General features: G+C 41.0%; 4 protein-coding genes across 7 annotated transcripts in view; all 4 read right to left on the minus strand.

The window, feature by feature from the left end:
- Window positions 1–10349: 10349 nt before the first annotated feature.
- Window positions 10350–30316, minus strand: LOC310948609 (centrosome and spindle pole-associated protein 1-like). 4 transcript variants are annotated; one of them, XM_083915799.1, is made up of 28 exons: window positions 30246–30316; window positions 29372–29495; window positions 29040–29112; window positions 28755–28858; window positions 27271–27336; window positions 25061–25365; window positions 24866–24951; window positions 24617–24713; window positions 24156–24213; window positions 22975–23252; window positions 21510–21628; window positions 21293–21434; window positions 20809–20920; window positions 18964–19111; window positions 18661–18837; window positions 18210–18322; window positions 17857–18006; window positions 17622–17765; window positions 15130–15243; window positions 14740–14806; window positions 14380–14506; window positions 13340–13479; window positions 13110–13238; window positions 12632–12672; window positions 12465–12525; window positions 11371–11480; window positions 11080–11236; window positions 10350–10824 (listed from the first exon to the last, which is right to left on the minus strand). In XM_083915799.1, exons 2-28 carry the CDS (start codon window positions 29492–29494, stop codon window positions 10652–10654), a joined length of 3414 nt encoding a protein of 1137 aa, XP_083771925.1. In that variant the 5' UTR covers window position 29495; window positions 30246–30316; the 3' UTR covers window positions 10350–10651. The 4 variants fall into 4 exon arrangements, with proteins under 4 accessions (XP_083771925.1, XP_083771927.1, XP_083771924.1 ...); XM_083915801.1 differs by having other exon boundaries at window positions 18709–18837; window positions 25061–25368; XM_083915798.1 differs by having other exon boundaries at window positions 25061–25368.
- Window positions 30317–31531: 1215 nt separating this feature from the next.
- On the minus strand, window positions 31532–51807 carry snx25 (sorting nexin 25). The gene is made up of 22 exons (XM_083914795.1): window positions 51642–51807; window positions 50618–51371; window positions 49833–49917; window positions 47882–48098; window positions 46936–47108; window positions 45639–45825; window positions 45112–45182; window positions 43209–43399; window positions 42842–42973; window positions 41568–41717; window positions 40930–41055; window positions 40668–40832; window positions 40286–40417; window positions 39096–39236; window positions 37290–37403; window positions 36042–36119; window positions 35556–35639; window positions 35335–35452; window positions 33911–33977; window positions 32680–32861; window positions 32487–32587; window positions 31532–32377 (listed from the first exon to the last, which is right to left on the minus strand). Exons 2-22 carry the CDS (start codon window positions 50972–50974, stop codon window positions 32312–32314), a joined length of 2937 nt encoding a protein of 978 aa, XP_083770921.1. The 5' UTR covers window positions 50975–51371; window positions 51642–51807; the 3' UTR covers window positions 31532–32311.
- Window positions 51808–52946: 1139 nt separating this feature from the next.
- LOC310947866 (fibrinogen-like protein 1) lies at window positions 52947–58592 on the minus strand. Its single transcript, XM_083914839.1, has 7 exons — window positions 58384–58592; window positions 56396–56564; window positions 56105–56264; window positions 55395–55483; window positions 55149–55237; window positions 53920–54107; window positions 52947–53833 (listed from the first exon to the last, which is right to left on the minus strand). The coding sequence occupies exons 1-7, from the start codon at window positions 58453–58455 to the stop codon at window positions 53635–53637; spliced, it is 966 nt and encodes a 321-aa protein (XP_083770965.1). The 5' UTR covers window positions 58456–58592; the 3' UTR covers window positions 52947–53634.
- An 8822-nt stretch (window positions 58593–67414) lies between these two features.
- The window catches only part of cnga2a (cyclic nucleotide gated channel subunit alpha 2a), a gene marked incomplete at its 3' end in the record, with an annotated part of 9117 nt that continues 5020 nt past the window's right edge, over window positions 67415–71511 (minus strand). Inside the window, exons 6-10 of the mRNA XM_083915663.1 lie at window positions 70700–71187; window positions 70295–70573; window positions 69295–69393; window positions 68666–69043; window positions 67415–67600 (exon numbers count right to left, since the gene is read on the minus strand). Of these exons, the coding sequence (XP_083771789.1) occupies window positions 67415–67600; window positions 68666–69043; window positions 69295–69393; window positions 70295–70573; window positions 70700–71187 (1430 nt within the window). The remainder of the gene's footprint in view (window positions 67601–68665; window positions 69044–69294; window positions 69394–70294; window positions 70574–70699; window positions 71188–71511) is intronic.

Below are 71511 nucleotides of genomic sequence, written 5' to 3' on the forward strand. Positions count from 1 at the left end.
CCAAATTTTGAAGCCATTGTCCATTAAGGAGGGTTGAAAAAGATGATTGTGTATTATTGGTGAGTGAATAGAAATACTCTGAATACCCAGTCATTTCTTAAACTGGCTCACAACAGGTAGTGATTGAGTTACAATTATGTTGTTCTTAATATTATTAATAAGTGATGGTAGGGTTGCACTGAGTAAAGCTGGGAGTGAATGTGGGCTACTTGTATTCTTTTCAATCTGGAGCCATGCAGGGATCCTATCATTCCAATTTTAACCACAGAGAGATGGCATTAAGGTTTGCAGCCCAGTAATATGTGCGCAAATTTGGGAGTGAAAGCCCACCTACACCCTATGGTCTCTCCATAAATTCTTTTCTAATGCGAGCAGACTAATTTTTCCATATAAAGGAAGAAATCATTCGATTAAATGCCTTGAAAAAAGATTGTGGTATATAAACAGGCAACGCCTGAAATAAATATAGAAACTTTGGTACAATATTCATCTTTACAGAATTTGTTCTCCCGATGAGGGATAGTGGCAAAATAGACCATCTTTTAATATCTCGTTTGCAATGTTCCAACAGAGGAGTGAGGTTGCTCTTAAAAAGACTGCAATAGGATTTGGTGACTTTTACACCCAGATATGTAAAGGACTCAGTGGACAACTTAATGGTAGATTGGGATATTCTCTGGCATTGCTACTAACTGGGAAATATTCGCTTTTATCGAGATTTAGTTTATACCCAGATATGTTTCCAAATTCCTGCTAGGATTTCAGGGATAGTTGTGATGGGGTGGGTGACGTAAAGTAACAAGTCATCTGCGTAAAGCGAGACGGTGTGAGTTAGGCCACCATGTGAGATACCTTGTATACTAGTATTGCCTCTAAGAGCTATGGCAAGTGACTCTACAGCTAAAACAAAAAGCAATGGACTCACTGGATCCCCTTGTTTCGTCCCTCTGTGAAGAGGAAAATATTCAGATGAGATACCGTTGGTATAAACTGAGGCGGTTGGATCAGTGTAAATTAGTTTGATAAGTTTGATGAGTGAAATTAGGGCCTAAACCAAACCTGCCAAGTGTATGAAAAAGATAATCCTACTCAACCCGATCAAATGCCTTTTCGGCATCAAGCGATATTACTGCTTCTGGGGATGGAGTGCTAGATTCAGTATAGATGATATTAAATAATTGTCTCAGGTTAAAATAGAACTGTCTGCCCTGGATAAACCCAGTCTGGTCCCCCAAAATGATATGAGGAAGAATTTTCTCGAGCCGGAGTGCAATGGCCTTTGAGAACACCTTACCGTCGCAGTTTGTTAAGCTGATCGGTCTGTAGGATAAGCAATCTCGAGGGTCATTATTCTTCTTTAACAATAGTGCAATAGATGCCTGGCGGTGTGTAGGCGGAAGAATGTTATTCTCCAGCGCTTCTCAATAGACTAAGAGAAGAAGCGGGGCAAGTTTATCCCTAAATTTTTTATAAAAATCAGTTGGAAACCCATCCGGGCCAGGGGCTTTTCCACTCTGAAGAGACATTATTGCATTGCTAATTTCCTCCAGCGTCAGATTTTGTTCCAGTCGTTCTTTAGAGTCAGGGTCAATTGTAGGAATGTTTAGATTAGAAAAAAAAGCGTCAAATTGGTTGCGATCTGGTGTTGAATCTGAAGAGTATAGGTTAGAATAGAACTCTTTAAAGCAGTTGTTAATAGCCTGGTGATCTTCTGTTGAGAAGCCATCAGGTAACGTGTTCTGCGAAATGAGACGGGACGAAGCTTTTTGACGGAGTTGACTAGCTAGTAATTTGGAAGGTTTATCCCCCCTTCATAGAATCTACTACGGGACTTAGAGATGAGCCTCTCCGCTTGGGTGGTAGTTAAGAGATCAATTCCAGTTGGTAAGCTTACTCTCTTCCTAATCAGCTCAGGGGTTGGAGAACCAGACATGAGTCTGTCCAGAGCCTTAATTTCTGAGGATAGCTCCTCAATATTCTTGTACTTCATTTTCCTAATATAAGCTGAGCAAGAGAAATAATCTGCCCCCTGCGATACGCTTTAAGTGCCTCCCAGAGGGTAGAGGCTGAGATGCCATCAGTCCTATTTACCTGCAGGAAGAAATATATTTGCTCTGTGATGAACTTCACAATGTCTAAGTCTGCCAGCAGAAGTGTGTCAAGCTGCCATGTCTGTTTTGTCTTCGGAGTCGGAAGAGTTACCTTGAGCAAATAGGGGTCAACCAAGAAAAAATCTATCCTGGAAAATGATTTGTGTACATTAGAGAAAAATGAATACTCCCTTTTGGTGGGATTTTTAAATCTCCATGGGTCTATAAGTTCATGTAAGTCTATGAACGACTGAATTGTTTGCACAGATTTAGACGGTCTTAGTGCAGACTGAGAAGAGCGATCCCAGACAGGGTCCATCACCAGATTGTAATCCCCAGACATAACCAAGTGATAACTATCCAGATTAGGAATGGAACTCAGCATTTTTTTTTAAAAAGCATAATCGTCATAGTTTGGGCCGTAAATATTGACCAGTACTAGGTGAAGTTGAAACAGCTCTCCCACAACCATCACGTACCTGCCATTTGGGTCCGAGACAGTATGTGATGCAATTAAAGGAATTTTTTTTTATGAATAAGTATAGCTACTCCTCTACCTCTACAATTAAATTGCGAAGGAAACATTTGCCCCACCCATTCTTTGTGAATTTTTGACTGGTCTCGATTTCGAAGGTGGGTTTCCTGTAAAAAGGCAAAACCAACCCAAAGACATTGTAAGTGAGAAAGAACCCTTTTTCTTTTGATTGCCTGATTCAAACCCTTCACATTCCAGCTTATAATATTCATGTCATCTTTACCTGGGACAAGATGTGGATTACTCTGTGTCATTGGAACCACTCCATTCAAAGATATCTGCGTCTAGCCCATTTAGATGGAAAAAAGAAAATCGGGTAGGTGCACAAACCACATATAAAGAAAATACCAAATAAAACAGAATACATTTAACACATAAATAAGCCTTACGTAGGCTATCCCCCCCAGAGAACTCTGAACTACTGCAAACCTGCATTTGCATGCGCCCTCGATGTTGGATACCTATTTCCACCATTGATGAACCTCTACAACTGTATATCAAATGATCTGTGGCCTCATTTCCATATTGAAACCGTGATAACCATAGAAAGAGACCAGTGGTGATCATAAAAGGGATAAATAAATAAGTCAATAATAATTTTTAAAAAATGAAAAAAAAATTTAAAAAAATGAATGAATTGATTAAAAATAAAATAAAATTTAAAAAATAAAATAAAGAATAAAAAAATAATACTAATAATAAAAATCAAAAAATATATATAAAAAAACTTTAAAAAATTAATTAAAAAAATTAATAATTAACATAAATGTACAATACTAAGGCATTTAGGAGGGCGTACATATATAACGTAACGTGTGATATGTACACACTTTCATACACATTGCAGCTATGAACAATAATAATAAAATAGTGCTATAAAAAAAACAAAAAATACTGTCAGAAAATATGACAGAATAACCATGTCTAATGATACCACTGTCTCCTTTAAGTGTTTGTTGGCGTCATTAACTCGGTCACGTTACCTTAGTTACCAGTATATGCAGCGTGTGCCGTATCAACAGTGACCTTGTTATCAATGTAGGTCAGCGCCTCCGGAGGGTCGGTAACTTCATACGTTTCCCGTTGTGTATGAACTGCAGAGTGGCTGGGTAGTAGAGGCCAAACTGGATCTTTGCGGCGTGGAGCTTCTTTTTAGACTCAGAAAAGGTTGCGCGTCATTTGTTGACATCCGGGCTGTAATCAGGAAAGATGTGAAATCTTGATCCGTTGAAGGAGAGCGGGCCCTTCTGTCTGGCAAGGCGTAGAATCAGGTCTTTGGTTTGAAAGCGGTGGAGCTTGACAATGAAAGGTCGTGGTATATTGTCGGCATCTGCTAGTTTTGGGGCCAAACTCCTGTGGGCTCTATCCACCGACGGCGGCTTCTCAAAACTGTCTTCCCCAAGCACATCAATGAGTAGTTTGGTGATGAAATCGGTAGGTCGTGGGCCCTCCGCATTTTCGGATATCCCCACAATGCGTATATTCTGCCGTCTAGTGTAGTTTTCCAAGTAAGCCACCTTCTCCCTCAAAGCATCATTCTCTTTAGCTAACGAAGTTTGAAAAGTGTCCACGCCGCTCGGTCTCTTGTCGAACTCATTCAGCCCGTCCTTCACATCAGTAATTTGTTGGCCATACACACTCAGGATCGAATGTAGAGAAGCAATAGATGCCCGGTTCTCCTCCCGAAACAAGTTGATGGAGGCTCGCACAGCGGTGACTGCATTAGCCAGCGCGTCCATGTTGCTAACATTAGCACCTGTTACTGCGCTATCGCTAGCTGAGGAGTCCGAATCGCCTCGTGTTGTCGCTTTCCCACTTTGTTGTTTGGGCAGTTTTGGAGGCATTCATCCACTCTTAAAGTCGTTAGTTACCTTAGCGTGTGTTTCCAAAGGAGTTTGACCGGTTACGAGGTCCAAAATGTATAAATATAATAGATGTCAGCGGGAGCTGCGGAGGACACATCTACTCGCTACTCATGCTCAAGCGCGCCCCTTGTTTTGTTTTTTTGAGCCAGAAGTGACCGTATTTGGACAAGAAGGTGAGGGGGTGGATCTGACTGAAAACCAGAGGACACTGCTATAGTACTGCTCACAATCTCTTTTACTCTAAATGGGACAATTTAACATCAAACTGTATTGAAGAACGCTTGAAACAAGCTATTGAGACCATGAACTCATTGGTAAAATATTTACGGAGGTAATAAATCAAGTAGTAGTCAAGAAGTGCCATTTTCTCATTGACTTCTATTCAAACTGACTTCTTTATGCAAACCAGTGCAGCCCCCGCAGCTGGACATTAGAAAGAATGCAATTTTAATACCTTAATACACTTCCACATTCAAATCAAATCAAATCAATCTTTATTTATATGGCACTTTTCATACTTTGACAGTAGTACAAAGTGCCTTACAGAAAATATTAACATACACATATAAACATTCTCTAATACATTTCCACATTCTCAGGCCCAGAGGTTGCCGCTTGGTAGAGACCAAAACTGAGCCAAAAGGAGACTTTAGATTACTGCTAATGTTGTTGCTGGATGTGCAATTAGGCTGTTTGCTAACTAAATTTAGTAGCTGCCTGATAACATAATGTTAAAGGTTGTTTTACTGCTCTCAGGTGATGTGCTCCGCGATTTAGTATTTTTCTTCCATACAGTACAGAACTTGAAAGGGACAGATTTTTGGTGCACCAGACATTACACATTTGTTTTCACCAACAAAAAAATCTGACACCTTTTCACACCATAAAAGCTACAAGCATGAAAAGTGGGCACTTAACATGGCCGGCTGCAGGCTAGAAGCTGACAGGGAATGTGCAGTAAAAGGCTTCCTGGTCTTCCTTGTGTTTTTTGGATTGGGCTACCAGAAAGTTAAAGACCATAAAATTAGGTTGGAGCAATAAATTGTATCAACCAGATGAGGAGGTATTTGTCTGGACAATCAATTGTTGGATGAAGTTGCTAGCTATGCCATGCTGCTGTGGCCTTCCTGCGTCAGTGTTATGCTGAGTGGGATGTTGTGTGTGTGTGTGTGTGTGTTCGTCTGTGTGTATTATATTGACACTGGGGTGTCTGGTTGAGTAATGGGAGTGTAGCAGAGTTTAGATGGCTTCTATCCTCCTTCCTATCCAAAGCTTGAGAAGGTCATCACTCATACAGACAGAGGGAACGAGAGAGAGAGCGACAGTGCTCATCCAGGCAGGAAAGAGAGAGTGAATGTGTGAGTGTGTGTATGTGTGCACAAGCGAGAGAGCATGAATGAGACGAAACAGAGAGATGGAACTGAGAGGGACAAAGACAATAGAAGGAGAATGAGATGCGTGAAAGACAAGTATTCTCTCTTTTGGGATACAACAATGGGCTCCAACTTTCTGACATTCATTTATTTTCATTTATTGTAATATTCTGACTTGCTTCCCAGCACTGTAAAAAAAATTCTAAAGCCTCATTAAGCATAACACACACCATATAGTGGCCACATTTGTGGGTTACTGTTAAGATATTTTGGGTTGGATTTGGGGACAGATCAGCAAAAAGTCCATATCTTGGATTTGTACTATTCCACTAGTTTTACTTGCTCTGCTGCACTTGCGTTCCAGTGAAGAAACCAACAACAGAACGTTGATAGCAAACAGCTCTGCCCCTATGTAGTATGTTGTTAGAAAATCAAATCCGAAAGACAAATGATAAGAAAATGAAAAGATACAGAGCTAGATAGAGGTAGTCGTCTGAAAAACCCACCTCCTGCATCATCCCCCAAACCTGAACAAGTGAAAACAAAAGGAGGAAAAACCGGGGCTTAACTGAGTCTTTGCTTTCACTGAACAGCAGAAAAATGGCATTATTCAGGCTGTGATTTAGACACAAATCTTGGAGCTGCTCCACAGACATTGAATAATGTAATGACTTCCTGGTGACTGAAGATCAAGATTTCACTAGGACATGAGAACAATTGCTGTTTAACAGCAGGAAGCCTCAAATATAAACGCGTGGGAATGCAATATCTCAAACCATTATTACCTTATTTATGATTTACATAGACCCAACAATTCCCCCGTAGAGTACGGTGGCAACGAAAACCTTCCCTATAACAGCCAGGAACGTGGGACAGACCCAGCTCTGTGGAGGACGGACATTTTGCAAATAGGATGTAATTATGTCCACTCAGTGCTTGTGTAACCCTGCCTTTTAAAGTAACAAGGTCTTCTCATCAAAGCCCACTTCCAAGAACTAGAGACGATGAAGGCCGGCTGTTGCGTTGACGCCACTAGTCGCCTGTGAAACGCCCAAAAAGAAGCACTTAGGCTACATTCACACTGCAGTTACAATCGACCTGAATCTGACTTTTTTTTCCACATATGTGAACCCTATCTGATTTGCTTTTGACAGTGTGAACAGCACAAGTCACATTGAATCTGTCATTTTCCAATCAGAACTAGGCCACTTTTAAATGTGCGACTGAATCGGATAAAGTGCTTAGAGCAGTCGCCCCATGTAAAGAGGCTGAAGGTCCTCGAGGCAGCGGCCGCGGGTTCAACTCTGACCTGCAGCCCATTGCTGCGTGTCTCCCCCTCTCTCTCACCCCATTTCCTGTCTGTCCTATATAATAAAGGCTTGAAAACTGCCGAGTAATAATCTTTAAAAAATAAATCGGATTAAGCAATAAATCGGAATTGTGCATTAAAGCCTGCAGTGTGAACGTAGCCTCAGACACACCGTAAAGACTACAAAGACCACAAGACTACTTACTAGCATGTAAGTTCTGCACCTGCGTGAGAGGATAAAACTCTCAGCAGGCGGCGGTTGTCTGTATTCGTCATTTCAGCAGTTCAGTCAGCGCACAAGAAGACAGAGTGGTTTCTCTCACCGACAGGCTCCAATGCAACATGCTGAGTCAACCGAAAAACAGGTGGGGAAGGGCCTAGTGCCCAATATTGGGGCGCAACCCACCACAAGAACTAGGGTCCTTGACTGATGGCTGGCCCTGTGGGCTTGGCGTATCTCTGCCTTAAGGAAAGTAGGATTTACAGAATGAATACTACTTTTAATGACTTGGACATTAATGCAGTGCAACTATCAGATGTCTAATCCATAATCAGTTGTTTTTATTTCTACACAATTTGAAACAATCTAGTGAGTTAGATTTTCCAGTTGTTTCCCCAATTTCCAGCCTTCATGCTTAGTAGCTGTAGCTTGTGGGAATTTTTAAACATGAAGTGTTTATTTTTTGCCCAAAAAAAGTTTTGTTACTCACTGTGTACGTATAGAAGTTAAATAAAAATGATTTAGAATGCAAAATTATCAATTTAACACAGATGGCATAATTAAAGGATGTTGCAGATAAGCTCCAATGCAGTCAGATGAGAGGGGGTCAGCCCACCATGAAGTGAAGCTACAGTAGGGAGTGTTCTTTCCACAGGAGCTGGTGGTTCGTTGGAGGAACCATGCGACCAGGGGGTAGAGGATTCAACTCGTGAACGAATGAGAGCCAGTCTGGGAGTGATTGACATTCTAAAGCCTGAACCAGGGACTGCCTCAACAACATCCTGAACCAATCACAACAACGCAATGAATTTTACTGCTGTATAATTTCTTTGAGAAGGAGGGACTCTTTGTCTCAGGGCTGGCAGCAGCTTGGCTCAAAGCCAAGATGACTGACTTCTGACCCCAGAGAGAGCCCTTGGCCAAGCGGATAATTCTTTGCTGTTTTTCTTATAAACTTTTTAAACTTTTAGGAAGTACTCTGCCTTTCCTTGAGAAAAACAATGTGACATCGATCTTCTTATCTTACTCTTGGCACCAAAAAAAAGTTAGCTTTTTTTCAAAAATCAAACTACATTAACATCTAATAAGTAAGTAATGGTGAGGTCCAAATTGCTGCCATGTTATGCACGTGCGTTAGCAAACATCTCAAAGTAAATTTGAGTCTGATGCAAAGAATCAAGATACAGGTTATATAATTAAAATATTTATTTATGACATAATTTAGTGATTAATAAAATAAACAAGGACATGTGACATCTGTCATCAGATATGGAGGTTCTCTGACTTAAACAATGATTGAACAAAAAGTATGCATTATTTCAGACAAACATACTGATGTATCCATCCTTCACAAAGCCACAAGTTAAAACCAACCAAGATCTCTCGAGTCAAAGATGAATCAGAAAACCTTTAATGTCCCGCAGATGGGGAAATTCTTTTGTTACAGCAGCAACAGAGTATGACAAAATAAGATAAAAAATAGCAAAAATAAAGAATAAAGTTAAATTTAAAAAAGGAAGAAATGGAAATGGACATATGTACATATTGACATGATATAGTGCAGTTGTTCTTGTTTTGTTTGTTTTGTAATAATGTGATATGGAGTGAATAAATATGATTAAATAAGTCCAAATAGTGCAAAAAGCAGGTGATAACGGGGCAATCAACAGGAGGGATGGTGGTGGGCAGCAGAGATGGCTGGGCCGGGGGAGTGGTGGTTGTCTGATCAAACCTGTTGAAAAACAGGTTCATGTTGTCCACCCACGTCTGATCCCCCTCAGCCTGGGAGCCTGGTGTCCTCTGCCCTGAGATAGTTTTTAGGCTTTTCCAGACTCCACTGACATTTCTCTGCTGCAGCTGGTTTTCCATCTTCCTCTTGTAGCTGTTCTTCCCTTCTCTGATCTTCTTCCTCAGCTCCCTCTGCACAGCCTTCAGCTCCTCCTTGTCTCCTGACCTAAAGGCCTTCTTTTTCTCCTTAAGAAGGGCCTTTATGTCAGGATTAATCCAGGGCTTGCTGTTTGAAAAACACTGTACAGTCTTGGTGGGTACAGTGTTATCAACACAAAAGTTTATGTAGTCCGTTATGCAGTCTGTTAAGCTGTCAATGTCCTCCCCATGAGAAACACACAGTTCTTCCCACACAGTTGAGTCAAAGCAGTCCCTCAGAGCCTCCTCAGACTCCTTAGTCCATGCTTTAACTGTGCGGACTTCCACTGGTTGCCTGTTTACGAGGGGCTTGTACACAGGCAGGAGATGCATCAGGTTGTGGTCAGTTCTTCCCAGGGGAGGGAGGGGGGATGACTTGTATGCCTCCTTGATGTTGGCGAACAATAAGTCCAGCGTTTTATTGTCTCTGGTGTGGCAGGTGACATACTGTGTGAATGTGGGCAGAGTAGAGGACAGAGAGGCATGATTGAAGTCCCCAGAGATGAGGAAGAGGGCCTGTGGGTGCTGTGTCTGCAGTGAGCTTGAGACTGAATGAAGAACATCACAAGCTGCATCAGCGTGAGCAGAGGGGGGGGATGTACACAGCGAACACAATCACCTGTGTGAACTCCCTCGGGAGGTAGTATGGCCTCATGCTAACAGCTAAAAGTTTGATGTCCCTATTGCAGACTTGCTCTATAACAGTGAAGTGCCCAGAGTTGCACCATCTGTCACTAACAAACACAGCCAGCCCTCCTCCTTTCCTCTTACCGCTCTCTGCCGTCCTGTCTGGCCGCCGTAGTTGAAACCCGTCCAGGTTAGCGTCCGTGTCGGGGGTCAGCTCCGTTAGCCAGGTCTCAGTGAGGACTATGATGCTGCACTCGCGGTAGTCCCTCTGATGCTGGGTCAGCGCCGTTAGCTTGTCCATCTTGTTGGGAAGAGATCTTACATTCCCCATGATGACAGATGGGAGAACGGGTCTGTAGCGTGTCCTCCTGCGACGGGGAGTGGCTCCGGAACGGCACCCGCGTCTCCTCCTCCTCAGCTCGCGGGGGACATCAGGCCGCTCGTGCGGCTGCACCGCAGCGCTACTGAGGGCCAACAGCTGATCCCTACTGTAAACAACAGGGCTGCGTACAGGCTCCCCGGACACAACGGAAAAAGTTGAAAAAATAAGTATTGAGACCAGAACGAAGTACGCGAGTTTGGTCAAAAGAGTTTTAATAAGGAATATTTTAAAGAGTGCAAAAGAAATATAAAAAGAGGCAAAAGCTCAAAAGTGAGCGAGAGCTGCTGTAACAGGCTGCCACTCACGCAGCGCCATCACACGACACTACGTCACAAACCGCTCCCTCCTTGATGGTTGCTCCAAACACTTCAGTGTGTCCGATGTTCCTGGCCGCATCCAGGGATCCGTTGAGAGAGTTTCTACAGAGCTTTGATGGTTAAGATTATGAAGAGAGAACCGGGGAGGGGAGAAGTCGTCATCAGACAGATCCACTGGTCCTGAAGAACAGGAGAAACACTGAGAGTTAAATACCAATAGATAGATACTCACCTTGTCTTAAAACCAGTGTTTGCATGATAGGTTCACCCTGCATGGACTGCTACAGGACCTACTCTGTATAATAGCTAAACAAATTGAATACTGGCTGAATATAATGACCCCTGGGCTTTTAAAACCTGTTAAAAACTGAATGTAGAATTCAGGCATCTATTAAGAAAATCCCTTAAATAAGAACTAAATCGTTCAAGTGGTACCGGCTGTGTTGCCACGACGACTGAGAGCCATCAGACGACCTGTCCTGTAGCGGCTCCCCCTCTCACCGCTGGGCTCTGCTCCCTGCTGCAGTCTGTCACCTGAGTGGGCGGAGTAGTCATCCCGTTGATCAAAGGGCTTGCTGGAAGCGGCTCTGTCCTGAAATGAGCCGAGGACATGGAAATAAGACTTTGTGATTAAAAATGCAATTAAAGTTGTAGCTAACAGGCGGCATGGTTATTGTTAGGCTACACCACACATGCGAAACCTGTGAGGTGTGTAAAGCAGAATACCTGGGGGCGCTGTGGCTGTTTGGCCAGCCTCCTCCTCTCCCTGGCTGACAGCAGAGGGGACTTTTCAAGCTCTGGGGTGCGCAGTGCTGTAAAGGCATCGCCTAGGGGGTCTTAACACACCACACACAGCCAAAAGCTTAATCACAATTTTTTTTTTCTTCCAGGGGTGAGTACCCTTTGGCGAATGAGTTTTTGAGTGACAGCCCAGGCTAAGGCTTCAGTTCTGGCCTCAAATAGCTGCAGTGGGCTTTCACTACCAACTAGCTAACGTTATTGGATTCCTACAACATTGATCATTTACGTTTCTGTGCAATACTAGACGTTTCGTTGTAAGCTTTGCTATGCACGTTAGCTTTTACCTTAGAAAAAAGGCCCAAAATAAAACTCTTTTTTGCAAATTTTGTCCATGACCTCACATTGTTTTTAATACAGGTGTTTAAATGTGTTTCGCACCATATTTACTGTAGCAAAAGCTGTGATCTTATGAGTTTAACTTGGAATTTGTAGAACAGGATTTGTGCACCTGTAGTGAATTTGAGACGGTGTTGTGTTGGTGGGAGAGGGGGAAAAAAATCTTCAAGTTTGTGTATTTTTTTTCTGTTAATTTAAATTTAATGATACAAGTGTGACTATTTTCTACAACTACACATTCCACTGTCACTGGTGCTATCCAATAATACCTTCAAACAGTCATCTCAGCTAAACCTGGAGAGGATGCACTGCTACTGTTCCACCATCTTTCTTCCCACCTGATTCCACTCCTTTATATTTACATGTACTTAATAGATGCACAGTTCAGTTAACTTTAAATTATTTCAAGCTGTGCAGATTCAGAAATAGATGACTGTTTTGTTTTTTCCTATCCGAGTTGTGGATATTTTTGTGTTTTTGTGGATATTTTGGATAATATTTCTTTTTAACTGCCTCAACCACAAGCAGTAGTTTTTAAGATTGATATGTCAAACTTTTGACTCATCCTTCAGTAACATGAGCTGGCCAGTCACTCAAATCTGAAACAAGAGCAGTAATGTTTAAGTGATGTTTGTGTTCCAGGGAACAAAAGAAAATAAGAAATAAAATAAAGGATGGCTTACCCATGAAAGCACTCTCTGACTCCAGCAGAGATCCTCTTGCAGACCCCCCCATCACACTCCTCTGTAACATAAACAACTCTTTTCATTATTCCACACAGATATAAGTCAGTTGATACAGTGCGGATAAACCAGATGGAATCAGCTACGGAACATTTTTTTCAACTCACCGCATATTCATTTGGCTGTGGTGGGGACAAGTCCAAATAATCTGCAACACAAGGTGATTATTATTTAATTTCTTTTTTTACAACCACAGAAACCTCAAAAGCCAAAACCCCCATTTACAACTATTCCCTTCAGGTAGATGTCACAAAGCCAGCAAATGCTAAAAAAAACCTTTAAGCTTTCTTTGCTCCTTACATCTAGGACACTACTCAACAATAAGGCAGCTGATTGAGTCCGATTCCTAATTTTAATCCAGCACTGTGTCATGGCAGTGTGTGCAGACGAACAGGATTTGGCTTCTCTGCATGGCGAAAGCCCTGCGGAGCATAGCAGCGGAAATCCGCCGTCATCCGGCTGACTGACCATCAAACTGTCGACCTAGCATAATATAAGTAAGCGAAATCAACTGTTCCAAAAATCTCTGATTTAAACAACTGCAAAGGAATAAACGGGACATCAAGACATGCAGTGAGCTCTGACCATCATGGACTGTAGACCTCTGGCTGCTCAACTGGTGATATGGATCCCTGTAGTCCCGCCTCCTTCTGCTGCCCACGCCCACGTCCTCCAGTTTAGGAACTTCCCTGAAACCCAGCCTGGACTCACCATCTGACACACACGCACACGTCAAAGCTAATCACGCACACGTCACAGCTAATCACGTTGGTTTGTAGTAGAGTGTAAATCAGACTATAAGAGTTTTGCATTACCTGTGTGTTTGAGCTGAAGGGAGTCATGGATTCGCAGCAGGTTTCTGGGTTCCATGTTTCTGGAGTTCGGCCTTCGTACAGGAGCCTGGAGCCGCAGCCTGGCCATATCAAACACGTCCACCTGGGGACGCTCCCGAAGTCTGAAAAAAAAAAAAAAAAGGCAGATCATTACTTACCAGGGTCACGCATCGTTTTATCTGGACAATCCTGTCAGCAGCAGCACGAACAGCACAGAGAAACGTGAGCTGTTTGGCTGTAAGTTCATAGAGTTATAGAACCTTAGGTGCGGTTTACATAAGAACTTTAAACAGGAGCACGTTATCCTGTTAACCATTGTAATTTCTTGTATCAATTATTGTAAAATTTATCTACAACATCTGCTAATAATCAGAGAAAATTAAATTGGTACAAGTCCTGTTTAAGGATAATTGTATAAGCAAATAAATACTGAATGTACTGATGCTTTGCACACATTACAGAGAATGTAAAAGCCAGTGTGTGTGTGCACATGTATGCATAGACACTGAGCAAGTGCACATATACACAAATGTACATATTGGCTGTCTTGATGTTTCTACTAAAAAACAAACCTACAGCCCTTACATTAAGCTATCCCTGAATATTAACCCATTTTTATCTGTTTATCCATTACTTTTGTTTAAGCCAACTATTACAACCATTTATCTTTCACGGTTTAATTTTCTCTGAACACTTGCTGACATGTGTATATGTGCACTCTATACACCTAGTGTCCAAGTGTTCCTGCTGACTCGATATGAGAATAACATTTTTCATACAAATTTTAGTTTTTTGTTATTAATGTAACACCAAACTGCAGAAGTACCCCTGGGTTGCAAGTTCCAATGGCTAGGAATCAAAAATGATATAAAATATCTAAGTGTGTAATGCACAGCAACAGGTCCACAACTACCACTTAGGGTAAGGAACCTAAACATTTAAAAATATGTCCACTGGATGCTGTTCTTTGTGATAAATTTTATAAGATTACAGTAATAGTGATGCATGTGCCCGAGTCCGACCTGTCACTCAGAGGAGAGTCCAATTCGTCCCAGTCGCCCTGCTGCAGACGGCCCTCCAGTCGCTTCTGTTCACTGCGAAGCTGACGACGCAACGCCGACAGCTCACTGAACACTTCACGCTGGTCACCTGAAAAACACAGTGAAACTACCAAAACCAATTCTCCGTTCATCTACTAGATAAAACCACAGATGTAACATGTAAATGCCCCAGGAACTGTGAAACAAGATGTACTGCCTGTTAAAACATCTTAACATTTAATATTGCACAGGACAGACTGTTAAACCTACAGAGTCTTAGTGTTTGGTTAAAACACCTTCTTTGCTCAGATAACATTTTTAAGTGTCTAGCTAATACAGTACCTGCAGCTCTGAGCTGATTCTTACAAGCAGGGACAGGAGGGGACTGGAGACCAGACAAAGAGCGCTCCTGAAGGAGAAGAGGTATAAAAACAGAGATACCCAAAGGGGAGAGAACACATCCAGGGAAGAAGTTACACACACTATAAATGTTTTTGCTCTGTGTGTGTGTGTGTGTGTGTGTGTGTGTGTGTGTGTGTGTGTGTGTGTGTGTGTGTGTGTGTGTGTGTGTGTGTGTGTGTGTGTGTGTGTGTGTGTGTGTGTGTGTGTGTGTGTGTGTGTGTGTGTGTGTGTGTGTGTGTGTGTGTGTGTGTGTGTGTGTGTGTGTGTGTGTGTGTGTGTGTGTGTGTGTGTGTGTGTGTGTGTGTGTGTGTGTGTGTGTGTGTGACTCACAGACAGGGGCGCAGTTGAGTGCTGGCTGTCAACAGTGGGGGGTCTGGGGGTGTACTGGCGTAGCCCATGTTTCTTCTGCAGAGTGGGGATTGGAGGCGAAGGCTCCCTGCGAACCTAAGAACACAATATCAGCCAGTTGACCATAAACAGAAAGTCACTTCTATGGTAGCTGATATATTATGACGATGACGCGTGCATGGGTGCAATAAGACAATTCCAAAACAAAGTCCAGAGTTGCTCATACTTAATGTATTCCTTCTTTCCACAAAAAAACTAATTCCATCACTGCTTGTCACATCATGTCACGGTAAAGAAACATTTGCCTCATCAGCCACACCTGTGACTGCTCAGGCTCACCTAAATAACCGCTGGCCTGTGGAGCCTTACATCACTTCCTTTACTCCAGGAAGTGACCCCACCAAAATAGACCACAAACTGAAACATCAAAATAAACCCCAAATTGGCTCCTACACATGTTTATACTGACAAAACTTACAGCAAAAGGTGATTTCACCCAATTAGCTTTTCTTCAACAATGAAGGAAAACATTCTGTGGTGCAGTTTTTAAACGCACCGGTCAAAGCATCTTAAGAAAAATAATGAACTGTTGCTGTGCTCAAGAGGAGCACCACTGTTGAATGCAAACTCAGCAAGCAGCAGCAGAGGCTGAAAAGAAAGAATGTCAAAGCAGAAGAAAATATTCCTGCTTTTTTAGGACACACCACTGTTACTTCCTGTAGGAAGTCAGTGAAGAGGAGTCTGTGGCTGTAACCCTACCACCTACAGAAAAGAACCACAAGCTAACAAAGCAGTGCAAAGTAGAGCAGAACAGCATTTTAATGAATATGGCTAATGCTTAAAAGACTCACACAAGCATGAAAATGGCTGGTTTCTACGGTTTATCGTACCTCAGTGATCAATTTTCTTAGCTGTCAGCTGACCATCGTCAAACGTATAGTTGGGCGTCTTTTCAACTTGAGACGCAACTGTAAGACCATTTGATCACATGGACCTACATGCAAAATGATCTTTTGGCCAACATAGAATTTCCTCATCAGGAAATTGACGATAGAGTCTCCTTCGCTGAAACTTCCCTAATTGGAATGTGAGCCACCCCTAAAGGCCTTTTGACTGGGCTTTTGTTGGCCCTGTTGAAAAGGAGGGCCTTTTTTTCTCTCCTGAAAAAGCCTTGTTGCTGATTGGATATAACTCCAAGAGGGATGTGACGTAGATAGTTCTTGATGCCACCACAACACACATCATTTTTTCAAAGCCAGCGAAGTAGACAGTAGATACTTTTATCCAGTGGTATTTTTTTTTTTTTTACTCTCTCGGAACACACACATCTGTGCACTGGCTTGTTAAAATGAGTGCTGTGGCAGGCCGGGTTGGATTCCAACTTGCTGTCTTTTGCTCTCTCAGACGGACAGACACACACAGACACACACTTTTTGACAACTACCAGACATTTTAAGGTGGGGTGTTTTCTTCCATGTAACTTAGTGCATGAGTTGACGTCGTGAATCAAACAAGCCACCTTAAATGTCAAAATGACAACAAACTGTTTGTTTTCATCATCTTTCTTGAACGACATACATTTAAATAATGCTCAGATCTTGAAGTGCTCAATAAAACTGTCCGAATGTCAACTACATTATTCAAACTGCAACTATTCTGTTTTTCTCACTTGGAGAAAGAAGTGCCAGACTGCGTTCCAGTCCGTACCGTTTACACGACAACTGAAACCCATTCAGAGTGATACGTCACTTCTGGAGTCTGGTAAATCCCTCTGGGGTAATGCAGACACGCTAAGTGAGAGGTCATTTAAGAGAGCATGCACTGAAACTTTCCCAGCGGCCACATTTTACCTAAATTGAAACGCAACTAATAAGTTCCAAACTTTGATTTTATCCTCACCGACAATAATTGTTGTATTATAATTATATAGTGAATGATTGAGTGATGTAATTACTACATAATTTGAAAGATAGAGACTAAGCGAGCGTTCAGATGAGATCAGGCAGACCAGTGAAAAAAACTCCTGCCTCTATCACTGCCACAAGAGGGTTAACAACCTTATGAGGGTAAAAAATTTAAAAAACACACAAGCTTTTAACTTAATTTGTGTAACAGCTGATTGTTCCCTTCAACAATCTCCAGCACAAAGTTCAGTCTCATTTCCATCTCTCTCTTTCTCCATTGAATGAACCAGTTTTCAAGTGCGGTCGGAAACAACGATCTGATTTAAATCAAGAGCCGAAGTGAAACAGAAAGTCTACTTGTGTTACATAAGGGGTTAAAGAACACAACGGGACTTCACACAAACACACCATACGTGACACTCCAACCGCCAGACAACCCTGCGGCAATTTGCAGAAGCTGCCTGAGGCTATGTGATGCAGCCTAACATTTTCTAAACTTCACAGCTTCCCCATTATACCCTTGTTGTAAGTGATGTCTCCTAATTGCAGTGAAGCTGTCAGTGAACCAACCTCCTCCAGCCGAGCCTGCCTCTCCCTCTCATACTGCCTCCTCAGTGCTGCGTTCTCCTGCTCTTCTTCTTCCTTCTTCTTCCTCTCAACTTCCTTCTTCCTCTGGTCAGCCAGCTGAACCAGCTCTTCATTCTTGGCTTTTTGCTGAGAGACAGAGAGGAAAGAGGGGAAGGGTTTAACAATATTTCATTAAATGCAAATGGTGTAAACCCTGCCTGTAACTTAATCTCCTCACCTCCATTTCCTTCTGTTTCTTCCTCTCTTGCTCTTCATCGTACTCCCTCTGGATGCGAGCCCTCTGCTCTGCCAGCCTCTTCTCCTCTTTTTCCTCCTCCAGTCTGGTTCGTTCCCTCTCCTCTGCCTTTTTCAGCATTTTCTCATCAATCTGTAAACAAAACACAGATAAATGGCACAACATCCACTCATCAACACGACCCCAAACTTCTTTGCTAAAATTTGAAATTTGTAAATTAGTCAAAGGCACGGAATGTTCAAAAGGATGGTCAGCTGCCAGCGGAAGTGATACGCCAAGACAGCCCACAATAGGACATGGCCAGTAGAAGTACCATCAGTAGTATGAAGCAGTACCTGCTGTTTGAGGTATGCTTTGTACTTGTCCTGCTCGTGGAGTTGTTGTTGGGTGGGCTGGTTGGAAAACACATTGCCTCTTGCAAACTGGGGGGTTTGGACATGGTTGAAACCTTCAAAAGATGGAAGAAACTCTGCATTAGAAGGACCAAACAAGCTTCCTTTTTAAATAAAATCTCACTGAGCAGTCTCTGGTGTAGCTGCTATGCTGTGGTGCTATTGTTCATTTCTCAGTTGCAAGCACATACAACGTTTTGAATCAGCAGAGTAGTTAGTGTCCTTCTGTTCTTTTGTATTTGGCAGTGCTCTGTGACTATGGGGAAGAATGATTAAAATAAACACTGTTACTTGTCACTGTTATGTTTCACGTTCTAGTGCAGAATGTGGTGCTAAAAATTTTCTAACGTACATGGCTACAGTGCAAAAAGAAAAAGAAAGATGGTCACGGTACCAGAGAGCCTGTCACTAGTGTCACGGCTACTGCACTCTGCTACAGTACCAGAGACCCTCTCGTTTGGGTCAGGAAGCTCCGCCCGGTGGGGCGTCACTGCAGCCGTGGCTCTCCTCTGCCACTGCTCTGGGTTGCTGTAGGCCTCTTCATTCAGTTTGTGCATCTGGTTGAGGTCAGCTGGCCACAAAAAAGGAGGTAAGAGCTTATCACTCATGGACAAAAGAGTGTGCTTAATTACTTTTGAAGGAAAGACCAGAACATGCCTTTTACATATTGTATAAAATCAGACAGTCATGGACATACCGATAAGATTTCCAGTGCAGTCTCTGAGCGGGGCTCCTCCTCCACCTCGACCCCAGGGCTGGTGGTACTTCATGTCGGCCTCCAGCTGGGCCTCGTAACGCTCCCTCTCGTCCCTCTCCAGACGCTTCTGTTCCTGTTGCTCCAGGATCTAGAGTACAGTATTTTCAGGGTTATCAAAGTCCTCAACAATTCTCTCAAAACGATAACAAATATCTTTAAGTCAGCAGTTAATGTTTAGTGCTTTGTATACAATTATCTCCAACTGACCCAATGATGCATTTGGTCAACCTTTTGTGATCAAAAGATTTACTTTTAAGTGAATCATACTGCTCTCAGATTTAAAAAAAAAAAAAAAACATCAGTCATAACCTTTTAAACAAAGACATGATACATTTAAGTATAATCTTGATACCAACACAGCTGGTACATTCTGAGGTTTAATGAGCAGCAAGCTCATTTTTGCATTTCAGTTATCTCATAACTTAAATATCAGTTCTAAGACATATGCATGTATCCCACAAGGCACAGAGCATCAGACACCCTAATTCCTGCATATGGAGCAGGAGCAGGCACCTTAAACTCAATAGCAGAAGGACCATGCAAAAGTAAAAAAAAAAAAAAAAGGATGCATGTCGGTATGAGCAAAACAACACACTCTGGAGTGTCCCAACATAGAAAAATGGGGAGTTCAACCCCAGTGATTTATGGAATAGGACTAACAGAATGAAGTTCCAACTGACAAACAACCCAAGTACTTAAGTGATGAGGCACCTGGTAAAACTTTGCGAGCTTGCAGCGATCATGTGGCATAAAAACTCAAGCTTAGGGTGTAGTAGAGAGCGTCTGTGTAGCTTCAGTAACAGAGCAACTAGAGGAGAAAGATAAAGGATTGGGATGGGACTGAGGTGGCACTGGGATATGAAGCAACAGCTAAATCGGGAGAGATGTCACAACAGCTCTGCAGCCAACTGTATCAACAATTTAATGAGGATCTAAGGGCATCTACACTTGCACTATAGCTTTCAGTCTTAACTTGGTCAATTTTACCTTGTTGTAAAGCTCGCTGTTCCCTCTCCTGGAAGCTTCCTGCCAACATATCACAGACTAGGATGCAGTGAAATTTAAAAGTTACCTGCAACCATAGTATTTCAGACTCCCTGACAATTTTCCAACCAAAAAGAAACTGAGATGTTGACAGGCTTTATTGTGAGTCTACCCCCTTATAAAAAGGTTGCAATGTGTTAAAGGTATCCAACAACATGAACGTGCAAATCCTTTGCCATTTTTAGTGATCAAAAGCTTGATCTTTAAATGTAGGTGGTATACATTTAAATTCAATTTATTAACAGTATCCTCTGAAATTGTACAACGTCATAGAATTGTTCATATTTGTTTTCTTTTTAAAAAAAAAAAAATGTTTAAAAAGGAGAGAAAAGATGCTCCCCTTTGCTGATAGAAATTACCTCAATTTGCCCACTCACTCCCTGTGAATAATTCTCGCACAGTGACCTGCACATGGACTCAGTCGGACAGACTTTCTACTAGAGATCTGTCAGGGTAAAGTCAGTTTATTGTCCGAACCAACCTGTTTGGACGTTTCACATACAGCTCCTCTGCATAAGTTCTAGATAATTTCAGGGTTGCAGTGCATGTGTGAAAAGGGCTTAAGTCTCAACCTACCACCAATGTTTACGTTTATTCTAAGAAAAGCATGTTTGAGAAATTTCACCAATGTTTGATATGCACCTACAATACGATCATCAAATCTAAACATCAGGACCTTGTGTTTCAGAAGAAAAGCATAATTTGAAAGGATCATGAAGTCAGCAGAGAGGTTTAACCTACCTGTTGTTTCAAAGCATCCCTGTAGCTCAAAATCCTGGCCCTGGTTGATCTGGATTTGTCTGAAGGGAAAACCCTGACTTGCGAGTCCACAGCAACAGCATCATTGCTCGGCCTGTGAAGAGAGTTTCAGAATCACACCATGATTGTAGTTCTTTTATCCTGTTCCAGTCACTGAAATGACTATAATGCAGTTTTACTTGACATAAAAAGGTTGACACAAGCAGGTGCTAAAAGCCATGTCCTCTCTTTTAGCTTAGAAATTATAAAGCAAATTACAAGATGTTGCACATGGCCCTTTTGCTCATGTGCCAAAAACTATTAGTTTCATTGAAATGAGTTGACAGGACCACCAGAATATGGTAAAAAGGCGCCTGTGTGTTGGTAAAGCAGATACATTAGCTGTCACTTTGATGTTGGCTGCTAAAACTTTTATGACCCTGCTTTCCAGGCCAAAGTACTAAAAAGTAAAGGGGTTGATATTTACTGTGTTGGAGGCTCAGGGAAGCTGCTTCCACTGTGCTGGCTATGAGGGCTGTGGTTACCAAACTGGCTGGGTAGAGCTCCCCCCGGTGGTACGTTCCAGTAGGACACGGGAAGGCTGGCACCAGGAACAGACAAGTGACCATCTAGACAGAAAAAGAAAACACGTTTTAGTTCTGGCAATAATGCTGAATGTGGCATTTGTATAGACCAGTTCTTACAGTAGGCCATGTTCGGGTCGAGCAGGTTTCTGTTGCCGTAGTAGTGATGGGGCTCTCCATACGCGCTCCTGTAGGCTTCACTGACAGTTGAAGGAGGATGAGGGGGAAAAAATGGGATTCTGGAGATACAACAGAAGGATATCTAATATTCAATGATTATCTGACACAGAATCTTGTTTTGCGAATCTGAAAGACTCTGCAGGTCATACTTTTCTGGCTCTATTTGAAGACTTTACATTGAGGTTTATTTTCAAAATCTTAAAAAAATAACTTGCAAGACACCTGGCAAAAAGTAACCAGTCCTTGGGATTCCTGTCCTGGATTAAAATTGCCTTCACAGGCACAGGAGATACACAGGAAATTATGCATGCATTCACTCCAGCATTTCCATGTCTAATTATCACACTGGACATGGACTTGGTAACGGTAAATGGACTCGTACTTATATAGCAATGTTCTAGTCTTCTGACTACTCAAGGTGCTTTTCACACTAGTCACATTCACACAGACATTCACAGTGGACATCTACGTACCATCTAATCTCACTAGGGATGCAAATTATCGAGTCATTCATTAAACCAGCTGGATGAACGACTAATTGATAAGCGGCAATTCTTCTGAGAAGCTGAATTTCCCTCTGAATAGTTTAACTGTATAGACCTTTATAATGGAAATCCATTGCTAGGCAACAGCCTTGGTCCTTGTTAACATCCTGTCAGCTGATGTCGTTCACATTCACTGCAACAGGAATCAAACTTGGACACATTTAGAATGTTTGTTTGCAACTTTGAAAAGGTCTATACTTAACATAAATGCTATCTTCCTTATGATATATGGAAAACATCCAATCATATTCCTTAATCACTGCCTTGAGGGCAGGGAATAACATTTTAGTAGCATATCAAACATATTCTGAATAGAAAATATCAAAATATTACACAGGCTACTTAACATGACACTAAATTGGGCATATCTGCGACATTGGAAACATTAATAGCAGCAGCATAAAAAAAAGATTCATACAATCAGGGCTTCAGACCAACTTTTTTCACTAGGAGCACTGTGGCCCCCCACTGAAATATTTAGGGGCACAACCAGAAATTTTAGGGGCACACACGGTAAATCAATAATAGATGCAGAAATTACAATGTGCCATTTCCAATTCAGTGTTACTTTTTTATTGTGCACTTTTGAAGATGCAAGAGAGAAGGTCAACCAACAGCACCATCGCTGTCATGTCATACATTCAGAATAAGGGGTGCGACGAGACGATACGATATCGAGTCCACCAGAACGAGATGCAACGAGATTTTAACACTAAAATTTCAGTATTTTCTTTATAGGGGGGTTGATTTTAGCAGAGAGCTGCGGTGATGCTGCAGGTGTCTTTGCATAGTACTTATAGTACTTGTGTTAGCAATCATTCATTATGTTAAGTTACTTTAAGTTTTGTTGTGAGGGATACCTGGGAGTGTCCATGGCTCTGGGGAAGGAGGGGGCGGCAGGCTGGCTGTTGGGGGACACCCCTCCTCCCCCCAGGCTCAGAGCAGAGCTGTAGTCCAGCAGGGGGGACTGGAAGGCAACATGGGGCTGCTCAGGAGGAGGCGTCTCTCTGCCTCGAACACCCATCTTCACATTAGTAGGGAGACCTCTGGATGAGTTTTCACTCTCTCCCGTTGCTAAAGGCTCCAGAAGCTGATGGTTTTCTCTTCTGCACAGTCCAAACTGTCTGATTCGGTCCGGCTGATTTGTGGATGGAGACAAAATTGAACGATACAAACATATACACATTTACACACAAACATACCTCATACTGAAAATCCTTTTTATAGCTCCCCTTAAATATAACTTCATATTTTTGCAGGAGCATTTCACAATTCTATTAATACAATTATCAGGGCACTTATGTGGCCTTTGGTCGCCACAGCCATATGCACTGACATGTATTTGCAGTCGGACTGTATCAAAACCAACAGAGAAACACACACAGATTGAGCGAGACTTGATTGTCTGCTCAGGACGTCATTACTCCACTATATCTAACAAAGAAAATGTTTACCGTTATATTAACGTCCTGAATATTGAGTATAGTGCCTATAAGTTTGCTTTTACATTTAAAAAGGTTTACGCTTGAATTGTAATTCCTGTTATTTTTTAAGATTTCTTTACCAAGTTGCTAGTGCATGATTTTATATATTAATAATAAATAACGATTCAGTAAATATTACCTATGTATTGAAATCTGTGTGTTTATTTGTTACATTTTTTTTAAATAAAATTAGGGAAGACAAGTCCAGGCTGACTTTGCCACACACATAAAATATCCCAGTCACACTGTGAGGTATACAGCTTATCACTTAAACACTGGTATATACTCTCTAACTATCTAGTGCCTATAGAAAGTTATGATACCCTTTTGAAGTAGTAACTTTTATGTTTTACAGCCTGAAATGATAATACATAAAAAAATGTATATTTTTCCAGCATGATTGTTTTTTTCAAAACTTCTGAAAATTAATAAAAATTAAAAGAATAGAATAGCAAGGTTGGAAAAACTCTCAAAATGTTCTGAGCTTGTATCCACCCACTAGAAAACAATCTCCTTTACCCATACTAAATGAGAGTTTTTGTCAGGCGCCTGCTGACCTGTTTCTCAGGATCGTTCGCCCCCGTTGCAGCAACTTTCAGCCCCAAATCTTTCTCCCTGCAACAAGGACACACACACATACCGTTGTTTTACAGTTAAACACAGCCCCAAATCTTTCTCCCTGCAACAAGGACACACACACATACCGTTGTTCTACAGTTACACACAAAGAAGCATCTTATGACACTCATCTACAGGGATGTGCAACAAGTGAGCAAGCCTAGGAGAGCTCTGCTCAACAACACTGAGATCCTCGATAGACAAATAAGGTGTCACCACGACAGTAGCTGCCCATATCTTATAATGGACATCCAGCCTTTCAGAGGCTTCAAACATCAAGTTTTCATTAAGATTATTTACTGGACTTTATCTCCGTGAATGTGTGTCATCTACCTGGCTAAAATGTTGTTATTCAGGGGTTACATTGTACATGAAAAGACAAGGACCACGGACTACGCACCTCTTCTTGTTCCGGTGCTGTTCAGCTATCTGCTCCTGCAGCTCCTGTCTGTAGCGCTCCTTCCTCCTGCGTAAGGCCTCTTCTGAATCAGCTGCTCCTGAAAAGATGGAATACCAATTTTTTTAAAAAAGAGACTATTATTTATTTGTAGTAGTTTAGTGCAATTGTTTGGTAATCCATCACTATGGAAAACTAATCTCAAAACTTCTACATGTTCATCAAATGAAAAAATACAGAAAGCCCTTTAACCTATTATAAGGCCTGTGACAAACTCAGCATCCTCATTTTGGGTCAGGGCTCTTGATCCCCTGCCTATTTGATTCTCCCTCTTCTCCCTGGGGAAAGGCATATAAAAACAGATTGGCGGAAAATTATAAATAAGGACAAACCATTTTAATTTATTAAAAATAGTCTTTTTACATTCATACTGTGCAATAAACGTACCTGCCATCAGTCGTATTGGCTCCTCTCGTCTTATACTCAGCCTCAATCCCTATGTGTCTGCGTCTTCTTCCTTCCATCAGCTCCAGCTCCTCCTCTAAGTCCTGGTCCACTGGTTTCCCCAGCCGGTCACAATGCCTGGGAAGTACAGACAACTGCTCCTCATCCTCTTCGAGGCAAGGGGGACTGACCTCAGCGAGGCGCAAAGCCCTGTGCAAGCCCCTGCTGTCCTCTGTTAGAGTGGCAGCATCCCTTCGTGAGGGGGGTCGCTGTCTGGGGAGATCACCTTCCAGGTTTTCAAGCAGGTGCTGCTAAAGGACACAAGTTTGTAAGATTTAATGTTACCAGCTATGATCAGGTGCTCATTGATCATTTCAAGCATAACTTCGGTTTATTTTGCTTGATCCAAGTCTGTGGTTCCCAACCTTTTTTGTCAGGGATACCCATAGATATGTCGCATCACCACCACCGTCTCATGTTCTAAATGTGTTTGTTTGAACTGATTTGAAATTGGATATTATTTAACTTTTAATAATAAAAAAGTGGATATACAGTAACAGTGGATGGAACAATATTTTTCATCTTTTATACTACTGCTAGAGATGCATCAATCCGATACCCGGATCAGGAATGAGGCCGATCCAGCATTCCGATCCAGTCATTTCTTTTTTATTAATATCATACACAGCAAGTCATTGTTGGTTGGGTTTCAGGCATCTTCTCTATTTTATATTACATTTTAAAATATCTGTTTGCAGTGCACTGTACATGGAAGTGTTATTTATTTTTGTTGCCAATGTACAATTTGTTATTTGTTAATAAATAATAGTAAGTACATTTATATTTGTGTTAATTTGTCACCTTTTTTTATTTTAACTACCCTGAATGTTTATGTCAAGCCTGATGCCTTCACTCACATGGCAAGGTATACGCTTCATTTATGCAACAGGGGTATCGGATCAGACTGATCTAACTGTTTATACTTTTATATATTTGACAATCCTAAGATACACACAAACGGACTACCCACAGGCTTATTTTTCATTTTGATCAACTTAACAAAAGGACAAAACCCAGGTATGTGGTGCAAGGTCACTATTCTGAAACACTACATGCTAGTCATTTCTTCAAACATGCTTCAAATTTCTCACATAAAAATGAACTTTGCCCACTGAACTTGAATTTAATGGATCAAATATGCGTAGTCTAGGGATCTAATTATGAACATTTTTATAGGCAAGACCCAACTTGATTTGTATGATTCTTTTTTTCAATTGGAAGCCAATTAATTTGTTAAATTAAGTTTATGTGTTAACTTTAATACAAAGTGATTATCTTGTTATGGGCAATCTGTAGTTTATTTTTGATTTGCTGTGGAGTACTATGAAAACAGAAGGTGGCAGCAGAGGCAAAGTGGCATTGAACTCATGCATAGGCTAACGCCTTTAATGTTCATTTATCTACCCTGATCTTCCTGCCAAGAATGAAGTCTTTTGGCAGATTTTAGTGAGGGCGTTCATAGCTAGGGCTTCCCCTGATAGATGCTTATCTACTGTACATCCTAAATGGTTCAGTGTCTAAAATAACAGTCTCTCCAACCTTTGCTTTAATCTCTGGGGTCTTTCCAAGAGTCATTCTGGATCCAAAAAGAATAGTTATGTATTACTTTTATCTACCTAGACTATAACAACTTCTCTGCTCAACTAATAACTAGTTTTCATTATGTAACATTTTTTTCCCACAGTGTTATGTATAATTTCTGTCAAATGAGTTGAGCCATTCCACTGTCTTTCCATGTACCCATTGGAAAAGCAGAAGTACCGCCTGGTGTACAAGTACCCCTGTTTGGGAATCATTGATCTGAATGTCGGTCAATGCTCTTTTCACAACTCATCCCAGCTGTATTTTGTAAATATTTTGGGAACAAAGGCCCTTTGGATCTTTTTTTAATTATGTATCCATACATGAGTGTGAAAGTATTTGTGTGGTTTCTGAATCACTTATTCCTTTGAAAATGGTCTGCTCTATCATAGATTTTCACAGTTCAGTTATTATCTTTCATTAAAAAGGTGGCTAGTAACAACAATCAAGGTCCCTGGTAAAATGTGTGATATGCCAGCAGCTGAGTCAAATGTTTGTAAAAACATCCTTACGCTTTCAAGTCACAGACAAGATATACAAATCAACTGACAGCATTAAAGCGAAACATTTACCTTTATAGATCTCCTGTTATTGAGGTGAGTTAATGGTCCACCCTCTGCATGGTCAAAGCGTTTTTTCTGTAAAATAAAATGTTATCATGATTCCAACACTTTTACTTTCTCTTACTTCAACACAGATTAAAACACCCCCCCCCCCCTCATTTTTATCTCTTTCTCTAATTACTTTGTTTATTTTTGCTATTAGTTATGGTGTTACTTTATTTGGTTTCTTTGTACCTTACCTATCTTCTTCTGTTATATGTATGTCATTCAGTTACGTAGTTGGTGATTATGTCTGACATGGGTTGTTCAGAGGGATAGCGGGATTCATGTTGGGGTTTTTTTTGGGGGGGGGGTTTCACTTTAAAGCAGACACACTGTACAATTGTTATACTTTTTCTTTTGTACTTATCTGCAAGAAAAACTCAAAAAACAAAAAAAAGGACAAAGCTTAAAGTGAAATCTAAAGCTGAAAAGAGCTCATCGCCGAGCCCCAACACAACTACTAGATCCTCTAAATGTACCCACCTGTGTAATATTAGTATTAACAATGCCTATGTTTACTGTGCAGTTTGCAACTGTGATAGTTAACGTGATCAAATTCAGTATACCAGGTTAGTGGTAAATTAAGTGCATTTGTATACTTTAATAACTTTCTCCAAAAACACTTTATGATAAACAAATCCAGAACTGGGAGTAGAGTTAATGCCAGGTTTCCATATTAATTACATCCTGTTGTAGGTTGACACAAGCTTAAAGTCAATACCTGGCAAACAACTTGATCATGTGACATTTCCAGAGAATACCTCAACACTACATGTATTATGCTTTATGAAATAACCACATCGTGAAGCCTATTTTTATACTCCTGTGTGAATGAAATACTTGACAAATGAAAAGTACCAAGTATTTGCTCATTTTATTAGGAACTTTAGTGCAAAATGAACACGACGTCCAAGAATCAGAACGTAAAGCGTTGTCCAAATGACAAAAAATGTGCTGTAAAGCAGTTCAGGCTGCTGGTATGAAACTGATAGAAACGATGTAGAAAAAATATATTTATTTTTAGATCGTTTTGATGATCGACATCTTCCTTCTTCCATATCGCCCATTAGGGCTAGGCGAGATAGAAGAAGGACTCTATCTCACATTTGTGAAATAATGTGCTGGTTATCTTCAAATTTAGACAACATAAATCGTACATCCCAAAATCTCTGTCCTTTTTTTAATGATGGATTATCATACTGAATTATCACCCAGCCCTAGCATTGGATGATGAGAGCTGCAAAGGATATACCCGCTATGTCCTAAATTACTGACACAAGTAGAAGGCACTTGTGCATTTCATGACGTCATTTGGAAGGGTCCAGTCTAGACTTCAGCCCAATTTAAAACTAGAACAAAATATTGACAGGTCTAGAACAAAGCCTGAACTGACATTCAAGCGCGTCTGCTACAGCCAGACACTAGTAAAGGGGCAAGTCTGTGACAGTCACCTGAGCCATGTAGCGCCTGTAGTCCATACGGAGCTCATGCTGAAGCTTCTGTTTCTTCCTCTCATACTCCACACCGAGGGGAAGACCCACAGTGCAACTCTCTTCTGAAAAAACACATCCATCAATTTTTTCTGGAGACATGGTGAAGAGTATCATGCCAGAACAAGACAACAAGACACATCAGGGGGTATTATTATTATTGATAGCCTTTGGGTATTTGCTTGTCCTTTATGAAGACAATCATCAAGATAGTTTAAAGAAGGGAAATGCATTCATGAACTGTACCTTTCCCCTGTGCCATAGACTTGGGAGGGATGTTCTCCTTAACAGTGGACCCATAGGCTCTGTGGGGGTTCGCCTGTCAGTCAAACATAGAAGAACTGCATGTATTAAAAAATATCACTGTAAATGGGTCATCCCCGTGCTCTGTTCAAACTTTACATTTCAAAACAAACACACTTTTTCACTGAGTGCACCTTAGGGAGGTTAAACAAAAGGCCATCTGTGTCAGAATTTAACGAATGTAGGCCTATATTTAAGCGGTTGTTTATCAGCACCCTGACCTGGTTTTGCACGAGCGATGAACTCATAGCCTAACAGCCATCATTTCAACACACCTTTATTTCCATGTAAGGAGGGTCTTGTTCTAAGCTGGCTTTATCCTCGGCCATTCTCGTCTTCCGCTCCTTGATGAAGTTCTCCAGCTCGTCATCCATCTCCTTTTGGCACAAGTCATACATCCTTGGCATAATATATCATAGAGCACAATATAGAATAATGTCAAATTGTTTAAAAGAGGGTTTCAAAATGTATACTTTTAATGACTGAAAATAATAGGCCTAATTTTAAAACGGGATTTCAACTGTGTGCCATGGGGAACCAAATGTACACAGGTTTCACCACATCAACCACACACTGCAGCAGGTGATTTGACTAATTTGTCCCTCTTTTTATCTGTTTAAAGTCCGCTTTGGCCCTTTCAACACTGCCTAGGCTGCCATTACATTTTGTTTTTAAAGTAATGGGCAAAACAGTGGTCCCGTATGGCCCAGAAGTGCTACAATGAGCCCACATTAGACAGCAAGCTAGAGCACTTCGTCCTGACACATACCGATTAACGTTACTGTCTCTTTAATTTCCCGTTGTCAGGCAACCACGTTGAACATGATAGCATCACATAGCATTAACCCGCTTAAGGATATTAGCTTTGCGGCTATCACATACAAAAACTATTTGTATGAAAAACAATCAATAGGTTTAACACGATATACAATGATTGTTTCGTTTGTTTAAAGTAACATAGAGCTTACATTATCTAGCTTGTTAGCTTTAACTGAAGGGAAGGCAACCCAAAGTGACGTTAAAGCCGATAAGAACGACACAACAATTAGGAAAGCTAGTCTTAGCTAATGACTAGCTCCTCGCACAGGTAGCGTTATCTTTCTTATGTAACTATCAGTACTATTCTCGTTAGCAACAAACAAAACCTACCGCTGAGCAGTGTTTGAATATGACGTTACCGGATAAGGCAATGTTTTCTAGCTTGCAGCTATTGGCGGTCGTCCACTCTGAGCCTGCTATGAACAGCACTAGTGAGCAACTTTATCATAATATTGCAGTACTTCCGGTCTAAGTGTCCAAATAAAACCGCATGTGAGAAAAACAGCGTCTCTGACTCTCGGGCCAAACATTGTTACATCTCAGCTGGTTAGACAATTCTGCAGTGCTAGAAACTTTTGATGTGTCTGTGGAAAAAAAGGGCCACTCTAATTTACGACACGATGTAAGATTAGAATTTAGAAATTACTTATTTATTGTATATATATTTTGTACTACTGTTTTGCACCGTGGGTCGGAGAGATTTTCAATTCCTCTGTACGTCGGGTACATATTGTAGAATTGACAATAAAGCTGAATTTACCCTGATATGGTTCCATTCAAAGGCATGTTAAACTTCAAACATTTGACTCATGCAATCACAATTTCCTACCTGGTGAAATGGAACAAGAACAAGATGCAAGAACTGCTCAGTTGCATTAGAAATAATCTGTTGCACACCCAGTTGCTTATTGTGTCGCTGTGGTTAAAGAGAATGTTACCTGAAATGTTTTTGCTGTCCGTCAAACCTTTATCCCATACGCGACAGATTTAATGCTTTTACTTTGAAGGCAAACGCTACACTTCCTGTCTCATCTCTTATTCCCGCTAGCGTCACATGTCTCTGCTCAGCTGTGTGGCATCGTTCATTACCGAGAGGTAACGCGTCATTGCTCACGCCCTCTCCCCCTTTGACTCCATCGACTCCTTGGCGAACACATGGTGCATTCATGACCGGGGGGGGGGGGGGGGGGAATCAAGTGTTTGATTTCTGTTTTAAAGAAAGAGAGACATAACTTGTACCTCAACCAACTTCAGATACATTTTTGACATGTGAAGACTTTCAGCAACCATTGCTTGTTTCATATTATTTAAACACTCATTTCAGCCCATCTCATATAAATGCAGCAGAATGCCACTGAAAATACTTTAATAGTTACAAATAAAGTAATAAAAAAGATTAAAAGGATTCTGCCCCCCCAATCATTTTCGTAAATCTCAGCTAGATTACCAATATGCTGTTCAGCGTTGTCTGCGTCGGGACGCAGTGTGTCAATAATACTTTTATCTTATATTCATAATATTCATGGATAATCTATTATTCAAGAGAAACCATTTTAAGAAATCAAAAATGCCACATCCACTTTTTGTTTGCAGTTTATTGCTTATATAAACGCTCTCTAAACAATTTTTGGTAAAAATAAAATCTATCAATAGTAATCATAAATAAAATCATCACAATGACTTTTACATGACATTATATTGCACAATTATAAGCCTTTACAAGAATCACAGAACAAAAGTGTTGTTGCTCAGGTTGTGTGTACGAGGAATGTTCAGAGGTCCTTGGGCAATGACACACTGGTTGCCTTTAGAGGGCGACAGAATATCTGAACTTCAACTGTCTTTGCTGCATTTAATCAAGGTCTTTAGGTTATCTCCTCTACCAACTGTTGAGCAAACCTTGTCATTTATAGGCTGCCATGATTTACACAGGAACAAAAGATTTGTTGTGGTGCAGATTCGATGTTTCAGTGCTATTAAGAAGAATAAGAAATAGACGCTGTGGGTCACATAATGTCAAAAATACAATTTGTTCTTGCGTGTAGGAAGAGCTCTGACTGCAAGTGGTTTCTTCCCGTTCAGATGGACCTCAACGTTTAAATCTGTACCACAACAAAGTCAAACATCAGCCCCCTTCTGTCTGCGGTCAGCTCAGCTTTTCGTCAATTCATAGCAGAGTTCTCCCGACAGGATCAGCATGTGTCTCAGTTCGGACCAACACAGCTGCTTTCTGTCCGAGGTTCGACCAAAAGGCCATCTGCCTGTCTAGCATGGCAGTTTATGTTTGGTCAGCTACAGAAAGGCCTAAAAGATCCAAGGTGTGTGTGTGTGTGTGTGTGTGTGTGTGTGTGTGTGTGTGTGTGTGTGTGTGTGTGTGTGTGTGTGTGTGTGTGTGTTCAGATGTTGTCCACCTCCGCGCTGAGTTCAGGGCACACTTCCTTGAGTAACATTTCCATCAAGACCTAAAGGAGACAGTGAGACAAAATGATTATGTTTGTAGCTCTAGTTACATAATATATAATCAAAGTTATGAAATCTGACATTGTTCGGTGTAATACGTAGTATTCTTACATAGAGAAGATGTTTGTTGGCACTAGCCTCCTGCAGGGCATTGAAGATCTTGATGATTCCATAGCGGGCATTCTGCTGGCCAACTAGGTTTGCTAGTGCATCTGATATAAAAAAAACATATTGAAAGAAAATAAAGAATTCAGAGTTGTTTCTCAGGTGTACGGGTCATGTTTACATGTGCCTCAGATGCTACCTGGGATGTTGTCGAGTAGTTTCTGTTGAGCCCGTTCCTTAGTTTCACTGCGTTCGGTGTCAGATCGGACTTTGACGTGTGGCGCCAACTTCCCGTTGGGCCAGAAAGCGTCCCTGAACACGCTGATGTAACACACAGACATCTGTTCACTGAAGATCCAGTTTACTGTGTCCCTGATCTGTCTAAAATAAAGCATGGAAGATGTTAGCCTCATGTGCCGAAAACATGCAGTTAAGTACGAGTGATAATATCTAACACTATAGAATGTGCTATGCCTAGTTCACACTACACGACTTCAGCCTTGATTTTCTACTGACAAACACCTTTTAGAACTCTCTGACAAAAGCCCCCGGTCAGAGGCAAACCAGCACTGGCTCGGCACGCGAGGGCTATGTGTGAACTGTTCAAAGCATTAAAGTGAAATTCTGGCGTAAAATCATCCAAGGGTCTTTTTCGACAAATGCACTACAAGACATTTTTTTACGTGTAACAACTATTAACAGAGAAATCCCATTCAGCCGCGAACAGTCGCTAACAGGCAGATGCGGCTAACACTGATTAGCTCGGGGCAGCACGGTGAACCCATTAAATCAGCTTTTTAACCACAAATACTGCTCAAAATAACACCAAACCTCTGCAGTAGCATGAGAAGAGTCCCTACACATAGAACGAAGCATCAACATTGTAGTTGGTGAACCCGGAGTTTATTAAAAGAGTGTTTTAAAGACTTACATGCTGGCCCCTGTACCAGCTCCTCTCATAGTAAAGTCCATTCAAGTTGATTACCAAAGTCGATCCAAAGGAAGGAGCCCAGTGGTGCTTAGTTTTATGTGTAAGGACTCTTATTATGCTACTGCAGAGGTTTGCTGTTATTTTGAGCAGTATTAGTGATTAAAAAAGCTGTTTTAATGCGTTCACCGTACTGCCCCGAGCTAATCAGTGTTAGCTGCATTGGGCTGTTAGCGACTGTCCGGGACTTTTCCCTTAATAGTTGTTACACGGAAAAAATTGTCTTGATGTCTTATTTATTGAGTGCCTTTGCCGAAAAAGAGCCTGGAAGGACATAACAACATGCTCACTGGAGATCCAGTCCTGAATCTGTCAATAAGACAGGGAGGGCTCTATATGCATTCAAATTAATTGTGTTAGTTGTTATTCTTTAAAAACTTTTTTGGAGAAAATGTGACAGCCTATGCATAGTTAATCAAAATACCAACGTGCTAGAACTTACTTGTTGATAGTTCGCCCAAACGTCACCTGGACTAGTGCAATAAGAGTCTTCCTCACCCACTTAAACACTGAGCAGGTAGACAAACAGACACACAGAGAAATAAACACATCAGATCAATTCACTCAGATGCAGAAAGAATTCATGATTTGGTCCCAAAAATACAGGACCTAGCCAACTGCACCTAAAACAAAAACAACAAAGGTGTAACTTCAGTTTGTCAGAGATACATTTCTTTATATAGGTCTCTATCTCTTTAAAGTGTAATTCCGGCGTACTTGCAGTCTATGGTCTTTTTCGACATGAATATGCATCAAATAAGCCATCAGGCGAGCGGCCGGTGGCTGAGTGGTTAGAGCATCCGCCCCACGTAAAGAGGCTGAAGGTCCTTGAGGCAGTGGTCGCGGGTGCGACTCCAACCTGCGGCCCCTTGCTGCATGACTCCTCCTCTCTTTCACCCCATTTCCTGTCTGTCCTATCTAATAAAAGGCTTGGAAAACTGCCTAAGAATAACCTTTAAAAAAATGAATAAAAAATAAGCCATCAAGACCGCCTATTAACAGAGAAATCCCAGGCAGTCGCTATGGCTAACAGACATGGCTAACACTGAGTAGCTCGGGGCGGAGCACTGAACCATCCAGAGCGGCTTTTTCTAACCACTAATACTACTCAAAATAACACCAAACCTCGGAAGCAGCATGAGAAGAGTCCCTACACATAGATCAAAGATAGTTAGCGAACATGGAGTTTATTAAAAAATACTGTTTTACAATGCTACAAGCCTTAGCAGCTGACTGAGAGGCAGTCCATACAAGTCAATTACCGAATGCACTGATGTTCAGTTCAAGGAGGAAAGTATTGAACTGAACTCCAGAGCATTCCGTAAACGACTGCCTCTCAGTATGGACGTAACCGGCTGCTAAAAAACTTGTAGCATTGTAAAACTTTTTTTTTTGGTGCTTTGTTTTATGTGTAGGGACTCTTATCATGCTGCTGCAGAGGTTTAGTGGTTAAGCAGTATTAGTGGTTAAAAAAATCTGTTTTGGTTGGTTAAGCGCTCTGCCTCCTAGCTACTCAGCGTTAGCCATGTCTGGCTGTTGGCGACTGGCCGGGATTTCTCTGTAAAGAGGTGATCGATGAAAAAAACTGTCTCCGTGGCTTATTTGATGTATATTAATGCCGAAAAAGAGCAAGGAAAGCAAATACACCTGAGTTACACTTTAATGTTAAGACTCTTTTTGACTATATATATATATATATATATATATATATATATATATATATATATATATATATATATATATATATATATATATATATATATATATATATATATATATATATACAATATATATATTGCATACAGTATATTGGTATTTATAAAGAAAAATGCAACAGTCATTAAAAGACAACAGTATCCCACTCACTTCCTCTGAGTTCAAAGATCTCTCCTATGAGCATGAAGCAGGGTTCAGCCAGGGCGTCTCTCCTCCCATCTGCCTCATCGCCGTAGTCTGACAAGTCACTGTCATCGTCAGCCTCTTCCTAGAAACAACAATTACACACAGCACATACAGTCCAAATGAGGGTGCGAGGCAGCTGGAGTGCTAAGACTGTGTCGCTCTAACAGTTAAGAATGAACGTGCACCTCAGTATGGGAGAAGAAGTCTCCAGGAAGCTTCTCCAGGAAGGAGGCCAGAGAGAAAGAGGATTTCTTCTGGATTGACATCACCTTCAAAGCATTGAACAAGATCATCACTATACAATGTGCTGTGTGGTATCATACACATGCTCAAACAGGCCGGAGCAAGAGGAAGACAAATGAACCAAACGGGTATTTATCAAGAGAGTAAGCATCACTTTTTAATGTGTCATCATGTGTTGAGTTAAGCAGCTCAATAGATATGAATAGGATTGTGTACATACTTTTTCCCTTAGCTACTCTTTAACATGCAGATATTTTTTTGAAACACATTGAAAGGAATTAAAGCTTCAACTACTTAAACTCACCTGAATGGACAAACAAATCTTGTTACTGCAGTTGTTCATTGTAGTGAATATGTTTGTTTGTATTGCAATTACCAATAAGTAGCCCTGACCTATTTAAAATTGTTAAGTATGAGTAATTGCTTACCTTGAGATGCTCTGGGGACGGACTGAGGAACGCATAGAGAGCCTCTGACTGGCACAATCGCTCATCTGTCAGCAGACGCTACACTCACAAACACACATGGTATTATACACTAGGCCGAGGCAGTGTGAGCACATTTTTCCATTTAACAGCTTCTGCTTCTCTGCTCGCTTAGTGTTCACAACAAATGCAAAGCAAACTTTTCACGCAGCTTGATTACATATGAAGTCAATGCTGATGTGCAAAATCCGCGAGAGCTGAAGCATTTAAACCCGAGCAAGAAATTCAGGTGGCACTGTGTCGTGAAAACACAGCAGCGTTGCGATTCTGCTGCATGGCACAGCCCTGATCGAGCTGAACTCCATTCAGTTCCATATTAGGGGACAGGTGTCACCCCCTGTGATTTCCTGCTCCTCCCATCTGTCCGCAGGTACACCGTACCATAGACCAAAACCACAAGGCACACGTCTAGTTTTGTCCCTGCAGCCATCATACATCTTAATAAGAACTAGTTGACGATGGTTGTGGTCTTGATGGTGTTGTTGATGCTGATGATGAGGTTGATGATGAGGGTACTGTTTTTTATTTATTGTATTATTTTGTATGAATGTCTCTCACTGCCAAATTGACCTGCGGGTACAAATAAAGAAATCTAATCTAAGAGAACATGCATTTTAAAAGTTGTCTGTATGAAGTCTTGTAGACAGGACCAGAAAACACATGAATTTGAGCAAATCTGCATCATAATTATGTTATTTCAGCATACTTTTCATTCAAAGCAAAATCTGTACCTCAGGTAGCGCTGGGAGCATCTCTCATCCAAACACACTTCCTGGAGAAGGCGGTGAAATTCACCGAACTATGTAGATGATGTTATGAACCCAGACAAGACAGCGTTTGGTTTACCGACATATATTGGGTTTCCGCAACAGGTACAAAGCGGCATTAGTGGTTATTTTGGCCATGGTTGAAGACGGTGAGAACACAAATGATCCCAATATGATCCCTTGGTCAAACGAGTAGCGTGAGACGAAAGTTTGCTTTGCGTTTGGTGTGAACATGCGGTGACCAGCTGACTCAATATGTACTATTTTAATTCAACTCATTTCTCTTTTTGGAAACTAGCTGAACTACTTCAAAGTCTTGTCCAACAGTATTAAGCACTAAAGTTGTCCTCTTGTCAAGTTAGTAGTGATATTGGTCAAGTGTAATATACTGTAGCTTGACGGTATGTAATACTTGCATGTTTACCTGGAGAAAGGCATTGAGCTGAGTTTTGCTCTTGTCTAGGAATTTCTGGTCAATGGATTTGAAGGGAAGTTTACTCAGTGATGGTAACTGGAGTTTCTTCAATGATGGAAAACACTGAGGAACACAGACACACAGGGTTTCAAATGTGGTTTCACAGTATTGAGAAATATACCACATTACTGCCAAAAGTAGTTTGTGTTACATTTCCATCTGGTTTCCTTTATTCTCTCTGAATAATATAGTATAGTGAATTATAGCTACAACATTTACTGACTCCCACACCTCTCCACATATCACTGCATTCCACTCTAATGTGAACCAATTTGTGTTGATACTGTGGACTGATCGCGGGGGCCTCCAGTCTGCTTTGTGTAATCTGTAATAAATCCATCATTAACTCAATAGAGACTGAGAGATTTATTCTATTTTTAACATGCTTTTCTACTGCAGTGCCTTGTACTTTCTTCCCCAATGCTGCAGCGACATACAGTTTGCTCTAATGTGGAGGGAGGGTTGAAGCATGAGAACAGCAGGACTAAAGTTAAGGGCCTTCTCCACCAAGAACTATAAATATAATGAGAACTATAACGATAACAATGTGAGCATCCACATGATGACACAGTGAGCAGTGGTGCTGAACACACGCTGGGCGCTCCAGCTTGTCAGAGCCCCACCACTCTCATCTTCTTCATTACTGTTTCTAAATGCATCCATTGGCTTACATGAAAGAGGTAGTCAGAAACAGCAGATATGACATTTATAAAGCATAGCGCTTTCATATGTCATTCTTATTAATAAGAATATGAAGAAAACTATTGAAATGTAACGGCTGCTGTGCTGCACAGGGGGGGAGGAGAGACAAATTACACTTTACACAGGGATGCTACAAATTTTCCTTTTGAAAATTCTATACTTTTTCTGTCAATATTAAACATCTGAATACTAATAATTAGATGCTTATTATGTAAAAAAAAAAAAAGGTTTTGAAATCTTACTTTTAACAAGTATGAATGGATGCTTTTGCCCCTGCATGTGGCTTAAAATTGCCGCCTCCCACATGTTGGAGATGTCGAAAGGTATCAAGCATAGATTGCATCTTTATTTTACACTTGGTTTCCTTCATCAACCATCTCTGATATACTTATATATTTATCTTCATGAAGCCCCCGGAAAACTTGCATCAGCCCGTGACACACTCACTGCAGACAATACAATAGGTGGCTGGCTCAACGACCCGACAACATTCTACAAACAGTTTTGATTTGTATATATTAATATAAGATTAATATTATTATACTAGTTAATATATTTAATTTTAGAAAGTGTGATAATAGTCTGGAAACAACACAAACATTTTTCCATACTTATCCAGACCTGGAATGACTCAAATCAAATTCCGTACTTTTCCATTCTTCATGGAAAACCTGTTTATAACGCGACACCCTGTAAATTCAGACTGATTTTGATTGGCTGTCAGTTTTCGATTCATCAAATCGCCCTGAAAGTCATCCAAACAATAACGTTCGCCACTGTCATCGTTATAGTTGTGGTGTGGACTCCACCATCCACCTGACTTAGAAATATTTTTTAAACTATTCATAGTTACCCATATAGTTCTTGATGTGGACGGCCCTGTAGACATTTCTCAACTATGTGATAATGCAGTATAACCATAAAGCACAGCGAGGACTGCCAACTGATCAGTCAGAGAGAAAACTTATCCATCTTAAATTTTGTCGTATACTGACAATGAAAAGATTCTGATTCTACGGAGACTCTGAGAGCGCTTGTTTGGTGTTCTGTTACCTCAGTGAGTTTGCGGTGCAGTATCTGGAATTCAGTGAGTTTCCTCTGGACGCTCCAGCGACTGTTGGTGGTCTCCTCTCCTTCTACCAGGCTAACACACACACTGTAACAAGCTACTGTCTCACCACCCTCTTCTGTAGCCTGGAATACACACACACACAAATATAGGTTCACACACAAATGTCTAAATCACTGGTTCTCAAACTGTGGTACTCAAGCTCTCTCTGGTGGTACTTTAAAGAATCTCCAAAATAAAAAAAGGAAACAATAACTAAATTAATGTAATACTAAAAAATACTTAAACTTTTAGGATACTTGAAATGTAATTTAAAATAAGTTTAGCAGTTCCTGTCATATTTTTGTTTCTGGAAAGTTTCTGGCAATTTACCAAAAGAACTTCCGCCCCTTTGCAACCCTAGCTGTGACAGGTTACCTGCAGTGTCTCAACCACATTTTAAGAATACAAGTTAACCGGAAGGTAAAAAAAAAAATCAATGACACCGCTTGGTATGTTTGACCAAATAGTTCAGTCATGTAAATAGAGCCGGATAAGGAGCTAAACTGTGATTGCAAGATAGTGAGCAGAGGTAAAATGATTGGTTTGAAAACACTGACATGTCAGTTCTGATGTTCTTCCTACAGCGTGGCTGTGGCTGAAGACAGTCAACAATAAATAATCTTCTGATGAGGAATAAACCTTCCTGTCTGTAGCTGAATAGTGGCGGCCTACACTACTGTATTCTAACATTGATGTTAGTGGTGGGACTTGAGAGATCCTGATTTTAACTGAGGTGGTACATCATGTACAAAGTTTGAGAACCACTGGTCAAAATGAATACACAATTAGCATTAGCTTGGCAAAACAATTCACATACAAAAATATACTTTATCTGTTTTTTTATAGTTGTTGGTTGTTGATTGGAGGATCACTATGCTTTGCTATTTATGCAGTCAAAAAAATCCCTGCGCACCTCTGTAAATGGCTTTTACACTCAAATATCATGTATTTTCTGCTCCAGCAAAATAACATGTTGATGCAGCGTGGAAAAGAAGGTCACCAGAGCACTCCAGGCTTAGGTTCTACACTGGGACATCAGCCAGTTAGTTATGGCTAGCTTGTATTTTTTTAGCTGTCGTAGAATCAGTCATTTATTGTTTGTGATAAAAGAAAATGTGACAAAAAAAATGACCTCAGCAGCATTGATCGTAGCCCTCCAGTGCCCCAGGTTTTCACACCACCAGTCAGTCCTGCTGATATGTTGCTGGAGTTCACCGTGTTCTTTTTCCATGGTTCCAATCTCTTCCTTTAGTTTGCTCACAATCTACAAACACAGAGACACAATTTAAACTAGAGCACCGAACATAGTAAATGAAGAAGTGGCATTGAGATGAATAACTGAATAATACATATTCTGTTTACTTTTCACCTCAATAACTGAGTTAATATCTGGATGTGCACATGCACCAAATTCAATTTTGTGTTTATATGTGTTATGCTATCATGCTGTGAACTTTTGAAGTGAATTGAGATTTTAACCCTGTTTTTTGTCACATCTGCTTATATTGTGTTACCTTTTTGTCTGGTTTGGGTGCATTCTGGATAGAGCCCAGAGCCTGTCGCTTGTACTCCAGTTTGTCGTAGAGTAGACGGAGTTTCGTAGCAGCATAGCTGGCCTGCTCGTTGATTCCTTTACTGCCTTCATCCCCCACCTCATCCCCTGCATCTAGACCCTGGCACTACAGAACAATAATACATATATTTATCAACAAGGTACACACACCTACAAATGATACATTTGAGTATCTATTTTTGACAACATCATGTATGTCTGACCCCTTCCTCCTTTTCCTCAGTGCTACACTGTGATTGGTTATGCTGCTCATCTCGTCTGATCAGCCTGTCGTAGAGGTCGGAAACCAGGAAGGAGGGGTAATAACGCTCTCTCATTGTCTCAGCCACCTACAGGATGTATGAGAGCAAAAAGAAAAAAAGGTTTTATTGTAAAACTGTAAAACAACACAGCACAACACAGTGGAACGAAAGCATACCATTGTTACTTGTGCCTCGGAGGACCTTTAATAAGGAAACCTATGGCAATCAGTTACAGTTAGTAGAAGAAGAAGAAGAATTTATCCCGCACGGGGAAATTTAATTTTTTCACTCTTATTATTATACATGTTACACACACAGGCCCGAAATACACACATGCACAAACAGGACCTATACATGCAATTAAGGAGAGATGTTAGAGCGAGGGGGCTGCCAGTGACCAGCGCCCCGAGCAGTTGGGGGTTCGGTGCCTTGCTCAATAGCACCTCGGCAGTGCCCAGGAGATGAACTGGCACCTCTCCAGCCACCAGTCCACACTCCATACATGGTCGACACAGGGACTTGAACCAGCGACCCTACGGTTCCCAGCCAAGTCACCTATGGACTGAGCTACTGCCACCCTAGTAGCAGGAAAACCTTACCTGCTCTTGAAGTCTAACAAAGACTTGTGTTCCTCTGTTCCCCACGAGACTCTGTTGGATCTCTTTAAGGAGAAACTTCTCCACTGGAATCTCCCTGCTCTCCACAAAGAACTTCTGGTAGATTTCCCCTACAATTTGGGGCACTTCATTCTGAGAGAGAGACACAGACACACACAGACACACAGACACACACACACACGCACACAAGTTAGTCATGTATACTTTCCACAGTACAGAAAAATCCACTGAGCATTTTATTGGAAATACTGCAAAAAGTCCCAAAATAGTCGACTATTTGACATTTCGATCTAAGACTGGACTGTCATTGTCACAGTTGAATCGTTCCAGTGGTGTAAGTTCTGGTTATGAAAAAAGGCTCATTTTATTGGGGCTATATGTTAGTGCTTAATGTCTGATTTTTACACAGAATAGTTAGGTTTCTCCCAATAAATCATAATATATATCCTATTTTGGAATATATTTATTAAGAGCACTCACATAATAATGTTACACTGGCAGAGTGCTAAATCATTTTTGATTTTATTAACAATTCTGTCAGAATCGGCAGTTGGAGGAGCGTCTCTCTCTCCTGATGACTTCAAACACTTCTGTTAGTGGATTTCTAAAATAGTCAAATGGAATTATGGCCGAACGTTCTATTTACAACCATGGAAAGAAAGCAGGCTAAGAGATCTTGCAGTTTTTGGGTGGTGTCTTCATGGTTGAATCCATTTTTTTCCACTTTGGTTGAAAGTGCAAGCTAAATGAATGCGCAGTAATGTAATATAAACTAAAATAAGTGATGTGTTCTTTCAAACTTCCAGCCTGTCTGTCTGTCTGACGATCTTTGCTCCGTTTCAGATGGACAGCGTCACACCTACACTGCCCACACTATACAAACAGCGCTGTTTGATGCTCTGAAATAACAAGTTATGTATCTTGGTCAATAATCTTGTAATCTTAATCTTGTTTTTGCTATTCATTTTTTTACATAAAGCTTAAACAAGGTTTATTGTTAAAGCTGTACTGTTTTTATTTATTTCTTTGATATGTTAAATGCAAACATGAATCAGTGAGCAGGCCAATCAGATTTGAATGTTAATTCTTAGTGCAAATTATATGTGCTGACACAATGTGTATTCTGATGTAAAGGAACAACAGTAACCAATATTTTAGAAATATTTTCATGGCAATATTTTGCGAGGGGCCAGCGCTAGGACAGTACACAGTAGAACATACAAAGAGCAGTGTTGGGCTAAACCCTCTGGAATCACCTTGTTGGCAGTTTTCAGTGTTTCCACCAGTTCCCAGAAGCTAATGAGAGCTCTCTTATCAACGCGCTCCATGTAAACTTTGAAATGCTCCCTGTAACCTGGATTACACATGATGTCATCAAACTGTAGAATCTGGTTGTGGGGAGGAAAGAGAAAATTACAACACATCAGCCATGTCAATCCAAAGCACAAACACTCAAACAAACTTATATAAATGGCACACCCCTTTAAAAAAGATATGATTCAAAATGTTCAATACCGGACATTATGTTTTAATACTTAAAAATTCTGATTTCCAATTATCAGACACTTCTTTTTAACCAACACCACAGCAGCTGAATCACAGTCCACATTATATGAGTCTTACTTTCTGACTTTGAGGATCATCGCTGTCATCAGCCCCTCCTTCCTCATTGTTCTCATAGTTTGGTCCTCCGAGCAGGCGGATCCGTTTCTCACATTGTTTCTTAGCAACAGTCAGCTGATTGATATATCGTTTCATATCTCTGGCCCTCAGCAGGTCTGCCTTCATGGCTGCTGACTCTTTACCTTTTCGCTCTAAAAGAGAGTTATTGAAAGAAGAGTGTGAGCAAGTGCTGGGCACACAATCATAGACAATAGCACAATTGGTGTGGAGCCATTGAACCATCAAGATACAGTTGCTAGGCGTTGCTAACCTTTTGTCAAATATAGGCTATTGCAGGCAAGCCAAATGGCTACCAGAGGCAAAGTTCCATACATGTTGATTTTTATATATTTGATCATACTTGTAATTTATGTAGCCCAGAAATGTATGGATTCTGTTTTTAATGTATTGATGAGTACATATTATATACATAATACTAACTCTGAATAATCAGCTTGTTTGTATCTTTATTCTATTCTAAATTACATGTGTATTTATATTTCTTGTGTGTAATGTGAAGGGGCTACAACTGACATTTCAATGTGCAACCCTGTGTTGCAAAATGACAAATAAAATAAACCTTTAAACTTTATGACAAATGTAATAATTTTTTGGTTACTGGTTTAAGTGAGTTTGATAAGTAATTAGTGTACCTTTTGGCTATGGTGTAAAATACAGCTAATTACATGAAGGAAAAAATAAACCATACCAAAACATAAAAAAATAACTAATGTAAATGATCAAAATAACTACAGAATTTGCTTAAGCTTATATCCAGAAAATTAATGAGCAATAGGTACGAACAAAATAATTTTAGAAAGAACAACTGGTGTTGGTTTTTAGCATTGCTTCATGGTGTCAGTCAGTTGCTCTACAACTTTGGTCCAGACTGAAATATCTCAACTATTGGATTGATTGCCATGATATTCTGTACAGACACTCATGGTACCCAGAGGATGAATCCTACTGACTTTGGAGAACCCCTGACTTTCCTTGAGTGCCACTATGAGGGTGCCACTTTTGGCTTTCGCTGAAATGATCAGATGACCCACTGATGAAAGCACTTGTTGCTTGTTACTTGTTAATATCCGTGTCTGTGGCGACATTCCCTCCCTAAATGCAAATGTGGCGCCATGTTAGTGACACTGTTTACTTACTCAACAGTGGTTGGTCTGTCCAGGTCTCGTCACTGAGGCGTATGCTGCATTTCATTGTAATTTGTAATCAGGAACTTCCCACTTCTGAGTCAGGCTTGTAGTACGGGCAGAAGTGTAATGGGAACGTGTGCGTGTGCGTGTGTGTGTATGGATTTAAGAGGGTATAGGAATAGGGCCGGAAGTAAAGAGGTAAATAATAAAGTTTACAGTCAAGCCAAAAAAAGTCCCACACATAGAGACGATGAACATGTAAAGATGGAGGCTGTGAAAGAACAGGCTCTTCTGCAATCACATCTTACTGCCAAAGAGGGCGCTATTAACAATGTATCTCAGTTCCTACGGATCACAGCTTTAACTCAGGTTCCGTTTTCATTGTCAGTTCTTGGTCTTTAACCCACTTTGACATCAGGGTGACCTGCCTGAAGGCCACCTCACAAGTGATTGACACAGCTCAAAGGTCACTTCTGAACTGACCGTATAGCTCTTTACATGGAACCTTCAGACTCGTCGTAACAACAAGAAAAGTGGAGAATTGTACTGTTGTAGTCACTATAATTAATATTACTCTCCATGATGTGGACCAGTTTAGCTGCAATGGATTTGAAATTGTTTTGGCCAACTCTACAATCCTTAAATTCACGCATTTTTTGTTTTGTGTAATGATGTTTCAGACCTTTCTGTCATGATGAAGTGCAGTGTTTCAGTACCTTTCTGCTTCTTGAGCTGAGGGAGGCTGCTGATGGTAGTGGCATGAATAATCTCTACCACTATCTGATACCTACAAAGAAAGGTAGGAGACATTTCAATCAAAATGGGCTGCCTTAGGAGGAATAAACTGAATACTACTGAAATAAACAAGATTTAAATACATTGTGACGTGGTACAACCTTACATGCACGGCAGTCTAAAATACATATAAGACAGTGTGTATACATGGAGGTAACTCAGTCCATTTTTACAGACTTGATCAAATATATCAGCAACGATTCCGTACTGAGCAATTACAGCATGTCTCCCCTGCATTTCAATCTGTTATATTGCCACAGAGACATTGTCTGTTCCCATGGTAACCCCACAGAAGCAAACAGACTGGTGGTTAACGATGTATGGTTAACATGTTTGTGTACATATACAGTATGGTGCATTCAAGGAAGTCAATGGAATTACAGGACAGATTTTAGTTTTAATAAGGCAGTGCAGGTGTAAATGTCTGTGTGAGCTGTTAGTGTCGTGCCTGAGTTGTTTGAGGAAATTGACATCAGCAGAAGTTGATATCAGTTTTATGAAGTCTTCATAGGAGGCAGCGTAGGTGTAAGCTTTCTTCTGCTGCTCAGCCTGCTGCTCCCTCTGCTCTAGCTGAGACAACAGCATCCTGTTTATGGAATCTGGATCGCTGAGCACTTCTACCAAAGGCTTCAACACTGGAGCACACAGAAAAACATACATTAGATATACAATATGCACAGTGAGACCTTTTCAATCCAAAACAATCACAAACACAAACATCAGATGAATGTTGTCACTCCTTTCTAGCCAAATCACCACCTTTCGAGCTAAACTGGATAGGTACAGTACGGTGAAATGGATCTGCATGCCACTAAACTGAACCATCTCTGCAGTACCTCGAAACCACAAATACTTCCATTCGTGTCATAGCTATTTTAAATCGTTGATTCAGTGTTACATATTTAATTTGCTGGGCATCAAGAATTCTTACAGTAGTTACATACTTTACTCTCATTTTAACAGCTGGTCTTGTGTCAACTCTCTTCCTCCTTTGTATAGTGTGCCCCTCCTGTAAGAATGCTGGTTCGCATAGCTGATGGGTGACGATTAATACGTGATAGAGGACACATACTAAGTAGTTTCCATGAAACTGTGTGTGTTTACTGCTCTAAATGAATGTGCTAAATGAAATGAAAAAGGAAAATCTGAACATCTTATTTCCATTACTGAGTGTAGCTATTCAACGTCTCATCCTCTGAACACCACAGGAGAGCAAGTGTAACACATGAGCTGCAACAAGTAAGTTTAAACTGCCCCTCTGAACTTTGCATCACAGAGATCATCTCACATCCCATTCGCTGTTCAACTCCCTACTTCAGGCTTCCGACTGACCAACATGCGCATGCAGGCTGAAATTCACTGCAGAGTTCGGAGAAATTAGCCGCTAATTTATGAATTCCACTGAAACACTGCAGCCTGTGAATGTTGGAGACAAGGAGGCACTTTTGTCGGGGTCACGTTATAATCGAGCCGTCTGCTATGTGTAGAGGTCTGTGTGCTTTAATGTAGCAGACTACTGTTGTTTTAAGACGATTTAATGAAGATAAACAAAGCCTATGCAAAATTGGCAGCTATAGCTATACATATATATACATATTGGCTAATGAAGAGTGACCAAGTGGTCATTTAAGGGACTGCTATTTTTGGCACTTCTGTGTTGGCTTAATTTTCGCCCTGGAGGTTGCCCATTACAGGTACAGTATAGTGTCATACACAGTAATTACACACAAACACTCTCACAGCACCTTTAGTAGTGATGACTTCTGTGAGGCAGCAGCGTAGTGTATGTGACTTGGCATCCTTTTGTGGCAGAACACATAGCAGCAGTATTCTGGCTACACATCGGAGAAAGGCCAGCTCAGAGTCTGGACTGACCAAACAGGGATGGAGAGGAAACGGCCGGGCACACTCCTCTGGTCTGGATACACACAGGAAACAAATGCAGATTCAGATTAAGATATAAACAGAAAGAGACAGAGTGTTATTCTGGCAAAGCTAGATTTCAGATGATACAGTATGAGATCTAACTTCAATTGATGTAGCAGCACCATTGTTATTCATACTTTAACTGTCGTAGTTCACTGTCTTTACCTATAAAATCTGACTGAACATGACAGGCTGCTGCTACATTGTTCCTACAGTATTGAAGACGAGGGAGGCCAGACATCTCTAGTTTGATCAAATCATAAGTCTCGCCTGACTTGCCAGGCTAATGAAACCAGATGGTGTGTGAATCATCACTCTGTCTGCAAGTGTACCTGGCAGATGCTGCCTGGATAAGAAGGAGGTGAGTGCCGAGGATTTTAACGTTATTTACAAGGTACTGAATTGTCATAATTTCACCCCATCTGAGTAGATAAAAATGATGGTGCTAGGTATGAATACTGGTTGGAAGAAAACATTTTAACAAATGCAACAGGACATATTTTCTGTTAAGCAGTGAGTCAGCAGGCTGGGCAATTGAAGTTCAGAAAGTGATTTCACTGTGATGAACACCTTGGGACTCCCGAGCATTAACTAAGCTAATGCAAGGTAACAACTGTGTGTGTGTGTGTGTGTGTGTGTGTGTGTGTGTGTGTGTGTGTACGTGTGTACGTGTGTACGTGTGTACGTGTGTACGTGTGTACGTGTGTACGTGTGTGTGTGTGTGTGTGTGTGTGTGTGTGTGTGTGTGTGTGTGTGTGTGTGTACCTTGCAGAGGCTGCCTTGAGGTCAGTGAAGTGTGTGTGCAGGATTCGGATGGTGTCATAACACACCACGTTGACAAGGTCAATGTCAGCAAGCCTGGATCTCAATTGCCCAATCATCTGCCTCCAGTCCTCCGACAGCATGGAGTACAACTGGCCCTCATCATGACTCAAAGGGATGTACCAGGACAGGATGTAGTCTCTGTAGGCAAAGTCAAACACTGGGAGAAAGAGAGAGAGAGAAAGAGAGAGAAAGAGAGGGAGAGAGAGAAAGAGAGAGAGAAGTCGCCAATCAATGCTAGTCCTGTAACCAAATGGCTGCTAAGATTTCAAACTTTCTAAACAAGAGGAGCTGTCTAATCTCCCAGGACCCCTGAACTACCCACAGTGTGCATTGCATGTGCATTGGTTTCATTTCCCCAATACCCAGTTGAACTGGTGCAGCTTTTGAAATGTGGATTAAGTATCATCCATCCATCCATCCATCCATCCATCTCATCACACATCTCAACATTTCTCAACATGCTGAGGAAAAAAAAAGGGCTAGTGGAAAAGTGGTAGTGGCTGGTAACTTTAGAAACCTACTAGCCATGTTGGCTGGTGATCAGAAGAGTTCATTTAAAGCCCTGCTTGTAAGTCATAACAGACTTTTGCAAATATACTACACAAGAAGCTTAATCACTGCAAAAAGAGATTGCAGCTGGAGTACTAGAGTATTCTACAAAGTATACACTATTTATGGATTAAAGAGGAATTTCAACAGTGAAATTTCAATCAAGTGCAGACATATGTAACTAATCCAGATATGCTTTGAGGGGAAGTCTGGTACTTGCCCTTCTTTGAATCATAAAACTCATCATAAAACATAAAAGATATGTGAATCAAATCAATCTCTCCTTGTTTGATCTGCTCAGTAAATCAGGAAGTCGCTGTGGTGGGGGCTTGATATAAATCCAAGAATTGAGCACTAAGACAAGACTAATACAGAAAAACTGTTTTTCAAAATAAATGACACAGCAGGTCTTGATTGTGAACCTAATGTCACCATGAACTTGTATCACACTACGCCCAAAAAACACTCACAGGAGCATATGCAAATACACACCCTTAGTGTAAATCCTGGAGCCATCTGTTACTTGGCAGCTAGACATGCTGTGTGTGCGTGTGCGTGTGTGTGTGTGTGTGCAGACGAGTCGTTATGACCAGGACGATGTACTGTTGTAATCCACTATCAGTGGGAGGGATCACTGAGAGTGACTGACAAAAACAGAGGTCCATCGGTCAGCAGTTCTCAAAAACAGAAGTTGCAAGTGTTTCCAACAGTGTCAGGAACATTTCAGGAAGGGTCTACTAGTGATACAAAACATGCAGCCAGGACAGTCACTTAAATAGGGACAGATTTTTTGAGGGACGTGTAAACTCCATTTTGAATTTGTAAACAGCACATTAAGTTCATCATTTAGCATCAACACTGTCAAAGTAGTGTTTTATAACTGAAACTAAGGGTGACAATTATTTTCATTGACTGTAAAATATAAGAAAATGTTGAAAAATATTGATTAGTCAAAGGCCAAGCACATTCTGTCATAGAGGAATCTCTCTCCCTCCCTCCCTCCCAAGTCCGTTCTGATGTTCTTCCTACAGCGTGGCTGTGGCTGAAGACAGTCAACAATAAATAATATTCTGATTAGGAATAAACCTTCCAGTCCGTAGCTGAATAGTGCATTTTAACATTGGTCTTAGTGGTGGTACTTGAGAGAGCCTGATATTTTCTGAGGTGGTACGACATGTACAAAGTTTGAGAACCACTGTTCTATACAATGACCTGAAACCTGCAGTGCTGCTGACCAAAATGTATCACATATAAACAGTTTCCAAATGATTAATAAGATGTCCATAAGATGGTAAACAAAAACACACCACAGAAAGTCTCTTTTGCAAAGGTGATCGATTACCTTCCTTCAGAGCTTTGTCCACATTGTGTGACACCACCACCCTCCTGCTCTGGCTTGACTCCTGAACTGGCACCAAAAAACGGGCCTGGAAAAAAAAAAAAGGTCACATCTTTTCACTTTCACATCACAGATGGTGACAACAGCATAAAATCAGGAAATGCTGGGCAGGAGAAGGAAGAGATAATTGAGAACTGTGCATCTGATAAGGCGAAAATCCTGACAAACAAGGCAGCCCAAATGTGTCATAGCTTATACAACATGTCGCCCAGACGATACTCCTCCACTGTCAACATCAATAAGTCATCAGAGCACAGCAGCATGCAGCCGCTGGGTTGTGGCTGTCTATTAAGGCAAGCCACCAGCCGGTTGCAAGGACACAATCACTTTCCCTACAGAACACATCAACCTGTATCTCTGTATGCATGTGTGCTTTTAAGTGTGTCTAAATCCAGCAGCATGACTCTACCTTCTCTATTATAAAACAACACAGTGAGGATCCGGGGGCTTGGAGAGAAGATGAGAAAGCTGGCAAAATGAATGAAAAACATCAAACTCAGGTGTTTTTTGAACATTTTTATGTGTGCCCTAGACTGTGGAAGTAATGGTTTTATGTGGTAGAAGTGCTTATAGATAGCAACATAATTTAGTCTTTCTCTCCATCAATGGATAGTTGGTTATAATTCACAGTGTGATGCTAATGTAATATCAAAGGGCTGCTCAAGAATGTGTGTTTCCAACGCTGTGCTATGTGATGAGTTGAAACTACAAAGACACCAGTATCTTACCATAAGCTTGTTGAAGAACTCGAGCCGTACAGCTGACTGCCGTCTGGTTCTGTCAAAGCAGCTGACTTTGAGAGGACTCTTCCTGACCAGCAGAACAAAACTCCCAGCCAGGAAACACAGTAGGGCGAAGGACACATAGATGAACAACTTCAAGAAGAACGAGGTGAGAGTCAGGCCTCCCCAGGCCAGCTGAAACACTACTGCTGCCACCACGCCCAGGCAGAAAGCCGGGACGAACCGGAAAGAGGAACCGATGGAAGAGGTGGAGGTGGAGGTGGCAGACATGGGCCCCTCTTCTCCTCCGGCACTGCTACTCCCTCCAGCCAGTGGTTTGGTGGTAGTCGAGGGGGTGGGCATACTGCGACCCCACCATCCATATATGTGTCACTACTACTTATGCTGAAAAGTTGGTCCGCTAGTCTATACGCCAAGTCAAAGAGGTAGGTATACTGCGTACACTCGTGTATACCCTCGACTACAACGCTGTCTCCAAGACGAGGCATCCCCGCTCTGACATCTCCTCTCCGACCCACACCGCTACGTTCTCCAGGCTCCTAGCATCGGCCTGCCCGGTGGCCAACGGCACGGAGCCCCGTCAGCTTAGTCATCCACAAGGCGATGCTCCGGGCAACACAACACGGCACTGCACCAGGCTCGTCTTGGAATAGGCGACGGGAGCTGCCAGTCGCCCAGAAAGCAGACAGAGAGAGACCCGGGGTGATGATGGGATTGATGTAGCAACATCCACCGTCACCTTGGAGACAAATAGGTGGAAGAGTAGCTTAGTGACTGTTGCTAACCAACTGGGCTAGCAGGAAGCTCAACTCAGAAGCCAATACAAGTTACTGCTAGCTGCTTAAAAACAAAAACTTACGTAAATTACAAGTCAGAGCCGGCAAATAAACCTGAACTGCGGTGTAGTTTTACTATTAAGTCAACTGCAATACCGACAGCAACTAACGTTAGCTCGCTCGCTAATAAGTAACCAATTCAACTCCAGCTAACATGAATGTAGCGTACTTACCTATCGTTAAACAGCTCTGCGATAACAACACTACATTCTCGCCTTCCTCCCTGTAAAATACCGTATCGAGGGCTTTGCAGTGGCGAATTTAAAGTATTCTAAACGCAACGACAAAATAAATCAGGTTGCAAAATCCCCAACAGACAAAAACAAGCAACTGTTATTTTCCTCGAGCTGCACTGACAATCTCCCCGAACGTGAGAGGGTGTCAGCCAATCAGCGCTCGTGTTAACCATGGGAGGTGCGCCTGTTTTATGAACCGAGGCAGCCCGAGTGGGCGGGGAGTTTGTTTTGGGCGTTGCTGCAGACGCACTGGGGGGGGAATACAGACCGACTGGGCAGCTACGGATCTGAATCAGGCGCACAACGAGATAAAGGCTCATGCCTCGATTCTCTGATTGATTTTTTTTTTAGACATATTGCTGTCTGTCTGACGGCATAACAAATCTGTTTTTTTTATATACAAAGGTGTCATAAAGTATACATATAAAATAATGTTGTTTACAATAATGACAAATTATATTTCACAAAGGATAATGTATTACTCTGGGCATCTACTGAATATAATTATATATATATATATATATATATATATATATATATATATATATATATATATATATATAGATACATATATACATACATATATTTCTTACTCCCTTGCCTACTCCTACTCCCTTGCCTCCCTTAATATAATTAATAATGAACGTGGATAACTTCTGCAGCGTATCTGGTCACAGGCTAATTGTAGTATTTGGAATGACTGACACATCAAATATAGGCTATTATGTATCACTAAAGGCTTGAATATGCAATTAACCTCCCCTTGAACTACCAGAGCATAATAAGGCTATTATAATATATGGATTGACAATCAAATAAATGCACGGCTCCCTTTTCACCATTGGAAAATGTTGGCACCTGTGTATATTTTTCCACTTGTCTGGTGGTGTTTGTGTTAAATCCAACCTGACCTTGATGTGGCATGGGACATTTTCTTTGTGGCATAAAGGAAACTTTTACTCTTACAGGCACGTTATATAAAAAAACATGTTGTGTATGATATAGTGAGGCTGTGCTCTTCTTATAGCAAATTTAGTACATTAACTCTAGTTCAAATCCTAAATAATATGAGCATTATATCTGTGCTTTCAGAAATAGTAACACTTGATCAGTAATACATAAAGCGTGCAAATAATTATGGTTAAGGCTAAGGTAGTTATCTGTGTGTAATATCTACAGTCGGTCACGTCTTAAAGGTGCTCATGCAAGACTATGAAATAATTCTATTGGCAAGAGGAAGTGTTGGTTTTATTCTGTGAATTATGGTTATAACACAAATGACAGACAAAACAGCTAATAGCTGGATGTATGTTCAGAAGTGCAGTTTTTAATAATAACCTGTAAGTGTGAGATTAAGTACAGAGTATACTAAAGCCCTAAAAGGAATCATTTTATGTCACTTGTAACATCTTATTCTTTGTTTTCAATCATAGCATTCTTTTATTTTAACTGTTTGCCATATAGGGAATGTATGTTTATCTTCATAACATTTGGGCAAACTACTGAGCTCAGCTGCCCCTAGTGTCATATATTATTGTATATAAAGAATATTCCAGTTCTTGTTACAGCCATTTTCAATGACATGGTAATGACTCCTTTCATCCCCTTCGGTCCAATATTTCTGCTTGTGTTTGACGCTCACACTGACAACAGATTTCCCTTTTCTCCACCAAAACAGACAGCTGTGTGTGCACTCCACTTCCCCTTTTACCATTACTGTCTCTAAAACAAGCAAACGGTTTCACAAGTCCTCTTTCAAGTATGCTTTTATAGAAGCTGCTCTCTATTTGAGATGATTTTAATGTTTGATTAATGTTTTAATGCATTTTAAAATTTGAACTATGATTTCACACCAATTAATACACATTTATCAAGCAGTTTCTGCCCCCAATAGTCGAGCCGGCAGCCTTGATACCACCTCATTTCTGATCTAGGAAAGTGGTCTTTGCTGAACAGCATTGGGATCATCAATGGGATCCATTTTGAAGTCGATGGGTCGCAGCTTCATGATGCTTGTCTTCAGGGAGTACCACCATCCTTTCCAAGTGTACCAAACTACACCATCATCTGTCAACGCACTGTAGTGCCCACTGGGGTAGTACATGCCATTAAGATGGGCTGAGTGACACCTGGAGAATGATAAAAGAAGAGGAAAGATTTTTTTTGACTGTGAGCATCTTGCTGCATATGTATGCAAATATCACAAAACCCGTACTTGTTGAACCACCAGCCTCCTTTGTCTTCCTGGGCGCAGTTTCCCTTGTAGTTATCGTTGTCCTGGTCGTAGGTGCTGAACTTGATGCCCTGGTGACTGGCCCACTCTGACACACCGACCTGATCACTTCCAGACAGAGCATCTCCAGCTGTACCTACATAGTTCCCGAAGGTAAGTCGGTAGTGATCCTGCAGAGAGAGAGCTGGTCAACTTGCTTAAAAATGTAAATACACTAATTTGCTTTCTTGAGGGGTGTTAGATGAGAAAGTCAATACCACACTTGTGCGTGTATGTTAAATATGAAACTCCAGGAAGTCACTGGAACAGCCAGAAAAGGGTATTCTAGCTCCCAACTACATAAACCACAATGTGTTTTACACTTTTGTTTTTGCAGGGATTCGGGGGAAAAGGGTATGTGAATGTGCACTCGTTTTGTTTTTTTAAATACGGGAAAACTTGCTTAAAAATAGGCGATAGAAGCCTTTCTCATTGCTAGGAGACGAGTACAACTTTTCTGAGGGGGGGGGGGGAGGGGGTCCACGTCAGCTCATGTTATGTCATGTCATGTTAAATTACATGAATGCGCTAGAAAACAGGATTAATAAGTAGCATGGAGACCAGAGAAAATGTTAAGGTGGATACTATCTCTATTTCTTACTTAGGCTATTCAGTCTCTCTTTCAAACTTGTACTTGGTACGCCAGCAGAACAATTGAGGTATAAAGACACTGAGTCACCGATTTGAGCTGCCTGTTTTCTGTTCGACAGATATGATTTCATCCAGCAGAGAGCGCCATTTTAGAAAGTGAAGTAAGTTAATTTAGCAATAAGCACATTGTGATTGGTGTCAAAAGCACGCTTTAGGTCAAGAAATACAGCAGCTACAAAGCCACCGCGATCCAATAAGCTCTATCAGGTTGCTTGCTGTAGCCTCATATTTAGAGTTTAGACATGAAAGTGGCCTCACTCTTATTATCTTACTCAAGCAAGAAAGCAAATAATTTTGCAGAATGTTGAGCATTCCTTTTAGCATTTAGCCTATAAAGGAGAAAGAGGGAACTACCTTATAAACATGAACACAATATGATTAGATTTACCAAGTGGTTACTATACCTGAGATTTATGGTTACTTTAGAATGATCAAATATTTGTATATTTTAATCTTTATATTAAAAATGAGTCTAATATCAACATTTTCTCTACATTTAAGTAGTCGGTCAGCATCAACACCTTCTCATCGGCCACTTTGAAATTCTTGTACTCCGCATAGCGCTGGTAACCATCAAAGTCTCCCAGGTTGATCCTCAGAGAATAATTCCCTGTAAAACACAAACAAAAGCCTGGGTTGTTTGGGTTTTGGCCACTTGTTGGAATTCTCTGCAAGTCTGTCACGATTAGTGGCATCTTTAGTCATTTAATATCGATTAGTGCAGCTTTATATCACAACATTTTTCAGAGGTTTTGTGTGGTGTTGACCTTGTGTAGTGATGTAATGCAGGTTGTCATTGCCAAGCCAAAACTCTACATCCATGTCTCCAAAACCGTCCTTATACTCTGTCCACGACCTGATTGATAGATAGATAGATAGATAGATAGATAGATAGATAGATAGATAGATAGATAGATAGATAGATAGATAGATAGATAGATAGATAGATAGATAGAAAGATAGAAAGAGAGGGAGAGAGATAGAGAGATAGATGGATGGATAGATAGATAGATAGAGAGATAGATAGAGAGATAGATAGATAGATGGATAGTAAGAGAGAGATAGATAGATGGATAGTAAGAGAGAGATAGAGATAGATAGATAGATAGATAGAAAGAGAGATAGAGATAGATAGATAGATAGAAAGAGAGAGGGAGAGAGAGAGAGAGAGAGAGAGAGAGAAAGAGAGAGAGAGAGAGAGAGAGAGAGAGAGAGAGAGAGAGAGAGAGAGAGAGAGAGAGAGAGAGAGAGAGAGAGAGAGAGAGAGAGAGAGAGAGAGAGAGAGAGAGAGAGAGAGAGAGAGAGAGAGAGAGAGATAGATAGATAGATAGATAGATAGATAGATAGATAGATAGATAGATAGATAGATAGATAGATAGATAGATAGATAGATAGATAGATAGATAGATGGATAGATAAGATGCTTTTCATGATTGCATTATTGTACACTGATAGATATCATACATCACAGACATACCTGTTAAAGCTCTCTGTTCCATTGATCCGTCTCTGAATGACGATCCAACCCCCTCCATCACTCATATCACAGTAGACTCTGACTGGGGCTGTGCTGCCGTGGGGTTTGATACTGTAGAAACCACTGAATTTGGATCCAGAACTGAAGAGCTGGGAGCAATCTAAGACACACAAATACACACTGTGTCAGCATCATCTGGTACCTGTGTCTGCAATATGAGACCTGAAACAATATATTTAAAATGTTTTTTTACTAAATGTTGTTTTCCGGTCCTGAGGCCATGGCTCTGACCTGTGTACTGGGTGTCCTGGCTCTGATCGGGTCTGCTTTTGTCCTTGTTGCCAGGTTGGTTCAGCTGTTGTAATCTGTGTAGGAGGAGTTCTTGTTTCTGAAGCTGGCCCTTCAGAAGCTTTTCCTGTTCATGCAGACGAGCCACCTCCTCACGGCAACTGCCTGACGCCTACACACACATTTGGATTGCTGTATTTGTGAGGAACACTTATATTCATTCTCTTACTCTGAGATAAAACATGCATGAAAGACAAATTTGCATCAAAGAAAGATAGTAATCTGCTGAAAACCAAGGAAAGGTGGATCCCTTCACATGTTACAAATGGAAAATGTTTCAAAATTTGAATGTACGGCAAGTTGTCTCAGAGATTGTTACTTTAACCCTGACTGCAGCTAGAAAACCCTAGTCACTGACCTAACCTTAAACCCAAGGCCTAGCCCTAAAATTACCTTTCAAAGAGTATCTTGACATTTTGGGGAAATGAATTGGTTACTGCCAGCAGCTAGTTAGCCTAGCTTAGCATAAAGACAGCACAGCTAACCTTTCTATAGTTGTATAATTTAAATTTATAATCCATAAGATTTTCATCTATTAAATTGTCTTTTAAGTGACTATCTATCAAAGAGTGAGTTAAAACAATGTTGACTGGTCATATGACCCACTAATAAAAGCACATGTATTTGCTGCTTTTCCCAAAAATACATTGGTGTGTCTGTGGTGACATTTCCGCGCAAAATTCAAATGCAGTGACACTTTTTACATCAGTCAACCGTTGGTTTGCGTTTCATTGTAATCAGAAATCGGGGACTTGCAACTGACACAGGTCCATTCCATTAATGCTGACTCACATTGGAGGATCAACAGACAGAGAGCAGACCTTTCAACTTCCAGTCCAAAGAAAAAGAAACAAAAAACTGTGAAACAGGGCAAATAATCAGGAAGCATAGAGGATGTGAACATGACAAGATGGAGGGCTATGAAAGAAGAAAAGAAGCTGAGGAAAGAAACTCTGGGAGATGCTGTCTTTCCACTACAGTGAAATGCAAATAGCTGGTCGACCTAAAAGGTCAGTCCACCTTAAGTGAGCCTCTGCTGAAGTTGTTGCTAACTTCGGGGCTAACTCTGAGTCAAAATTCATGGAAATCGTGGACGCGTCGTCCTCCAGCACACAATTCAAAAGCCAGCATCCATGATGGTATGCGGGTGCATTAGTGCACATGGCATGGGTAACCTGCACATTTGTGAAGGCACCATTAATGCTGAACCATATTATAAAGGTTTGGGAGCAACATGTGCTGTCCAGTAGTGATTTCCCGGGAAGGCCTTTTTAAAATTGTTTTGAAAAATACAAAATAGAACAAAGGCAATCCGAAACGGTTGAGCAGCTGAAATCCGACATTAAGCAAGAATGAGAAAACGCTCCTCTGTAAAAATGACAGCAGGTGGTCTCCTTAGTTCCCAAACGCTTACAAAGTCATTAAAAAAAGTAATCAGCATTTGATATGCTGTCTTTGTGCTATTTTCAGTTAAAAGCTATTCATTTAATGAGACAACAACCAATCAAGTTCTTCATTATTTGCAATGTGTGCAGAAAAAAAAACACTCAGAAAGACAAAACAGAAAGAAATCCCCATTGTCAGTATATGGTTAACTATCCCTATTGCTGTTAACAGGATGAATGTTTCAATGGAAACTGAGCTAGGACGTTAGGTAGTGTGAAATGTTATTCGCATCATTCTCTTTCTCATTTTCACCGGCATTAGTACTCCAATTTTGAAAAGACTAGATTCATAAAGTACATAAAGCAAATTCATGTATCTCTCACCTCTTTTGAAATGTACTCTGTGCTGATCAGACCTCCTTATTCACAATATTTGAGTTGGTCATAGGAACACATAAGAACACAAGAGTGATGACAAGAAAATCTGCTGCTTAGAATTCAGATATTTCTGAATAAAGTGTCCTGATTTTTTTGCAGAGTACTTACACACAGAGATTGAGAGCAAGCTGCGATGACCATGAGTCCTGTGAGCAGCAGCGAGCCTCCCATCTTCTTCATGTTTCAATAGCACAAAACTAAAAGAGGAGAGGTCGAGGAAGAAGGAGACTTCTAACTCTCCGAGTTCAGTTGAATCGAGAGCATGTTAGATTTTTTTTTTGAATGTTCCCCGCACACCTGGACCCAAACAAAGCTGTGTCCGATGAGAAGGAGAAACTGAAGGAATGCCTGATTCTCTACAGTCATAAACTATACAAAATATGCAGGGAGTGTCTAAAACAGATGCACAGTTGCACAACACTTTCAGGGAAAATCTCTTTTTTTTCCATCTTAAGTAATAGGATAGAATTTCTAAAAATGGAGATGTGGCATTGTTATGTTAACAGAAGGTTATGTGAAATAAACAACAATGATATACATAGACAAATATGTGAATTTAATGAGAGGAAACAAGGACAAAAATGCATCATTAGCTGTTGCTCAACATCCCCCAAATCTCTCTCCTTTTGTCTGTGATCTGCCATCTGTCCTCTCTTTTTCTCATTACTCTTTTCTGTTCTCCCACTGCAGCTCTTTCATATCCCTCTACCATGGCCACTTATCCTGCTCTGTGAGTGTCATTAAAAGACTCAAGTAGTCATTTAGTTGATGAGCGGTATTGTGCCATTTCAAGTGAACGTCACAAGCAGCTAAATGCCACTGAAGGTCAGCTCCGAACAACATCAGAAGAAGACGTTTCAGGAACTTGAGTGAATAATGTGGCGGCAGCTGTTCTTAAATTATTCAAAATGAAGAAGAGATGTAGACAAGGTCTTATTTTGTGTTATATGTGTTATAACCAGGCGAAAGTAGCTTATTTACGGTACATACACAAGCGTGGTGTTATCTTATTATCTAAGGCTCAGCAAGTATCAGGATAAGCATATTTCAAACAATGTTCAACTATTCTTTTAAGAAAATATCCATATTATGCTGACTTTAATCTTGAATCCAGATGTGTTGTTTCCTTTTTTAAATGGGTCAGACGATGTTCCTTCACATAAAGGGTCTCTTCCCCGGTCTGTTATTTTTTCCACAATCAGTGCCGTATTCCTCGGCAAATGGGCTTATGTAGACCCTAATACTACCCCCTAACCCTAACCATAACCATAACCCCTAGCCTAAACAAAATGCTGAATTAAATCCGTAAAGGTAGAGGCTTATGCGACCGGCCCGCCCTCGAGTATGTCCCTGTTTGGTGCCGTTACACAGGACAACTGCCATCCCAGGTCCATCTCCGGACTCTACCGGTTCATTTGTTGTTGATAGCGGACTCTGTTTAGCTATCACTGTTGGCTGTAGGCGAGCTGAAGAGAGGCGAGGGACTCTGGAGCATGGAAAACCTCACATTGTTTGGAGTGTCGCGGAAAATCCGTCCTGAAAACTTTACATAGAAGTCAGTACACAGGCTGTTATAGACCACCGAGAAAGTTGGTGAAACTTTCGATTTTTAAGTTACGTAACATTGCCCATTGGCAATAAAAAACACACAGGACCTTTTATAATAATAAAACATTTATTTAATATAGTATAAATATTTATAAATTGTCTTTTCTATAACAAGTCGGTCATGATTGTGTAGTTTTTTCGCTCATCAATACGACTGGCCAAAGATGTAAATGTCCAGCATTCTCTTGATGGTGCTGCTTTCCTCTCCTGGAGTGGTTGCACTGATTAATGATCCTGCACACACACACACACACACACACACACACACACACACACACACAGGCACACACACACACACAGGCACACACACACACACACACACACACACAAACACACACGCACACACACAGACACACACACACACACACACAAACATACATACACACACACACACACACACATACACATACACACACACACACACACACAGTTTCAGCGATAAAAGTGTACTTTGCTGGTTTAAAGGACCAGTGTGTAGGATGTAGTAGCATCTAGTGGTGCAGTTGCAGCTTGAAACTAACTGTAAACGCCTGTCATTAGCTGTACTGGAAACCAGACTTCGACCCTTATCCCCTGACAAATGGGCTATCCTGACCCTAACCCTTCAAGGTGGATGAAGTCCTGCAGGGATGACATATTTTTGTAGGCTGATCTGGCCGAGCCCTGGTTCCAGTGACAAAAAGCCACCTGGATTTTCCCATTGGATTTTGGGATTATTGCAGAAAATAAGTTCTGTGGCGTTTATGATACTTACACATTTTGTTCCGCAAGATAATCTTCACAGATGAACGATTTATGATCTTTGAATCTCCAGAAGTAAAAAGGTAACTATTTTTCCCTAAAACCTCTCTGAATGATTTCATCTTTCCTGTTGCCTCTGTTGCGTTCACTGCAGATACAAAACTCAACACTGCCGTCTTCTTTAGTGACAATTAAATCTCTCAAAGTGGAGAATTATTCAGGGCTGTAGACAAGGTCATTTATACACTAATAAAAACCCAATTATGAACATTATATTCATATTCTAAGTGCTACACACTGCTCCTTTAGAATTCAGTGATATTCAAAATCCATTAACATAGTTGTGACAATGAAACCAGCAGTGATAAAAGGTCTGTGAGTTTCCGGCAGAAAATGCATGATGCTAATTTGACATGGCAACAAGTTTAAGAGTCTCCAGTTAGTCCAAAATGCTGCAGCTCGTGTACTAACTAAAACAAATAGAAGAGAACATATTTCTCCTGTATTAGCTTCTCTGCACTGGCTACCTGTAAAATCTAGAATAGAATTTAAAATCCTTCTCCTTACGTACAAAGCTCTTATTGGTCAGGCTCCGTCGTATCTTAAAGAGCTCATAGTACCGTATCACCCAACTAGATCTCTGCGCTCTGAGAATGCAGGGCTACTCGTCGTTCCTAGAGTCTCCAAAAGTAGAATGGGAGGCAGAGCCTTCAGCTACCAAGCTCCTCTCCTGTGGAACCAACTCCCAAATGTTATTCGGGAGGCAGACACTGTCCCCTTATTTAAGAGTAAACTTAAAACTTTCCTTTTTGATAAAGCTTACAGCTAGGGCTTACGATGAGACTTTATTCTGCTTAATTATGCTGCTATAGGCCTAGTCTGCCGGGGGATAATACTTTTCCTGATACTCTGAGCTTCTCTCCTCTCTGTCTGAATCATTCATGTCCCATCAATGCATGTTACTGATTCAGCTTCTTCCCCGGAGCTGTTTGTGCTTTGTCGTCTCGCAGGTCCCTGCTGATCGTGGTGGTGCTTGCTGCCGTGGTCCTACATGACGCTTCCTGCTGCTATTGTCACTGTTACTCATATATACTATCACTAGTTTAATAAACTATAAAATTTGTAGCTGTATTGTAGCTGCTATTGCCACTACTCATCATTGATCATGTTTGCCACCATAATTATTATCATTTTCATATTCTGTCACTTTAGCTGTGCTTGTTTCTACTATTCTGTTGTATTAACTGCCTTAACATATACGTCATATTCACATTACTATAAATATTATAGTTACTGTTAGGCTTTGCTTGCATCTCTGGAAGTGTGTCTGTCTGTCTCTCCCTGTCCATCTGTGTGTCTTTTCTCTCTTTCTCTCTCCTTTTCTTCCTCCCCAACCGGTCAAGACAGATGGCCGTCCTCCACAGAGCTGGGTCTGTCTGACGTTCCTGCCTGTTATAGGGAAGGTTTTCGTTGCCACTGTACTCTACAGAGGAATTGTTGGGTCTATGTAAATCATAAATAAGTCATTGAGTGTGGTCTTTACCTACTCTGTAAAGTGTCCTGAGATAACTCTTGTTATGATTTGACACTATAAATAAAATTGAATTGAATTGAATTGAATTAAAAGTCTCTTTAATGGTTATTGCCTCTAGCATTCAGTGGGTGATGATTAAAGGACTGGCTTTTCAGCAAAAAAAAATACAGGGAAAAAAACTCTTGCCAAAAAGAGCATGTGTTGCAAATCAGTGTTATTTCAGTATCCCCAAAGCAGTTTCAGTCAAAGGCAACTGGACTTGGATATTTGTCTAGGAAGACGTTTCACCTCTCATCCAAGAGGCTTCTTCAGTTCATGTACGCATCTGACCAGGCTGGGACTGGACCAGGACCAGGACCAGGACCAGGCTGTGAGTGGTCCAACTAACTGGTGTGGAGATCAAGGTATTTAACCTCTCACAAGGCTGATGATGTCACTGGGACCCCTTGTGCTCCAAGTGCCAACGACTGTCGTGAAAGTGGCAGTTGTTGGTGGGAAGTTGGTTTCGACTTCCTTAGTGCTCTATTGAGTCTTAACGACAGTCGTTGGAGTCACAGGAGGCCATTTGTGAACAGTTGTTCTTAGAGGTTAGATTGTTGAATCTCCTAGGAAGGGATGAAAGGGATGCATTGTAAATTAGAGATAAGTCGAAACCTACTTCCCATCAACAACTGTCACTCTAACGACGGTCGTTGGCACTTGGAGCACAAAGGGTCCCAGTGACATCATCAGCCTTGTGGGAGGTTAAATAACTGGTTCTCCACACCAGATAGTTGGTCCAGTCCCAGCCTGGTCAGATGTGTACATGAACTGATGAAGCCTCTTGGATGAGAGGTGAAACGTCTTCCTAGACAAATAACCAAGTCCAGTTGCTTTTGACTGAAATTGCTTTGGGGAGAACGATGATCTGGACAAATGAGAACATTCACAGGCGTGTATTTTTGCAAAATGATGCATGACCTCTTTTTTACCAGAAGTGTTGTTTTGCTCATCTGCACAGTGCCAGAACAATTCCTCTAATGTGGTCATGGGTTATTCATCATGAAATGCGCTGCCCTTCTTTAAACCTGCATACTTCAGTCATACATACAGTTATTTGGAAAACCAGTATTATTTACTCTATCATACACATGTCATCTCATCTGATGGATGGATGTTATTGACTCTTATAGTCTCTATATGATACTTAATAAAGGTGCATGAGCACATTTAGAACCAACATGATCACATTCTATTTTGTTTTAATTTATCACCTCCATTGTATGTTAAATCTAACCTTCAGGTAATTTAGTCACACTTGGTCTGGGTACCCTGAGTGTCTCTCTTCCTTGTTCCAGCTCTGTCGGTCTTTCCTACACAGAAAAGAGAAGACATTACTACCATTACTACCACCACATGGAGTACAGCAACTACTGATGTAACACCTGTAACACTGGTGCTTAAACTCATCTGAAAAACAATGCAGTACCTTTTATATCCACTGCCTCTGTCCGCTGTGTGAACTCAGGATCATCTGGCTGAGCATCATCAGACTTCTTATAGTAATACTGTTGATCAGGGGGCCCAAACCTCTACATGCAAACACACACACACATCATGACTTATTGTACTGTAGCTGCACTGTTTGTCTAGAGCAGGGATTTTCAAAGACTGAGGCTGTGGGACTTAAGGTTGGGAACTGATAAGATCGTGTTGATACCAACGGCATTATCAATTCTGCTTTTTGGTCTGCGATTCTTTATCGATTCCCTTGTTGATTCCTGATCAATTTTCTATGTGGAAATAAAAAAATAGTTCACACAGGATGTAGGTTCCAGATTGGGAAGCACTCATGCCTAAAGTAAATACTGTACATAGCAGTTTATGGGTTTGGTGTCATTGTTTTGCGATGCTCAACTGTCCGAAAAAACATGCCGCCATTGCTAAAAGGAACTGAGAGGCTCAGAGTCATACAATTCTGATTCCAATTTGTTACAAGTTCTCAACTGCAACCGTTTTTCGATTCCCTTCCCTTATGTGAATCCCCTTTAGTGTCGCTCTAGTCCTGGATGTCTGAGATCATGCGTTAATTGACACTCAACAATTCAGCCAAGATTGGATTAGATGCAGCCTAATATTTCCGGTTCTACCTCTGAACTATCTTTTTTACTATATCACTACTTCTATGTGATCTTCTTTTGATAACTAATCTTACTACTAACTACTAACTAATATTTCTGACTTCCTTTTGCAGAGCCTCCTCTAAAACAGTCTGGAGAACCCCTGGGAAGGCCTGCCTCACACTTTAAAAACCTCTGGTCCTCTCACACATCACACTTGCTTACTGTTAACACACACAAACGCAAACACACTCACACACACACACACACACACACACACACACACACACACACACACACACACACACACACACACACACACACACACACACACACACACACATAAACAGGCATACTCCACCTTGTCAGGCCACATGAAGCTAATGAAGAGAATGACAGGAAGTCCAACAGTGAAGACGTAGACACCCCAGAGCCAGGGACGCTGGTGGGTGGCCAATAGGAGGCTCTCTATGATGCCTGGCTAGAAAACACGTACACAGTTAGTGTCCCAAATCACGCACTTCCATCCTCAAACTGGTTTGAGGGTGAAAGTGCGTTCACGCCGGAGGTCGGTAAAATGCAGTGTACTACATTTATCCAGTCGCACACTCAGAAACGGCAACGACCTCATTTGCTGCCATTTTGTCTACGTAGAGGAAGAGGCGGGACTTAATTCAAACTGGATTTTGGGCGTTTTGCTGAGTCAGAAGAGTTGCTATAAACAGAAGAAGAAATGCGATCGTTATTTTGTCATTTCCAGTAAGTGTGTGATTTGAGACAGGATTTACTGGGGGAATTGAGTGCACTGATCGTGTCAGTACATAGGGCACACAGTGCATGAATGTCAGTACACTCACTGCAGTGCGAGATTTGGGACACAGCATGTATGTCAAATGATAGTATCTACAATATTTAGCTAGCCAGAGAGGGGTGCCCCAATGATGGAAACAATGCAGCAAAAGTGCCGGCTCAGATGCCCCTGTGGTACAACATGATAACATTCCCTCAAAGGTGCCCTTTCAGTTGAGAAAACTAGATAAAATGGAGAAAACAGGATGCTTTGTAATATAGTGTGCCTGCTGTACATATGAGAAAATTCTGGTGCCCCATCACATGCAGCTGGTGCCCTTTTTAATTTTTACGCCCCTGCTCCTCAGACAGTCCACCAGAACAAATTGTTTAAAAGTCACAGGTCAAAACCCTAGTACCTGGCTAATATTACTATGACCACAAAATGATCACTTGAAAGAAAAATCCAGGAAAGAGTGAGAATAATGGATAAAGAGAAAACAGGGGAAAAGAAGAAGACAAGGGACATCATTTAGGAGGGAGATCATGTAAGCTACAGGGAACATGCTGACTGGAGCAGCAACTGCATCTGTAATGTATTAATATGTATTTATATATCCAAGCAGCAGGTGGTGTACCTGCCTGATTAAAACCAGAAGCAGGTGTTCCTAGGGGAAGCATAGTTTTTGACTTTACTTGTGCTTATAGTCTTATATCTGACCCGTTATGATCCGAGCACATGCAACACTGGATGACTCTATTATGAAGTCAGTGTGTAGGAACAAAAGTGCTATTGTGTTTTGGATTATCTGAAATTGCAGAAATCTGATTTATGGATTATTGATTATACTTAAGCTTATAACTTTAACGGCAAACTTTGACATTATTTACTGTGTAATAATAATAAATGGTAAATGGTCATAAATGCTCACTACATGGTCACTACACCTGAGAGGGATCGGGATTCATCCGGAGCAGAAGATAAGGAATTGGAATTAGCAAGAAAACAATTTATTTCAAGATGATTAAAAATGTATGATTTTGTTCTACTGATTAATTACATAACCATAAAGCTAAAAAAAAACCTGTACCTTTCAAATATTATTAATTATTATTATTAATAATAATAATAATTAATACTATTTGAATTATTATATTTACCTTTCAAATATTATCAATTATTCTTTATTAATAATAATAATAATTAATCAGATTTGAAAGGTACAGTTTATTATTACTATTATTAATAATAATAACAATAATAATATAATTTGATATGTCTCTACATTGATTTTTTGGGGATTCATTTTAGTCTACCTTTTTTTTAATTATTTTATTTTTTTTAAAGACTTACTGATCTATAGACTGAGTTCATTCAAAATAAAATGTCTAAACTTACCTGTGCTGCAGCAGACACAGGAGTCACACTGGCTACCAGCATCATGCACAACAACACAAAGCTCATCTTCATGTCTGAAACACACACACACACACACACACACACACACACACACATTCAAACACAAACATGCATACAGTAACAGTCAATACACTGCATGTGGACGCATGCACACAAAATACGAAACCCACTCGGATGAGATCACACTGAGGACTCTCAGTAGGAGCAGAACAATCTTTCTTACAAAGATCAGGCTGGGACAGAAAGAAAGGAGAGAAAGAATGATAAACACAGAAACTTCTGAGAAAGGAAAATAAAACCAGATACAAGGAGAGAAACATGCAGTACAAGGGGAAGAGGCAGAGTGGGAGAGTTTTTGTTATTAAAAAAGTTAGAGAAAGAAGTGAGAGTAAAAGCAAGAGAACACAGAGGAAGCTACAGAGGACCAAACTGCGTGTTTCTACCTTTTTAACACTTTCCAGGAGTTCCGTAAAAGTCACTTCCTGAAATCCTGCAGCCTTGTGATGTTGGACTTTGGACCCAAGTCACTTGCTGACATGGGTGCAGAGCATGCAGTGGCCACATGCACCAAATCAGAGGGGTATAACATGGTTATTCACACACACACACACAAGCACATTAAAGTGGTTTATTGTCTTATTCTTATTTATTATAATCTTATTGTATATCTGCAATATTGGGACTTTTCTATGCAATAAGAAAAAAGTAATCCGAGCTGCATTTAAGGTGATACGTAAAGTTTATTACATGTTCTCCTTTAAAAACTGTGTAAAATTGTAAGAGGCAAAAAGTTTTAAACAAACAAACAAACAATAAGAGAGCTTGAAAATACACACATTTTACATATCATTTTGTCAAATAATACCATGGTCAGTTAGGTCTAACATCCAACAAAATAATGTCAATGACAGTTCTGCGCGTTGTTTCGACATATTTCCAGTACGTCCTTCAGAGCCGGATGTTGATTTCACTGCGCACACCGTCACCACCAAAAACACTCTCGTTGCCGTCGGCATCTGACAGGAAGCCGCTGCCTGCGCCCACAGTGGTGACGTTGTGTTCGAGGGTTGTGATTCGCTGCTTCAGTCGAAGCTGGGAAGAGTTGAACTCACTCTGCAGACGGGCCAAACATGTCTGAAAAACCAAGGGTATTATCAGTTATTATATTGTTGTAATTGCTGTCGGTGTCAGTAGCAACAGTACCAACAGCAGACGCAGTAGTGTACTAAGGCCAGAGATACGCACTTTTACCCACGTGTTTGCTCAGACAACCAGCTGTAACATGAACATATTTGTTCATGTGCATGTTTATGTATGTGTTTTACTCAAGGGCACTCCAGAGAATTCACAACATATACACCGGAGATCAAAAGATAGAGAACAAATTTTAAATACTTTATTTATTCTCTACTAGCATGTTTTTTCAAATAACCAAGGCACTTCAACACACTGATCTGGTTTGATCTTGGTCCATTCTTCTTGCAGTCTCTTCCACAGTTCGGTAACTGTAGTGGGTTTCTTAGACATTACTTTTTTGCTGAGAACTTTCCAGAGATTCTATATGGGGTTTAGATATGGACTCTGACATTTCCTACCCTTTAGACACTTTGGGTTCAGTCGTTCCCAGTCCGACGTCGACCATAATGTTTCCCATCAGACCCAAATAACTTTAACAATGCCATGTCATGGTTTAGGGGATGTTTTCTGCAGCAGGAGTTGGGCCTCTTGTACAGCTACATGACAGGGTGAATGTTTATGTAAACCTCCTTCGAGTATTGAAACAATGAAATGTTCAGCCCAGAGTCCCGATCTAAACCCAATAGAGGATCTCTGGAAAATCCTTAGCAACAAAGTAATGTCTTAGAAACCCACTACAGTTACCGTTACCCAATATAGTTACTGTTCTCTAATTTTGCTCACTGTTTTTGTCACAAAACAAAGGTTTTTGTTTAATTACCTTGGTTATTTAAAAAAAACATGCTAGGACAGCAGTGGTATAGCCACAACGGACATTGTATCAAATTCTGAACAATAAACAGTATTTCAGAATAAATCAAGAATTAACACTTCGTTCTCTAATTTTGATCTCCAGTGTAGAACTACCAGATGTGCACTAGCCCCTACCATGCGTGTGCGTATTGCATCTTGTGGAAGTTTTGTGGGGTTAAAAGCAAACATCTACAGATTCACTTTACTGACCTGTAGACGATCTAGACTGGTTTCCAGCCTCTCCACCTTCTCCTCGAGTTCCTCTCCCGCAGACACATTTACTTCCTCCAGAAGCCCCTCCTTCTGCAGTATGTCCCGCCCCCTCTGCTCCAGCTGGGCCCTGGCGTGGGGGAATTCCTGAAGCGCATCCATCAGGTCTTGTTTGGAAAGGCAGAACAGGTCCGAGTATCCCAGACTGCGAATGTTAGCCGTCCGTCGGTTCCCCATCTTGCTGCCGCTGATGTTGAGGATGCTGATTTCTCCGAAGCAGCTTCCGGATGTCAGGACTGCAAACTGGGTGGCTCCGTCCTCCCCCACCACTGCCAGCTGGCCATCTTTAATTATATACATCTCCTTACCCACATCTCCCTTTAGAAAAGGACAGAGAATATAAATCTGTACTTTTAACAGCAATGAACTAAAAAGTAGTGCTACGGGGTAATGTTTTTGGGTGTTTGTACATTATTGGCACTAAAGTAGGAAGCAGAGGAAAGTGTTTTGATGTATGTGCTGGGTGACCAGCTTTTATTAGAAACAATGGACTGCTGTGTTTAGACAGCCCATTCATAGGTTAATACATACATCACAACTCCAACAGTAGCAGTAAAATGAATACTGACCTTTCTACAGATGTAGTCTCCAGGACTGAAAACCTGCGGGCGGAGTTTTAAAACCAGTTCTACAAGGAGGCCTGCCTCACAGTCCTGGAAAATATGCACCTGTCCACACACGCACGCACACACACACACACACACACACACACACACACACACACACACACACACACACACACACACACACACACACACACACACACACACACACACACAACAAGAATGTTTAAGGAGGTTGCATGTAATGATGGTAACAAAACAGGGAAACCATAAAAACTTCAAAACACACATGACTTGTGTGTTTAACCCTTGTCAACAAATGGTGTTGATCTGCGGTGTAGAATTAATAGTTAGGTTTTTGTTTGATATGCAAATTCATTTTGGTTTGGAACATGTTGGTCCTGTGTGTGTTTTAGTAGAACTTACTACCATTTTGACCTTTTGTGGATATTCGTTACACAAATACTTTGCATTAATGGAGAGAAAGAACCTTACTGTATGTTGTGTTCACACCAAACACAAAGTGTAATTTAGCATTGGCACGATTACATACAAAGTCAATGCAAAGATACAACTAGACGTAAGTGATGTGTATTACCAAAATTTGCGTGATGCTGTGTCACAAAAGCCTTCAGTGTTGAGATTCTCCCGGTGTCACTGACATCGGAATTCACCGAGCTGTGTGTCTCTGGATGATGTTATTAACCAATACGATCACACCAGGCGCAAGGCCAAATTAGCCCTTGAACATCTATGAACTCAGCCTTCATTTTGATCGCAACTACACACCTGTAAAGTTTCTGTATTTTGCCCAGTTGGGATGCTATCATGGTTACAAAATATGTCCACAGACAGACATATAAACAACTGGAAAAATACAAAACCACCTCTGTGGTTCTTAACAGCAGCTGGTAACAAACTGATTAAACTTGCATGAGTAGCCCAGGGAGAATACTTGCTTCGCATTTGAATATAACATTATGTCACATTGTCTAAAAATCTTTACCTTCTTCAGTGTGTCCAGATGAACATTAATAGCAATCTCTGCTCTGAGTTTATTGGGCAGGCTCCTCAGCACTTCCTGTTCATCTATTGTCTTCTGATTGGTCCAGAGGTAGTCAAACCAGCGGATGACGCGCTGCTCTAGCACCTTGCTTACATGCCTGAACTGCATGTAGTGTTTGAGGGTGTCCACGCGGCTCTGAAAGGCTGCTCTTGTGGCATTCATGTTGGAGATCATGGCTCCGACATTACCCACAATGGAGGCAAAAATCAAAACACCAATCTAAGACAGAAATACCAGTATTAGTCATTGTGATAGACTGAAACAGCTGGGATCCACACGTTAAAATGCTTTTATGGCTCATTCATGGTAAGATAATATAAGCTTATGTTACAGCTATTGACTTACCAGAAAGTCAAATATCAGGAACAAATATTCCTCATCTCTCACAGGAGGAGGTGTCTCTCCAATGGTGGTCAGTGTCAGAGTGGACCAGTACAGACAGTATATGTAACTTCTTGTCAGGGAGCCAAACTCAGGATCTGATGCGTTGGGGTAAACCCAAGAATCAGTGCCGAGTCCAAGGACCTTGGAGAAGCTGTAGTATCCGCAGGCATTCCAGTGGATGATCACCAGGATGTACAGCACCAGCTTACAGATGCGGAAAGCGTTGGGGTAGCCCGTTCGCGTCTCTGTACGTTCAAACCACTCAAAAAGACGTGGCAGACGCAGCAGCCGATTGAATCGAAGGAGAGGGATGTAGTTGATTCCAACGGTCAGGCACAGGAGGTCAGCTGGAACGATGGAGCCAATGTCGAGTTTACACTGCCAGGTTCGAATGTAGGCTTCCCTGAGACGCTGCACGTTTTTCACCATCAAGCCTTGATCCAGGAAACCTTCACGTTCACAATAAACACATAAATGAATGAATGTCGGCATCTCTCAGATGTCTTAAACCCTATTCAGATGGGATTAGTTTTACTTGGGGATGTGGGGTAAAATCATTTTACCTCAGGATGTCTGTAATATAAAAGGCCAATTCCCACGAGATTAAGAAATCCCTGTATTCTACCAGGAGTAGAAGTCGTTACTCTATTTACGCACTACGTCACCTCCCTGTCGCAATGTGCAAGCTATGTAGCTATCACAAAACTAACTAAAGACGGAACTAAAGGACAGAATTGATTATCAAATAAAGTGTTAGGAGTGCTTCTTCAGGT

The sequence above is a fragment of the Echiichthys vipera genome (genome assembly GCF_963691815.1).
Source record: "Echiichthys vipera genome assembly, chromosome: 6".
In the NCBI taxonomy this organism is placed as follows: Eukaryota; Metazoa; Chordata; class Actinopteri; order Perciformes; family Trachinidae; genus Echiichthys; species Echiichthys vipera.

Coding starts and splice junctions, on each gene's coding strand:
- LOC310948609 (XM_083915798.1), bottom strand. CDS start 29,494: ATGTATGACTTGTGCCAAAAGGAGATGGATGACGAGCTGGAGAACTTC. Junction 13,239..13,339: donor CCTTCAGCTCAAACACACAG/GTAATGCAAAAC, acceptor CGTGTGTGTCAG/ATGGTGAGTCCAGGCTGGGT. Junction 12,673..13,109: donor GAGGTCTACAGTCCATGATG/GTCAGAGCTCAC, acceptor CTTGTGTTGCAG/ATTATTTGGACTTGTCCCCA.
- snx25 (XM_083914795.1), bottom strand. CDS start 50,974: ATGCCCACCCCCTCGACTACCACCAAACCACTGGCTGGAGGGAGTAGC. Junction 35,640..36,041: donor CGTCCCCAGAGCATCTCAAG/GTAAGCAATTAC, acceptor AATGCTTTGAAG/GTGATGTCAATCCAGAAGAA. Junction 33,978..35,334: donor GATCTTTGAACTCAGAGGAA/GTGAGTGGGATA, acceptor CTACCTGCTCAG/TGTTTAAGTGGGTGAGGAAG.
- LOC310947866 (XM_083914839.1), bottom strand. CDS start 58,455: ATGAAGAAGATGGGAGGCTCGCTGCTGCTCACAGGACTCATGGTCATC. Junction 56,565..58,383: donor CTTGCTCTCAATCTCTGTGT/GTAAGTACTCTG, acceptor ATGTGTGTGTAG/GCGTCAGGCAGTTGCCGTGA. Junction 55,238..55,394: donor GCATTACATCACTACACAAG/GTCAACACCACA, acceptor TGTGTTTTACAG/GGAATTATTCTCTGAGGATC.